Source organism: Cryptomeria japonica, chromosome 9, assembly GCF_030272615.1.
Source record: "Cryptomeria japonica chromosome 9, Sugi_1.0, whole genome shotgun sequence".
NCBI lineage: Eukaryota > Viridiplantae > Streptophyta > Pinopsida > Cupressales > Cupressaceae > Cryptomeria > Cryptomeria japonica.
In genome coordinates, this window is record NC_081413.1 from 196667751 (window position 1) to 196739839 (window position 72089).

Genomic DNA, 72089 nt, shown 5'->3' on the forward strand with positions numbered 1-72089 from the left:
CCCTTTTCCCAAGCTATTTGTATCATAATATAAACCTGGTCCAATCTCACATTAGCCCATTAGGTAATTATCCATTTCCTCCAAGTTGAATGGAACCTTTTGTACCAATGCATCTTCGTTTTCCTACCCTCATAGATCAAGACTTGACATCACCTTAACAATCTTCTTTATGTCATAGAATATCTCCGAAGTGCCTTTGGCATGCTTTAGATGTGTCAGTATTAACTAGATTGAATATATTTTTAAAGTCTCTTAACACATTCCATGACAAGAAAATGAATCATTTAGATTAAGGAGTACTTTAGTAAACCATTCCTTCATATTCAACAATCCCTTCTCACACCCATATCATAATTCATATCCATGTTAGTTGTAATAAATGTTTTAAACCAACAATAAATGAATTATATGATAGAAGAAAACTCATTATGCACAAGGATAAGAATGAAAGACTGAAAGAATTGATTCACTAGATATGCTCCCCATTACTGTAATAGACCAATGTAAAAAAATAAGTCATAACAAGAATAGGACCAAAAAAAACTAGGAAAAGAAACCTTGTAGGCTACATTAATAAGACATTGATTGCAAGAATTTCTTCCATAATGTTTAAATGACAAAATATCAGACAACTCAATCTTTAGTCAAGTAGTATTTCAATCCTTGATTCTTAGATATCCATCACGATTAAACATCACATATCATAAGTCTTTTTAACAATCACCAGGACTATAGATAATATTAAATCATATCATAGGAAATAAATGTTAGACAGTTCAAATAAAGAAAAGACAACTGAGGGGGGGGGTGGGGGTGAATCAGTTGTCACAGATTACCAGAACCATTAGCAATTTAAACTTTAATAACAAAACCAAAAACATTAATACTGGAATAGCAGATAAACCAATTAAGCATAAACAATAATCACAGAATAAATACCATCCACATGACACCAAGATTTATAGATGGATAACCCGGTAAAGGGAAAAACCATGGTGGGAAGCCTACCCATAGTTAGATAATACTTCTGCAGTAAGTATGTGAATTAAAATTGAGGGGCTTGCACTTACAGGAAGGCCAACAACCTAGAGCGCATTGCTCATCACAAAAGGAGCCTCACTAACTACACAGAAATCCAGACGACAATTTGGAGAAGTGTTGAACTGCAAAAGATAGTATCTCCTATGCCTGAGTACAGTTCTGGTTAAGCTCAATATCGGAAGACTAAATCCTCTTACACAAACCCAATTTGATCTCCAATGATCGACCAACTCTTTTGCCTGAATGATATTACATTATTCACACATTATATTCCTTGACCATGACCTCTAACAATAACCATGATGATCTACAATGCGATCTGACATCTATATAGACAAACCCGTGACCATAAACAATCAGGTCATCTACCAAACAATAAACTGATTACATGATTACAAACCATATCGACCTTAGACCAAACAAATAATATCTGTAGACACCTAAAATTGTCCCATCTAATTAAATAAATATTTTTATTTATTTAGTTATTTAAGCCTAATTCTTCTAATAATTAAATAAATCTTTATTTATTTAATTAATTCATTTATCCTCTTCTAGCCTTATTTCTCATTTAAATAAATACCTTTATTTATTTAAATTACCCTTTTCCTAAATTAAATAAATATCTTATTTATTTAATTGATCCCATTTCTTCTATAAATTAAATAAATATTTATTTATTTAATTAATTCATTAACCTTTTCTACCCATGACACATGCCATTCATCTCTTAATTCCTACACTAGCTACCCTCTCATTATTTTCTTATTTCCTCTACCTACCCTCTAATCATAGCTGACCATTTATCTTTTACACCTCTCAATCTTATCCCTCCATTTATTATAGTGTCTTCTATATAAGAGGATACTTTGTTTCATTATCAACCCTAATCATTCTATTCAACCCAACTACACTTTTGAACTTTCATATGCGATCAAGCCTACTTACAACCACATTTCCGTTCTTTGTTGAGCTCTTGTGCACACATAAAATCTGAGAGCAAATATATCAAGAAATATCAATGGAGATAGGAAGAATGGAGATCCAAACCCTATTGGACATGTGATGGTATAATCTTTGTGATTTGATTTGATTTGCATTGTCTTAGGTAATCTTCACATGTTATGGTAGATCTTTGTTGTTGTTAGGCTAGGGTTTGGTGGTTGAATTCATTTAGTCTTTCAATATTGTTGTTTCCATTTTCACCATAAACATTTTGGCACTCCCAGTGGGACATCGATTTTTGTTAGATTTGTGTTTTTTGCACATTTTTCTAACCCTATATTGCTGTTTTGTAAAACAATTTGGAGAATAACCTTGTGTAGCTAGGGTCTTGGACACAAAATCAAGATCTTGGAGAGATTTGATCCTATTTACAAACGGATTGAAAATTTTGCACCAAAATTTGTTGGCAGGTTGAAGACAGTATCAAGAGCTCTCAATCCAAAATTCAGAATTTTTGGAGCACATTTGCATTTTTCATAAATATTTTATGAATTTTCATAAAAAAATAATTTTGAGAGCAAATGAGAGAATCTTTTGGATTTTATTACATTTTTGGAAATCTCTCATAATTATAAACAGGATCTATTCTTTGTGATTTTAATTCTGATGTAAAAAATTTCATAAAAAATCGGATCCTTAAAAATTAGGGTTTTTCATTATTTTGATCAGATCTCACAAACGGATTCGCATTTTGGCATAAAATTTATTTTCAAGGTCAAAAATATTATCAGAGGTGCTCAATAAAAAAATTAGATTTGTTGGAGCATATTTGAATTTTCTATGAATTTTTTATGCATTTTCATAAAAACATAATTTTGAGAGAAAATGAGCGAATTTTTTGGATTTTCTTACATTTTTGGAAATCTCTCAAAATTATACACAGGATCTTTTCTTTGTGATTTTAATTTTGAAGCAAAATAAGTCCTAAAAAATTGGATCTTTAAAAGTTAGGGTTTTGCATTATTTTGATCACATCGCACAAAATGCTTGGATTGTTTACAGGAATTTTTTTATGCAAGTTTGGAAGGCTATCAGAAATGTCCACTAAAAATTTCATATTTTTTGGATGAATTGTGCATTTTATATTAATTTTTTATGATGTTTCATAAAAAATTAATTTTTGGAGCAAATTAGCAATTTTTTTGGATTTTCTTACATTTATGAAAATGTCTTGAAAATTTACAGGTTCTCTATTTTTTATGATGCAAAAGAACTCATGAAAAATTAGATCTTTGAATCTATCAAAAAAATGCATTGTCGAAGGGCCCCTTTTCACAAAGTCTTTTGGATCTAAAATTTACCTAACTTGTGTGTTTGCAGGAGGGGTATTATTGCAAAACTACTAACAAATCTTTGTTGAAAATTTTTGGCAAGGGTTTTTTTTATCTTTATTGTGTGCCTTGTTTTCATAAATTACCAAACACTTCAATTGGTGCACAAAAATTGAACCAGTGTCTTTTGTGTCTTGAGCAATAGGCTCTTTTTGTTTAATCTCTAGAGGGCCCGTCTCCCCGTGTGGTCATTAGGACTACTAGTGAGGAGAGAACGATCCAAGTGGTAGTGAGGAAAACCCACCTCTTCCGAACCACTATAAATAATTGCATCCATGGTGAAAGCCATGGGTAACGTGTGCTGATTAGTTCATATCGACACTATGTCTCCCCATAAACCCGTTTGATCAAATTTATTTGATCAGTTGTAGGGCGTAACCCCTATCGAATGGGAGCCTTTTGTATTTATAGAGCTGAAAGTGCTGCATGTATGGCCACATGAGTGGATGCCCTTACTAGCACATTTTTATTTTAGAAAGAGAAAATCCTTCTAGTTGTTGGGGCAAGAAGTCGGACCTCTGGAGCGACCCACACACATATGACTCTTAGTAGAGATACATAGTTTGCCACCGGGAGTTTTTGTGGGGACTGATGCTTGGCTGCCCCAGAGAAGTGAGTACCAAGGGTGGAGCCAGTGGGGTCACACATCTAAGTATTCGCTCTGAATAGCGTAGCCTCAGGGAAAACTCCATGTGGGATCAACAACTATTGTCCTGGCCAACCATATGAATTGTGCTTGTCTTATTTTAAACATTCAAACATTCAAGATCAAACATAAAAAAATTGTGTCTTTTATGTCTTCAAGTGTATGCAAAACATTTTTTACATCAAACAACACACTTTTCTTTTGAGTCATTTTGAGTCAAAACACTTACAAACATTGAGTCTTCATCAACATTGTGTCCTCTTGTCACGAAAAACAGTCAAACAAATTCATATTTGATCACAAGAACAACTTTACAAATTGGAAAAATTGCACTCAGTTTCCAAAAACACGTCTGTGTTTGACAGAAACACGTCTGTGTTTGACAGAAACACGTCTGTGTCATTTAACCGCATCTATGAAGGGCAAAAACACATCTGTGTTATCCTAAAGAAAATTGCATTCACAAAATCTCAGATTTGTGTCTGTGTAGTGTTCAATCACGTCTGTGTCATTCAACCGCATCTGTGAAGTATACAGACACGTCTGTGTTCAGAATTGGAAAAATTTATAGTCCAACAAATAAGAGCAGTCGGTTTCAGACTTATTGAGCTTCCTAGGTTATCTCTCCAGGTTTTCATCTAGAATTCAACCTATTTCTGGGTCTCACAAAGTCCATCATTGCTTTACACCTTGCATTACATTCACATTTATCTAAACTTGAGTCAAAAGGTCACTTGCTTATCCTCATCTTGCTTTGTCAATAGACTACATACAACAACATTTTGCTAAGTGGTCCCTCATCAAGGTCTATCACCTTTGGGACTCATTTGGTCTTACTTAGAGCCAAGGTCAACTTACCTCATCAAGAGAAACTATCATCTCTTTGGAAGCCACACCTACTCTACTACATACATACTTGGTCTTACACTTTGGAAATTGCAAGTAAATTTCAGATTCATTTACATTCCATCCAACTCTTGGTCTTCCATACTCTTTCCATTTTCATCTAGTCTCACACATCTTGGTCAAGACCTAGTTCATGGTTGAAACCCATTCCTAAAAATCTAGGAGAGAAGCTAAAGAGGCTCAAGAGTCTGCAAACATGAGTGCCTATGAGTATGATAATGATGTCTTTTTCAATTCTAATCATACTACATTACTTGACATGGATGCCTATAGAAACATTCCAAATGTTGAGAACATTGACACTACAAACAACAATGATACACACAATGACAATATGGACAACTTTTCCATACATTCAACATAAGTGGAAGACTCCATTATGGTTCCCCATTTTAATCGATTGGTTGAGGAAATAATGAGGAGAGATAGACAATCTTTCTTACAAGTGATGGCACAAAGTGGAGCCAAGATCCCTCATGATTTTGACATGTCTCAAATAATGGAAAATTGACCTTTGCAACAACCTCACCTCAACATGGATCAAAGGAGGCCTAATAGTGGAGGCAGTAGAGGACCACATATGGTGCCTGAATCACCATCATCTTTGTTTTAAAAACCTAAGGTTCCCCATACACATGGTCAAGCATATAATACTCACCTTCACAGACCATTATGGAAGTCTTATACAGAAAAATATACTGAATCACATACCAATGCTAAGGACCAACCACCAAAGCAGTTGGATATCCAAAGGCATGATCAAAATTTGGACACAAGGAAACCCCATATCAAAACATTAGAACAAACTCATGACATGCTTGTTGAGTATGATATACATGGAAAAAATCGATATTCCATTCCTCATCATGACTTTATACCAAGTGGTTCCTATACACAACATCACTATAGACCTCCTCCATATGAACATGTGTATGATCAGTATCATCCATATATGCAACATGATCCTCCTCCACCCGGTGGCTCAGGCATGGGATATGGTCTAAGAAGTTGATCTCCACCTAAGAATAATTTGGAGCAGCAAAAGGCACATATAAGACAATTTTTCATAGCTTGCATTGAGGTAGCAGCAGGAGAGACATATTTGATAAGATTATTCCCACAAAGCTTAGGTGATCAAGCTATGGAATGGTTCTCCCAACTTCCACCTGGAATTAAGTCATGGGGTAACTTAGTAGAGGCATTTATCCAACATTTCTCCTACAACATAGAGACAGACATATCAGTCACTACTTTGTGCAACACAAAACAAAGGGATGGAGAGTCTTTTTCATCATTTTTACAAAGATGGAGGAATCTAGCCAGCATATGCTCTTGTGAAATTCCACAAAAAACAATGGTCAAGATGTTCACCCAAAATTTTAACAAAGACATTGGTTATGACCTGAGAAAATCTTTTTTGTCCACCTTCAAGGACGTCGTTGAAAAAGGCTTAGCAACAGAGAAGGTCCTAATTGAGCAAGGCATCGTTAAAATATTCAAAGAAAACAAAGAGGACTTTAAAGGAAAATACAAGCCAAGATTTTGGAATAAAAACAAGAACACAGTCAATGATGGTGTTGTTGATGCCAATACAGTATGACCCAAAATCATTTTTTCCGGATCATGCTCTACAAACAATCAAGTGAATACTAAAACAACTTCAAAATCACAAAGAAAGTACACCCCATTGGGAGAACCACTTGAGTCAGCTTTCAAGAAGCTAGTAGCAAACAAGATAATCACAATTCTAGATTTGCCTCCATATGAGTCAAAGGTCAAACCAAATTGGTGGAATGACGATGAATACTATGAATATCACAAGAGCAAGGGTCATAAAATAGGAAATTGTCATCGGCTGAAGAACATTATACAAGATATTATTGATAGAGGATACATTGAGATCGAAGGACATTCATCCAATCAAGAACATGATATGTTTACTGAACCATTCCCTAAACATGACAAAGGAAAAGCTAAAGCCACAGATGAGCAGACCAACTATACCAAAGCTTCCTATAACTATGATTCAACTGTGAATCACATTTCAATGGGCAATTATGTCTCTACCATTATCATCAAGGCCAAAACGCTTGAAAAATTCTACCCAAAGACCCAAGGTTGTCCTAAAAGGCATTGGATCTTCTTCTGAACCTACCTCTGAATGTAATATCACAACTCATCGAGGTAAAGTCACCTTGCAAGGTGCTCCAACTAAAACCACTGCTTCCTCATTAGCCAAACCTAAGTACGACCTAGTAGAACAGTTAGAGAGGATTCCTATGCTTGTATCCATCCTTGAGCTTTTACGCATATCCCCCACACATAAAGCCATCCTTGATAAAACTTTGAGAGAAACCTCTGTCCCCAATGATCTGAACATGGACCGGTTTCAAGCCATGGTGGGATACCTTTCCGTTCCACATTCTCTTACATTCATTGAAGCTGACGCTACCTCTGTAAGCCAACCACATAATGCACCTTTACACATTGAAGCCTTCTTACACAAACATCGAATAAAATTAGTCCTGATAGATGGAGGAATTGGTCTCACTATATGTACTTTGAACACAATAATATAATTGGGATATTCTAAAAAAGTTGTGAATGCTACAAACAAAATTACCATCAAGGCATATGGTGACAAAGAGCACTCATCCAAGGGAAAAATCACTTTACCTTTTAGAGTTGGGCCAGTGACGAAGGATGTGGTTTGTCAAGTCCTAAACCTCTATCTCACATACAACATATTGCTAGGACGTCCATGGATTCATGAGATGAGAGTTGTTCCCTCAACATATCATCGATGTATCAAGTTCCCACACAATGGAGTTTAAGTGACCGTCAAAGCTGATCCAAATCCATTCTTATATTGCAACAATCTATGACCTCAATCATAAACAACAATACCAGTCAATCGAGATGCTATTCCATCTTCAACATATGTGGATCCAGAATCCTTGAAATCTTCTACATCAAAACAAGGAGAGATCAAAGAAAAGTTTAAGATTAAAGACATGGGATGTGGTGATTATATCTTTCATGTTGATCAAATCCCACTATCTCCTAAGGTATTCAGTTGACAGGAACAATCTATAAACAATTTGCAAGGAATTGGGTGTGAACCACCTAGTGTTGTGGCTACTAAGTTTGAATGCAAATCTCCTCTAGTGGTGCAAGCATCTCTTGATATAAATAGTCCTAAGAGTGGTTCCAACAAAGAATCTATTGAGCATATCATCAACCCTCTTGAGAACTCACATAACTCTACCATTTCATCTACTCATTCCATTTCCACTCTACTCCTAGACTTGGATCAACAAGAATCACAAAAGCCCTTACTAATTGGGGATCAAAAATCAAGCTTTGAAAAGAAAAATCCAAAAGTCAAAAATAAAGAAAAGTCCTTCAATCCAAATCAAAATCAAAAGCTATTGGACTTTGCAAAAATCAAGGTCAATGATAAAAATCCTATGAAAGAAAAAGAACAAGAGTTGATCTCCCTTAATATCAAAATAATTGGGGGCAAAAGTTTTAAAATTTCAAGTAAAAAAGAGTACTTGTTGATCCTAAGTCTCCATCATGCTATCCTACTTTCACTTCTTTTCGCAATCATAAGCCTTCATTCCTCATCTACTTGTTCTGCACATCCTTTCCCTTCTGGTGACACATCATGGACCTTTAATGGAGCTTCCTCCAAGGAATTTGTTATCAGGGATGCCCAAACTTCTTCAGGTGACACACATATAGGCCTATGTAGTCCACACACTAGTAATTCTATCTTAGTTCCTTCATCAAGGAAGACATACACTTGAGCTACACATCATTTAGTCAAGGAACGTTGCAGTTACAATCATAAGGTAAAGCCTTGCACATTTGAGGTAGGTGACTTAGTTCTCAAAGAAAATCCCAAAAATCAGTAGGACAAAGAGAAGAAGGGCAAGTTCAAACCAAATTGGCTTGGTCCTTACATCATTACAACAACCTATGGATCCGAAGCATATTAGCTTTCAACTCCAAATGGCAAACATTTGGAGGATCCTATCAACAACATGCACCTTTGCAAGTTTTACACATAGTTCTTCAGAGTATCCTAATTCAAAAATACAAAAAAATAAAAAAATTCAAAAAAAAGAAAAAGAAATCATAAACATAAAAAATCATTACTTGGTGAAAACTTGGCAAACAGGTGCCTTGTGACACCAAAAAAATTGGAAAATAGATAAACATTTTAGCCAACGGTGAAAACTACTTCGGTGGTGCCCTGGGCAAGTACCATGGTGAAATTTAGGTGATCGACACCATGTGTAGAGACATTGCTCCTCCCTCGAAGTTTCACTCTCATCCTTTCACTTTGCACACACTCGCAACCTCTTCATCCATAATAAACTTACCCATTTCCATCATGGCTTGGTATTGATCTACCTAAGATTGGTTAGCCATTCATAACAACATTCCTTTTCACCCCTTTCCATCCATAATAAAATCAGCTCCTATCTATGGCTAAGGCAAATCCTAAGTCTAGTGATGGGTGTGGAACTGAGAACATCACACATTTTGAGGAGTATAGTTCCTTCTAGTTTTCTTCAGTCTATCCACACATAATCCACAATAAAGGCAAAACTTGCATCGCCAATCCATAATAAAGTTCTGTCTTCTCTGTAATAAAGTATAAGTTGCATGGATTCAATCAGTTTCAAATGAGACATAACATCAAAAATGTGCTTCAAAAAATAAAATGTTTCAACAATCTTAGACAACATTATGGTTCAGTGCTATCTATTCTTTTGTGAAAGTAAACATTGTGACCAAAATCAAATAGACTTATACAAGTGACAAGAGACACTATACTTGAGGACTACAGTGGATGTTGGTGTCGAGTCTTTGTTTTCTTTTGATTTTATCTTTTGGTGACATGTCTTTTAGCTTTTTTAGGATGTCTTTGACTAGAAAGGCGAGGATGGGGTATCGTCACCTATTTTTCTTTGCTGTTGGTGGATTGTCTCTTAGTAATGCTATGACTTGTCCAAGGATATGAGGACACTATGAGTCTAGTATGTGTTAGGTGCCAGAGACAACTGAGAGGGGGGGGAGGGGTGAATTAGTTGTCTAATAAATTCAACCAAAATTAACTTAACAAAAACTTAATGCTTAATACCGATAAACCAAACTTTATGCCAGTAGATAGTCTTAACAGTTAGTTGCAGTACCGGTAAAGATTAATGCATGAAACATAAAGACAATAACATCCACATCATATAACACAAATATTTATACGTGCAAACCCTGTAAGGAGAAAAACCACGGTGGGAAGCCTTACCCACAATCAAATGATACTACTATAGATAGTATGTGTGTACAATATGGATTCTGCACATGCAGAAAGGCCAGCTGCCTAGAGCTCACTGCTCAATCACAAAATGAGAGTCACATTGACTACAATTGGATGGTTAAATCCAATGATAATGTACTACATAAAATAACATCTTCATATGCTGGATTCAGTACCAATTTAGTTATGATTGCCTTCACAAAAATCCTTCTTTCAACCTTCAAATGATGTCTGTGCATATAGCTCTGCTTATTTTTGCATATACCTTATTACAATCCTTTTCATATTCACACACCTGTCTCACAAATGAGATCTTACTTTTATACCATAACCTAAGACCAATCAAATAGGTCGGCTCACTAAAAGATATTACAATAAAATTAATTACAAATAAATCAATATCCGATGCATGATGTTGGCTCAATGCATTTACAATAATAATAAATCATCTCCATAACATGCCGTATTGATCTGGAATAGATATACCTACTGGTGCTTATCCTGGACCTATTTGCCGATTGTAGCATCGTAAATTGTACGCACTTGCTAGGGTGGTACAATTTCACACCTAGTTTAGCACCCGCCTTGGCGCATTTTGCATTTTCCATTGCATTTCCCCTTTAACACTTAATTAATTAAATTAATTAGGTCTAAGGTTCTATTTTATCATCTCCCATATCATAAAATTGGGCCCTTTTCATTAAAGTGTGCCCCTTTCATTTTATTCTTCCAATACATCATTTAATCTAAAACCCTAAGTAGGTCCTATTTTGAACTTTAAGGCCTGATTTTGGGGGTCAAAACATCTTGAAATTAGCTGTAACTTCGGGATTCTCTCTAAAATCATCATATCTGACGGCCCTGAAAATTTGGCGAAAAGTTGTCAGGACCATGGCGCCCGGAGAGGACCATGGCACCTGGAGTGCACATGGTCCCGGACATTTTTCCCGAAATTTTGGGAGCACGATCCAATCATAAAATAAAGCTTAACCCCAAGAAATTGGCGGGATATTCAATCTCTAAGTCAACCTAAAGTGAAATTAAGACCTAGGGTTTCCTATATAAAGACTCTCTTTTCTCAATTGAAAGCATAAGAGACATATAAGGAAGAATCATGAATGGAGACAACAACAACAAGCAACAAGAAGGAAGACATTGTAGCAAAAGAGAAAGTCTTGTGGGATCTTCAACAACACTCAACATCCATTAATCAAGCATTCAATTTCATTCATCAACTTAGGGCTTTGAAGACATAGAAGAACAATAAGAGATCACCGACTGAAGATTGGCTTGTACCCCTCCCTTGGGGTTGGGTATGGTTTCATGTTGTTTTCATATCTTTGCACAAGCTTGATTACATCCTTTGCACTCATGCTTTAGATCACTTTGCATCTTGATTTAGAGCATTTTACTTTTTCAATTACAAGCAATTAGGGTTTACTTTGTAGGTTTCTCTAGTTTGCTCACTTTCATTTTAGGATATTGCACACACACAAGGTCTGCACACACAACTTTTACTATACAACTTGGCTATTCATGGAGGTGGAAATCACTAAAGCGGAGGTTTGACTAAGGCAAAACCCTATAAAGCCACCTACAACCCTTTTCAGATATAAGTGCAGATTTCCGAATTCAAAGGACGCCACAAGTTGCAGATCCGACGGAAGCAGACTGAGATAGAACTTCACACCAAATTCCAACCCAGAAAGCTAGGACAGGGGCCTGGGGCGCCCTGGTCCTGCCAGGACAGGGGCACTAGGCGCTCTGGTCCCTGTCCATTTTAGTGAATTTTGGCAGTTTCAGAGGTAGCAGCTTCAGTATTTCAGGCTTCCAGCTTTAGCGACAGATCTTGCAGAATCAAATCCACTCAAGGTACACATTTACATTTCTCCTCTTATCCTTACAATTGTTCATCATTAAATCTCAATTCTACAATCTTGTGCTCAAAGTTACTAGTTCATACTTACACTTTAGGGTTAATAGTTGAACTTGCATCATTCTATCTATCATTTGCAACAAAGGAATAGAAATCCTAATAGGTAGCCCGTGGCTCTCTCTTCCACAAAAAGAAGTAGCCAATTGTGTGATACCTCTAGGCTCTTTCGTATTCCACAAGTGTGTGATTGAAAGTGAGATTAGGGCATGTTTGCTTAGTGTCACTTTTCCCCCACACACCGGTAACAACAAATATGCAAACCCAGATAAACAAATAATCAAATCACCAAAACCAAGTAATCGAATAATGTCTTCAACATAACCAAGTAGTCTCCAAGTCATTCCAAGTGCTGGTGAACAATATAATCTGCTGGTGAATGAAATACCAGTGATTGTGCATAAGTCTTTGACTTGTCGGTGAACATAGCCAAAATCTCCAAGTGCTGATAAGTGTTGACAAGCGATGACAGGTGTTGACATCAATGACAAAACCATATCAACATATCCAAAATTTCAACAATCTCCCCCTTTGGCATTAATGGCAAGACAAGATGGAAAAACCATCAAAGTGTCAAAATAGAAATACCAAAAACAAAAAACAAAAAATCTCCCAAAGAGATCATTAACCAAAAATCAAAATACATAATATCTCTCCCCTTAGGAATAATCTCTCCCCCCCAAAAATATATAATATCTCTCCCCCTAGGAATAATCTATCCCCCAAAAAGATAATGTGTTTTTCCATATCAATCTCTCCCCCTTTGACATCAAATGCCAAAGCAATGCAAAACCAAATATGAAATACTAACTTATTTAATATACCAACTACTCCCCCTGAGAAGTAGCTCTCCTCATCAAAGCTGGAAAAAGATTTTTCTGTTAATTCTGCCAGTTGATGACAAACATCAACTGTCTAAGTCTCTACTGGTGGGGGTAGGACTCCAAGTTTCTCTCTGAGATATTCAGAAGTCTCCTTAGGCAAAGGCTTTGTAAAAGTATCTACAATCTACTCTTTAGCATTCACATAAACCAATTTCACTTCTTTTGCTTCAACATTCTCCTTTAGAAAATTGAATTTGATAGAAACATGTTTAGTCTTAGAGTGAAATACTGGGTTCTTTGATATATCAATTGCTGCCATATTATCACAGTAAATAGTTATAGGTTCCTTACATTTTACCTTTATGTCCTTCAACATTTGTTTGATCCATAATATCTGTGTACAATTAGTTGCTGCTGCAACATATTCTGATTCTGCTGTTGATAGACTTGTACAACTCAGTTTCTTGCTCAACCATGAAATTATTTTTCTACCAAGAAAAAATGCTCCGCTGGTGGTGCTTTTTCCGTCATCCACATCTCCTGCCCAATTAGCATATGTGTATGCACATAAATCAAAATTTTTATCTCTAGGATACCATAAACCAAGATTTGTAGTGCTTTGTAGGTACCGGAAAATCCTTTTTACTACTAATTCATGATTTTCTTTAGGATTACTCTGAAATCTTGAAACAATACATATTGTCTTCATAATATCAGGTCTTGTTTGTGTCAAATATAGTAAACCTCCTATCATAGATTTGTATCTAGTCAGACTAACAGGTGTTGATTCATCCTTCAAAGATAATTTATCAGTTGTAGTCATAGGTGTGCTTACCGGTTTACAATTTTCCATGCCAAATTTCTTTAGTAATTCCTTCAAGTACTTAGATTGACATAGGAATATACCTTTATCAGTTTGTTAAATCTGCAATCCTAAAAAGAATTTTATCTCTCCAATCATAGACATTTCAAATTCTTGCTGCATTTTGTTAGAAAAGTCTTTACACAAACCATCTTCTCCTCCAAAGATTATATCACCAAAAAAAAATTCAATAACCAAGATGTCATCATTAGTCACTTTGTAGTATAGATTGCTGTCAGCATTACCTTTAGTGTAACCAAGCTTCAAAATATATTTGTCCAATCTATCATACCAAGCTCTAAGAGTTTGTTTCAACCCATATAAAGCTTTTCTTAACCTGCAAACCATGTCTTTGTTATCTGTCAAAGAAAATCCATCAGGTTGTTCAATATAAACTTCTTCTTCAAGATCTCCATTCAGAAATGCACATTTAACATCCATTTGATATACTTTATAGTTCTTGTGTGCTGCAAAAGCCAATAATAGTCTGACTGCCTCAATTCTAGCTACCGGTGCAAAGGTTTCATTGTAATCAATTCCTTCTTTCTGTGAATATCCTTTACACACCAATCTTTCTTTGTTTCTGATTACCTTACCATCTTCATTAAGTTTATTTCTGAAAACCATTTAGTTCCGATTACATTTTTGTCTTTAGGCCGGGGAACTAATGACCAAGTGTTATTCCTTTCAGTTTGTTCCAATTCATCTTCCATATCTCTAATCCAATATTTATCTTCACATGCCTCATTAATTGATGTAGGTTCAATTTGAGAAATAAGACATACCTCTGTTGGCATTACAATAAGTTGGGAGATTGTTGGCATTACAATAAGTTTGATGGTTGATGATATTGAGAAGGTTGTTGGAGATGAATGATATAATTGATAAAGGATGATTACTATCTTAATATTATTATTTTGTCATTGATGTCAAGTAATTGATTTTCTGATTCAGTATGATGTTGCCATATCTTAAAAAGTATGTTTTGATAAGTATAAAGATGTCGGTAAATGACACAGAAAGAATGTAAAAATAAAGTGGAGTAATAAGTTATTCAATGAGCAACGATTACCGAGTTAGACAGTGATGAGATTATGATGTTTTGATTGTTTTTATATCTTATATATGTGTATTCAAAGATTGAACAAGAAGGAGAAAAGATTTCATGCAATAGAATGAGTAAAGGTTTGATACTATTCTATTTTACCGAGCAAAGAGCTAGTCAATAAACTCCAAGGTTATCGATGTTGGTTAAAGAAGGAAAAAGTCATCGAGAAGAGAATGTCTACCGAGTAAAGTTCAATATTAACCGAGTATCAACCGAGCAGTAACATAATATATTAAATGAGTGAATACATTATTAAATGAAGGATGCCAATGAGCTGGAGATTTATTGAAGATTGGAATGTCATGCAAGAAGCTTGTTAAGGATCAACGACAATGAAAATTCAAGAGTTAGATCTACAGCACAGATTGAACGGTCATAACCGAGCACAAGTTCCAAGGAAGGATACAAGTTTCAAGGCAAGATAAAACATTTTTCAGATCAAAAGATTCAATGAACCTAGTCAAGTTTAAAGATCTGATGGTTAATATTAATCATGGGAAATGTGATTAAGGAGATTAAGCGGTAAGGAATTAATTATAAATAAAGAGTAGTTGAAGAACCAAAAATGTGGGCAAACTAAAGCACAGTGATGCTACAAAGGTGATTACCAAGTACAGAAGATTGAAGATCTGATTGAAGAACAGATTGAGAAGCCCAGAAAGGAGAGAGATAAGTCTTATGACAAGATTATCTTGAGTACATTGAGCACATAGAATCTGCTTTAACAGTGACAGGAAATCTCTTAACCGAGTGGACTTAACAGTCTTATTTGTAAATCCTCTTGGAAGATAACATTTTGAATGAGTGTTTGAAATCCTTTGACAAGGTCACTTTTAACAAAGTGAAGATTCTAACAGATCTGAGGAAAATCCCTTAACCGGGTCACATCTAGCAATGTGTATGTAATCTTTAATAGGATTTGCTTTTAACCGAGCATACTCTACAAGAGTATATTTTCTTGTGGGTCCAAAATCCCACAGTGGTTTTTCCCTATTAGGGTTTCCATGTTAAATCTGGTGTCAAATGTGATTTAATGTTTTAAGTTTATCTATTTATGAGTTTGAATGATTTACAGTCATAGTTGCATATCAAGAAAGTGCTACCGAGGTTGAATCAAGTTAGAGTAATGATTATTGAGGTTATCTGATTCACCCCCCCCTCTCATCTAAATAATAACCTCTTCATTTTCCGATCTTCCTCTAGTCATAACTCCTTGAAATTTGTTCCAATTATCTGATCTTCAGAATGATTCAATCTTACATATCGGGGTGTTTTTACTTGCCGCTGTTCTTCAGTGACTGTTGAATCTCCACATGATGCCGGTGTAACTGGATCACCATAATGTACCAATGTATTCATAGTGGGTTCATTTATGATTATCTCTATTGCCGGTTTAGAGTCTGTGTACCTTGAATTTCCTCTAAACTGTTCATCAATCTTCACATTTGCACTTTCAACAATTTTCTGCAATCTCTTGTTAAAATATCTATATGCATTGCTCTTAGATGAATAACCAAGAAATATTCCTTCATCACTTCTAGGATCAAATTTTCCAATATACTCATCTCTTCTAATATAGCATTTACTTCCAAATATTCTAAAATATTTAAGAGCAGGAGTATTACCAAACCATAGTTCATGTGGGGTCTTACCGGTTTCACCTCTGATGTGAACTCTATTGAATGTATAAACTGCTGTATTGACCACTTCTCTCCAGTACATATGAGGTATATTTGCTTCATATATCATACTTTTGGCTGCATCCAAGATAGTTATGTTTTTCCTTTCCACAACTCCATTCTGCTGGGGTGTTCGGGTGTTGATAACTTTCTTCTGATCCCATTCACTTCACAAAATGTATTAAATTTCTTAGATGTGAATTCACCTCCTTGATCTGATCTCAAACATTTGATTTTCTTTCCGGTTTCATTTTCTACCATGACCTTGAATAGTTTGAATTTCCCAAATGCTTTAGATTTCTCCCTGAGAAAAGTAACCTAACACATTCTAGAATAGTCATCAATGATTAGCATAAAATACCTATCTCCTTGTATACTTCTAGTTCTTGCTGGACCACATAAATCAATATGAATTAAATCAAGAACATTGTTAGACTTTTCTGGAATACTCTTGAAAGTTGCTCTAACTTGCTTTCCAAATTGACATTCCTTACATACCAGATTGTGAGGTTTAACAATCTTAGGTAAATCTCTTACCACCTTAGTAGTATTGATTTTCACAATGAAATCAAAATTTACATGACAAAGTCTCTTATGCCATAACCAACTTTCATCAATATGTGCAATCAAATATGCTTTCTCATTGTTGTTCAAATGAAAGATATTACCTCTAGTTTGATTACCGGTTATAATTTCCAAGCCAGTTATGTTTAAGATTCTACATTTACCATTCTTGAATTGTAAATGAAATCCTTTCTCAACTAATTGACCAACACTCAAAAGATTATGCTTCAAACCTTCAACATAGTAAACATTATTAGTATTGTGCTTACCATCAAAAGCTATAGTGCCATTTCCTTTGATCAAACAAGATTTATCATCTCCAAATCTTACTAGACCTCCATTATAATCCTGAAAGGTTAAGAATTTACTCTTATCACCAATCATATGATGTGAACATCCTGAATCAATAATCCATTCATCCTTATCTTCAACTTTCACTTCTAGGGTCTGCTCTATCGGTTGAACAGTAGGTGCTGGTTGATCTTCTGTTATATCAACAAAAGCCCATCCATTGTCTGTCGGATCTTCATCAAAATCATTAGTAACTCCTTCATCAACATAATAACAAGATTTGTCTTTATTCTTCTTAAACTTGTATTTTTGATAGTCAGGGTTAGGCTTATATGTTCTTTTAGCTTCTTCTCTTAATCTTGCATGTCTATCAAGGCATCTAAAAGCCATATGATCAATCTTATTATAGTTAAAATATTTAAAGGGTGCTTTACCTTCATACTTACTTCCAATTATACCTTTAGGCATTTTCCTAGCAAATAGTGCTTCAAGTTCTTCATTTTCTCTCTTGTTTTCTTCAAGCTCTCTTGCATAGAAGGCTTTCCAATCAGATTTATCAGATGATGATGATGCTATAGTTGATGATGATGGCTTGAAAGCTAGCTCTGTCTTGATACTAGTAACAGGACCAAATTCCTCAAACTCAAAAGTTGAAAGTTTTCCAACCAAAGTGTCTCTAGATACTGATGCATTAGGCATTGTTCTCAATTCATTTATAGCAGTAACTTTCATTTTATATGCCGGTGGCAAAGCTCTTAAAACTTTAGAAACAATCTCATCTTCACTTAAGGCTCCTTCATAACATTGTACACTCAAAACAATTTCATTTACTCTTTCCATAAAAGCAGAAATTCTTTCTTCTTCTTCTTCCATTTTCAGACTTTTATACCTGACCAAGAAGCATTCAAGTTTTGCAATTTTGACTATGTAAACTCCTTCATTCAATGTTTCCAGTTTGTCCCAAATAGCTTTAGCAGTAGATCTGTATGACAATCCCATGACTTTCTAATCTGATAATGTGCTCAAAAGTGCTTCTCTTGCTTTGCAATCATTTTCCTCATCTTTGGCCAAGTTAGGTGGAATAGGTTGACCTTGAGTAGGAGCAGTATAGCCATTATTTGTAACATCCCATATGTCCTTTCCAATGCAATTCAAATGTGTCTTCATCCCAATCTTCCATATGCCATAGTTAGTTCCATCAAGTTTCAGACTGTCCTTCCTAAAATAGTTAGAAGACATTGGATCTCCTCAAGTTGTTAAACTTCTACAAAAAGAGGACTAGGCTCTGATACCAATTGTTAGGTCCTGGAGAAAACTGAGAGGGGGGGTGAATCAGTTGTCTAATAAATTCAACCAAAATTAACTTAACCAAAACTTTATGCTGGTAGACAATCTTAACAGTTAATTGTAGTACCGGTAAAGATTAATGCATGAAAAAGAAAGAAAATAACATCCACAACACATAACACAAATATTTGTACATGGAAACCTTGTAAAGGGAAAAACCACGGTGGGAAGCCTTACCCACAATCAAATGATACTACTGTAGATAGTATGTGTGTACAATATGGATTCTGTACATGTAGAAAGGCCAGCTACCTAGAGCTCACTTCTCAATCACAAAATGAGAGTCACATTGACTACAATTGGATGGTTAAATCCAATGATAATGTACTGCATAAAATAGTATCTTCATATTCTAGATTCAGTACCAGTTTAGTTTTGATTGCCTTCACAAAAATCCTTCCTTCAACCTTCAAATGATGTCTACATGTATAACTTTTCTTATTTTTGCATATACCTTATTACAATCCTTTTCGTATTCACACACTTGTCTCACAAATGAGATCTTACTTTTATACCATAACCTAAGACCAATCGAATAGGTCGGCTCACTAAAAGATATTACAATAAAATCAATTACAAATAAATCAATATTTGATGCAGGATGTCGGCTCAATGCATTTACAATAATAATAAATCATCTCCATAATGTGCCGTGCTAATCTAGAATAGATATACCTGCCGGTGCTTATCCTAGACCTATTTGCTAGTAACAACAAATATGCAAACCTAAATACACAAATAACCAAATTGCCAAAACCAAGTGATCGAATAATGTCTTCGACATAACCAAGTAGTCTCCAAGTCATTGCAAGTTCCGGTGAACACTATAATCTGCCGGTGAACCAAATACCAGTGACTGTGCATAGGTCTCTGACTTGCCGGTGAACATAGCCAAAATCTGCAAGTGCTGATAAGTGTTGACAAGCGATGACAGGTGTTGACATCAATGACAAAACCATATCAACATATCCAAAATGCCAACAGTATGAACTGGGGCATTCCTTGTTTACGACTGTTTGATCTCCATGGAAATATGTACAATGACTTTCTGGGTCGAACATATATCTGGATTGTCATAACCTATTTTCCATAATAAAGCTCAATGATGATAGTATCACAAGTAGCTCTTTCACTTCCATATCTTCTATCTTCCATCCTCCTTTCTTTATTGACCTCCATAGTCCTTCTTGAGTCTGTGTAACATGACTAAGTATAATGACACACCAAAAATATCTGCATTTCATGTAGTTTGCACTTGCATTACCACATATAAGCATTTCATACATATATATAGATATCACAATTGCATCACATCCTGCACACAACACATGTTAGCACATTTTACATTCTCATCATGTAAATAGTTATTTGCATTATCATATTCATATGAATTTCATACATTCACATTTGTATTTGCATAAACATATTAAAAACATAAAAGAATAAAAATATTGCATTTCCTCATGTACATATTTACATCCATATCATAAGCATCACATAGAAACATCACATAGGTACACATGCATATAGCTACCGTAATGATGAATCATCTCATATACATATCTCAAAATCATAAGTGTCATGATACAATGATGTCAAAATACATATGGATACAATCACCCGAAGGTGTCATCATACAAAATAGTACAAAACTGATACATAGGGAGCCCTCTATGGCTATGATAAAATCCCTCCCTCAGAGTTGGCTGGCCTTGATGGAGTCAGAGCCCTGGAAAGACCCGCCCTAGGATCATCTCTCCTGTCCCCTCTATCTGGTGGTGGAGGACCCATAACCCCACCACTAGATGCCTATCTCCTGTCTCTCTCTCCAGTGGTCATTGTAGTCCATGAAGGTCTATGGAAGCTCCTAGCCTGCTGCTCTGGTGGCACCACTCCATAGTATAGGTCTCTCCAGTATCCTATCTCCTCCCCTACCAGCAGAACATAGGTTTATCCAGCCCCTGTGTCCTCTGCTGCCTACTTCAGCCTTTGTATAGCATTGAATATCCTGATCCCTCTCCCGCTCAGTGTCCCTCAACTGTCTCTTGAGCCTAGCCGTCTCCCTCTCTAGATCCTAGATCTCATTTGCTTGTCCCTGGCAGATCTCCCTCAAGGATAGTAACTCATCCTCCTCCTCTACCCCCTCACCCTGTCCCTATGGCTGCTCCTGTGACTACTCCTGACCTTGTCCCTGTGGCTACTCCTATCCCTGTACCTGTCTGGGAACCCATGCTGTTGGCACCCGTAACGATAATCCACCTCTACCTCTCACTACATGAGCCTATCTCTCCTCTCCACCCTCTCTCCTTAGAGCCACTCTCCTCTCTACCACTGCACCTCACCTCCGGTGTTAGCCTCTACCTCCACCATCTCCACTATCATCTCCATCACCCCCATCGTCTCCATCTATCGGCTACCCTAGATCCATCAGCCATGGAAATGGATGCTCTCCCTAATATGCAGTGTACTCTGCATCCATCCTTGCATCCTCTATATCTGTCCACATATCCTAAGGCAAGGGAATCATCTCTACTAGCTGTGTCATAGCCTGATCATATGAAGGCAATGGCCCCAAATGCACCTGATCCCTCACTATCCATGCATACATCCTTGACCCCCATGGCACTGCCTACCCTATCTACCAACTACCTCTCAATAACATAGGGTGTCTGACCAATTAGATATCTGCTCCTGAATACATACGGTAGCTCCACTGCATCATCCTCCCGCTCCTCACAATCCCGGTACGACCTCCACATCACACTGTCTATCTCGTCAATCATTCAATGCTAATACTCCAGTCTCCCAAACTGTGGCTGAGATGTAATCATATCATATAAGTGAACATAGCTGTGCCCATGTCCTCTACCTCTAAAATGTATCAGTCATGTAACCGACAGATGCTCATATGCCCATACTTGTAGCAGTGTCACTCCGCATCCCAATCCTGCTGACCCATGATACACAAACTAATGTATCTCATAATACAAGTGTGCTAGCAGAAACGGTCCCCATGAAAACCTGGTGTGCTCTGTCACCAATGTCTCCAATGTCCCTCCCCATCCCACTGCCAACCCTCGTGTTGCCCTATCCGGATAGAGGAACCCATTGATCACTCCTGCCAACACCGCTGGTAGCGCCAATCCTATCCATGTCATGGTATCCCAAGCCACATGTCCAGCCCTCATCTCCAGTCCTGGATCCTGAAACACTCATCTTAGTGCATCCCTATCTCTGTCTCAATCGTAAAGAACCAACTCCCCATCAATTGGTATCCTCAATATCCTATATACATCCTCTAAGGTGACTGTCATCTCACCCATCAGTAAATGAAATGTGCATGTCTCTGAGTGCCATCTCTCAGCTAAAGCAGTCAGCAACCCCATGTTCACCCGAAACTCAGGCACATACAAAATATATCACAAGCCCATAGCTTGAACTACTGCTCTATCCTCGAGTGTTAGCTTTGGTTGTAAACTCTAAGTCAAAGGGAATCTCTTTCATGACTCTAGCATTGGTAGGTCCTCTTGCAGTCAAGCAAATCAATTGTGTCAATCCTAGTGGCATTCCCTGTTCATCACAAAGTGCTGCTTTTATATTTTAGGGCACCTACTAGAGTGTATCCTCTTGAGTAGCTTATCCAATTGATAACATATGTTCTATCATAGAATTGTCAATTTCAGCCTAATCCAATTAACAACGTATGTTCTATCACAAAATTGTCAATTTCTTTGGTACTCCCTATTCATCACAAAGTGCCTCGCTGTATCTTATTCTAGGGCCCCTACTTGAGTGTGTCCTCTTGAGTATCTTATCCAATTGGTAACATATATTCTATCACAAAATTGTCAATTTTTTTGGTATTCCCTATTCATCACAAAGTGCCTCGATCTATCCTATCCTAGGGCCTCTGCTTGAGTGTATCCACTTGAGTAGTTTCCTAATTGGCAACATATGTTCTATCATAGAATTGTCAATCCTAGCCCTATTTGGTAGCCTAGTCTTCCCCATAGGACCTGCTTGAGTGTATCCTCTCAGCAACTTATTTAATTGACAGCGCATGTTTATCACAAAACTGCTCATTTGACCTTGAAGACATAAACGCACATTCATGACACAAACACACTTGCATATTGCACATATGTGCCTGCTCTGCACAGACATGCCTGAATATCATAGACGTGCTTCTACTCTACACTGATGTGCCTGTCTTTCATAAATGCACTTACACTTCACAAACGCGCTTACATCTGACATAGAATCTTTTGAAATCATAGACGCGCTTAAACTTGACATAGACGCAACCTAACTAGACACGCCTGGCACCAACACAGATGCGCCTTACCATTTTTCCCCCCGCTTGACATTTTTCTAGACCTACCTAGAGTGCATTTATTCTACTACCTAGCATTCATTTATGACAACAATTAATGCAACAAAGTACAAGGAGGTTTTGTGGTACTTACCTACTCTCCTATATCTGCTGGCCTTTGATATTGGCGAACACGATCAAATCTATGCACCAATACGATTGTTGTTGACTATTGACTGCTCTCTCTGCACTCTGATCTCTTGGATGTGTGGATGACAATGAGGATGTTTTCCCTCATAGTATATCTTATAGACTACCCTAGCCCTAGTCTCTTGAGTCAGTCTTTTTTATCTCATGACTGTGTCACTCTATCTTATTCGGTCAGTCCATTCTAGCCTTTATTTCTTATCAAGAGATTGTCTGTGATCTTTTCAGACATTTTCATCCAATCTCTTGAGGGGGCATATCATTTCCATCTTAGGAAAAATTTGTATCAGTTCATATTATCTTCTTTGAAACAACGCGACAATCTGCATTGTCTCAAAGAGGGGCAAAATGTAGAGACCTAAAATTGTCCTATCTAATTAAATAAATATTTAGTTAATTAATTATTTAAGCCTAATTCTTCTATTAATTAAATAAATCTTTATTTATTTAATTAATTCATTTATCCTCTTCTAGCCTTATTTCTCATTTAAATAAATACCTTTATTTATTTAAATTACCCTTTTCCTAAATTAAATAAATATCTTATTTATTTAATTGATCCCATTTCTTCTATAAATTAAATAAATCTTTATTTATTTAATTTATTCATTAACCTTTTCTACCCATGACACATGTCATTCATCTCTTAATTCCTACACTAGCTACCCTCTCATTATTTTCTTATTTCCTCTACCTACCCTCTAATCCTAGCAGACCATTTATCTTTTACACCTCTCAATCTTATCCCTCCATTTATTATAGTGTCTTCTATATAAGAGGATACTCTATTTCATTATCAACCCTAATCATTCTATTCGACCCAACTATTCTTTTGAACTTTCATATGCAATCAAGCCTACTTACAACCACATTTCCATTCTTTGTTGAGCTCTTGTGCACACATAAAATCCAAGAGCAAATTCATCAAACAAGATCAATGGAGATAGGAAGAATGGAGATCCAAACCCTATTGGACATGTGATGGTATAATCTTTGTGATTTCATTTGATTTGCATTGTCTTAGGTAATCTTCATATGTTATGGTGGATCTTTGTTGTTGTTAGACTAGGGTTTGGTGGTTGAATTCATTTAGTCTTTTAATATTGTTGTTTCCATTTTTACCATAAATAATATCAACACATAAGACATCCCAAAAATACATCAATAGGTCCTATCCATGCATTACATTAAAGCTGGTCCATAACCTAGATCAACCGGGACCTAGTATGGATCCATACGCTTCAACAATGATCTCCATTCACCAAGTCTCAAACATGATCGCCAACAACATCCAGAAACTCCATCAGAAGCTACACCAACAACGCTTATGCAATTCATCAAAGATCTCCACCAAACGATCTACCTGTGAAACTCTCGTTGGAACCAAAAACCAATCTTCTAAGTAAGTAGGATAGCATATGATCTCCAAGACAAAACCAACTGACCAAATATGAGCATGACTATCATGAACAAACCAATTCCATCACCACGACTATACCAGAGCCTACCAGATCATGCCAGATCCAAGTTAACCAGAAACCACTCATCCTACTAGGACTAGAAGGGTGTTGGTAAAGCATCCATACAGCTAGTGTTGGCATCAATGATAAAGCATCAATGCAACACATAATCAATTCCACCAAATGGCCAACAATCTCCCCCTTTGGAATTGATGGAAACACTAGATGTGAAAAACATCTAAGTACCAAGAAATGCCAAACAAGTCTCCCCCAATGGAAGACAACCAACAATCTCCCACATATAACTCAAAATATCAATATCTCCCCCTATGAATAATCTCTTTGTAAAGATCTAAATTTCTTTTCCTTTTTCACAAAAATATCATTTCCTTTTTCTTTTCCTTTTTACTCCCTTTTTATTTTTCACATCAATATCACTCCCACTTTGACATCAATGCCAGAAATCTGATAAAAACATAAAAAACAAAACATAAACCATTGAATCACAAAGCTGACTACTCCCCCTGAGCATGAGCATCCCACATCGGTGCTAAAATGAATAGTATCTCTAGTAATACATGCCAAACTGATGCCAAAATGCATCAATCAAGTCTCTATCAGAGGGGCAGAAACGCCCAATTTGTCTCCCAAGTACTGTAATGATTCCTTGGACAAAGGTTTAGTGAAAATATCTGCAATTTGCTCTTTAGTGTTCACATAAACTAGTCTAACTTCATTTGATTCCACCTTTTCTTTCAAAAAGTTATACTTGATAGATATGTGCCTTTTTTTAGAATAAAATGGTAGATTCTTTGATATATCAATAGCAATAGAGTTATCACAGTAAATAACTACCGATGCATCACAATCCACCTTTATATCCTTCAATATTTGTTTCATCCATAAAACTTGTGTACATTTAGTAATAGCAACAACATACTCAGCTTCAACAGTAGATAAAGAAGTACATGAATATTTCTTGCTGATCCATGAAACCAACTTCTTTCCAAGAAAGAAAGCTCCACCATAAGTACTTTTCCGCTCATCAACATCTCCAGCCCAATCAACATCTATATATGCACATAAAGTAAAGTTATCATCCTTAGGGTACCAAAGGCCATATTTTGATGTACCTTGCAAGTATCTAAAAATCCTTTTCACTGCCATCTCATGATTTTTTCTAGGATCACTCTAAAATCTTGAAACAATACTGTGTAGGGGAAAAAGTGAGACTAGGCTAACATGCCCTAATCCTACCTTTTGACACACATTGTGGAATACAAAAGAGCATAGAGGTATCACACAATTGGCTACTTCCTTTTGTGGAAGAGAGAGCCACGGGCTACCTATTAGGGTTTCTATTCCTTTGTTGTAATTGAAAGATAAAATGATGCAAGTTCAATTCTTAACCCTAAAGTGCAAGTATGAACTAATAACAAGATTGCAGAATTGAGATTAAACAATGGAAAGCTATAAACAAAAGGACAAGACAAGAATGTAGATGCATACCTAGAGTTAAAATCTGAGTGAAAATGTTCAGGACGGGGGCGCAAGTGCCACTGTCCTGATTCTGCCCCTGAAACTACTCCTGAAACTGCCGTTTTGCAACCTGAAAAAGCTGTTGGAAATGCTGAAACTTGTTGTCCGATAGAGGGACCAGGGCGCCCAGTGCCCCTGTCCAGTGCCCCTGTCCTGGTAGGCCTAGGGCGCCCCACGCCCCTATCTTGGTCTTTTGCCCTGAAATTTGGTGTGTAGCTCAGTTTCTGTCTACTTCTGTCGGATCTGCAACTTGCGGCGTCGTCTGAATCCCGAAATCTGCACTTATATCTGAAAAGGTATGGTGGGCAGCTATATAGGGTTTTGCCTTAGTCAAACCTCCACTTTGGTGATTTCCACCTCCACAAATAGCCAAGTTGTATTGTAAAAGTAGTGTGTGTGCAGACCTTGTGTGTGTGCAAGATCCTAAAATGCAAGCAAACTAGACCAACCTAGAAGGTAAACCCTAATTGCTTGAAAATGATAATGTAAATGCTCTAAATCAAGATGCAAAGTGATCTAAAGCATGAATACAAATGATATAATGAGGCTTATGCAAAGACATGAAAACTACATGAAATCATACCCAACCCCAAGGGAGGGGTACAAGCCAATCTTCAGTCGGTGATCCCCTATTGCTCTTCAATGTCTTCAAAGCCCTTAATGGATGAATGAAATTGATGAATGCTTGATGGATGGATGTTGAATGTTGTTGAAGTCTTCAAAGATCTACTCTTTCGCTGCATAGAAGGCCCTTGAAACCAAAATTCCGATCCTTTCAAATGAAGAAAGAGAGCTCTTATATATGAAACCCTAGGTCTTAATTATAACTTTTGGCCGACCTAGAGATTGAATCTCCCGCCAATTTCTTGGGGTTAAGCTTTATTTTATGATTGGATTGCGCTCCTAAAATTTCAGGAAAAATGTCGGGGACCATGTGCACTCCGGGCGCCACGGTCCCGACAAATTTTCACCAAATTTTCAGGGCCGTCGGATATGATAATTTTAGAGAGAATCCCGAAGTTATAGGTGATTTCGAGATGTTTTGACCCCCGAAATCAAGCCCCCAAGTTCAAAATAGGACCTAATTAGGGTTTTTGATTAAATGATGTATTGGAGGAATAAAATGAAAGGGGCACACTTTAATGAAAGGGCCCAACTTTATGATGTGGAAGATGATGAAATAGGACCTTAGACCTAATTAATTTGATTAATTAAGTGCTAAAGGGAAAATGCGATGCAAAGTGCAAGATGCGCCAAGGTGGGAGCTAAACCAAGTGTGAAATTGTACCACTTTATCAAGTGTGTACAATTTTTGATGCTACATTTAGCCCCCACTTTAGTGGTCATATGAGTACTACGTGCATATGCAAGCTAAAGTACAGGAAAGTAAACATTATTTGAAAAAGGATATATCCATAAGTTTGTCGAACGAAGCCCCCAATGGTATCTGCTGTACACAGTTAGGAACCGCACCCTACAAAACACACGTTAGATCACAAAATCACCTAATGCTTACTAAGGAAAGTGATGAAATTTGCGAGTAGCTATATGCCCCCCCTGTTTTGGCTTGCTTATTAGGGAGGTGAAATAGGGTAGCATGTTTACTTACGACAAATTGTGTGAGAGATTATTGATGAGAGATGTTCACTAAAAAGGCTTCATCAGAGCATGTTTTGGAACATCCAAGGAGTAAGGGAATGAAAATATGATTCCTACACAACAAACGGTTCGAAAATCGCATCTCCAAAACTCAAGTTATGATGAAATGAGAGATAAGGAATGAGGAATTAAGCATAGTATCTACGCAAGTGCATAGCATTTATAGGTTCTTTAAGAGGCGTACCATCTACATCCGCTATTTTGTAAGCACCTGATCCATAACCTTCAATAACAATATATGGTCCAAGCCAATTAGGACTAAATTTTCCCTTTTCTTCAGGTAAGGTATTCACATTGTACTGATTCTCATAGAGAACTAAGTCACCTACTGAGAAGGAACGTTGAATAACCTTATCATTATAGCTTTGTTGTAGAGTTTTGTGATATGCTTGAATATGCTCAAGAGCATTTATACGCTGTTCATCAAGCATCTCAAGCTGTTGAAGTCTTTGTTCTCTATAAGAGTCATCATCTACTATACCTTTGAGAGAAACTCTAAGTGATGGAATCTCTAACTCTAAAGGCATAATAGCATCAGCACCATAAACAAGATTATAAGGGGTAGTTCCTATAGCAATTCGTACACTTGTTTGATAGGCCCAAAGAGCATAGATTAGCTGAGTACTCCAATCCTTACCATGCTTATTCACGGTTTTTTGAAGAATTTGTTCAATTATCTTATTGGATGATTCGGCTTGACAATTTGATTGAGGATAGTATGGTGTAGAAAATCGATGTTTGATATGATATTTCTCGAGGAATTTCTTCATGTCCTTGTTCTTAAATGATGTCCCATTATCTGAGATTATAGTGGAAGGTATCTCGAATCAAGAAATAATGTTTTCTAGAAGAAATTAACAAATCACTTCAGCAGTAGTAGAGCGAAGGGGAACAACTTCTACCCACTTTATAAAGTAATCTGTTGCGGTTATAATGAAAGTGTGTCCTTGAGATGAAGGAGGAGATATTTTACCAATGAGATCCAATCCCCATGTAGAGAAAGGCCAAGAAACTACATGAGAACGAAGTTCTTGGGCAGGAGCATGAATTAGATTATTGTGTTGTTGACATTGATGACATTTCTTAACAAATGAAAAAGAATCCTTCTGCATAGTTTGCCAATAGTATCCCATACGAAGCAATCTTTGAACCAAGGATTTGCCTCCAAAATGCCCCCCATAGGCACCTGAATGTGCCTCTTCAAGAGCAATAGGGATTTCCGATTTGTTAAGACAGTGAAGGAGAAGACCGTTATAACCCTTTCGGTAAAGAACAATAGAAAGAATGATATATCTAGCAGATAGCTTTCGGATTCTAGCCCTAGTGTTCCTATTTGTGGAATCAGGAAAGGTACCATTGGTCAAGTATCTTACGATATGCGAATACCATTCATCTGAGTCTATAAAGTCACAACATGTCACCAAGCTAGAATCATCTACAATAGCTAGAGAAATAAGGTTATGAATAACAAATTTAAGATCAACCACAGGGTCCTCTAAAGATACAAGAGAAGCCACACATGCCATTGCGTCCGCATGTCGATTATCTTTTTGAGGAACAGGTTCCATGGTATAAGAATCGAATTTTTGTAACAAAGAGATAGCAAGGTCTTTATATTGTGATAATTTGTCTTGTTTTGCTTGATACAGTCCTGTTACTTGTCTTATAATCAATTGAGAATCTCCATAAATATGTATGTTCTTTACATTCAAAGCCAAGGCTACCTTTATTCCTTCTATAAGAGCCTCATACTCAGCAATGTTATTGGTACATAGAAAATTGAGACGATAAGATAAGGGAATGGATTTCTTTGTAGGAGAAATTAGAACAACACCTGCCCCTGATCCCGTACAACACTTAGAGCCATCAAAGTATAACTCCCAAGTTGCATCTTTCTCTATACAAAGAATTAAGTCATCGGGAAAAGACTCAGGGTTAGGGAAGGAGAAAGGTGAAGGGGCCTCAACTAAGTGATCGGTCAACACTTGCCCTTTAATTCCTCTTTGTGAAACAAATTTAAGGTCAAATTCAGTTAACATCATAACCCACTTAGCTAGGCGTCCTGATAAATTAGTTTTAGAGAAAAGATGCTTCAAAGGATCAACTTTACCATGACATGGACTTCTCAATTTAAAAGATAATGTCTCAATTTCTGAGTCACAAACACCAAGGCCAAGCATTGTCTTTCTATCGCAGAATATCGGGTCTTATAATTGAGTAAGGTATGACTTATATAATAAAATGAACATTCCTTACCATCTTTATCATGTTGTGCCAATAATGCTGCGAGAGCATGAGAGGAAGCAGCTGTATAAAGAAGAAAGGGTTTAGAAGGTTCGGCAGGTTGAAGGATAGGAGGATTAGCCAAATATACTTTTAAATCTTCAAATGCTTGCTGACAATCTTCGTTCCATTGAAAAGTGATATTCTTTTTGAGAAGTTGAGTATAAGGAAAAGTATGATCCGCAAGTTGAGATATGAACCTACGAATAGCTTGAATCTTTCCTTGTAAGCTTTTGAGTTGAGACAAATTTCTAGGAGGTGGCATGTTGACAATAGCATCTATTTTCTTAGTGTCCACCTCAATCCCACAATGTGAAACTATGAATCCTAATAGTTTTCCACTATCCACACCAAAAACACATTTTCGGGGATTCAAGCGCATGTGATATTTACGAATTCTTTCAAAGATTTGACAAAGGATCTTAATATGATCTATACGAAGAATGGATTTGGCTAAAATATCATCAACATAATCTTCTAAAATCTTAGGCATATAATCATGAAAGATAAGGGTCATCGCTCATTGATAAGTTGTGCCGGCGTTTTTAAGTCCAAAAGGAATCATCACCCAACAAAACCTACCCCAAGGAGTGGTGAAAGCAGTTTTAAATTGATCTTGAGGATTAATGAAAATTTGATTGTATCCTGAAAAACCATCCATGAAGGATAACAAAGCATGTCCTGCTATAGAATCAACTATCATGTCAATGTTTGGGAGAGGGAAATCATCTTTTAAAGAAGCCTTATTTAAATCTCGAAAGTCGGTACACATTCTTATTTTATTATCTGATTTAGCCACAGCGACAATATTTGAAATCCACGGGGAATAATCAATAGGGCGGATAAATCCAGCATCCAATAATTTTTCAATCTCAGCCTTAACAAGCAAAGCTACCTTAGGATTCATTTTTTGAATCTTTTGTTTCACAGGCTTAGCATCGGGAACTAAGAAAATATTATGAGTAACAATCTTAGGATCTATACCAGGCATGTCAGAGTATGTCCAAGCAAAGATCTCAGGGAATTCATGCAATAAATCTATATATTGTTTTTGTTCTTCTTCATCCAAACACTTTCCAATTTTAATAACTTTTTCTTCATTGCAAGGATCCATCTTAACATCAATGGTGTCACTTATGAGAAGATTACTTTGTTGAGGAATATCCTTTAACTGAGGGAATTCTTCCACAACCTCATCATTATCAGTCTCTTTTCCAAAATAAGCTTCAGTGTTCAAACAATAAGGAAATCCCCTATTGTGATGATATCGAGGAAGAGTATCATATGCTCCTAAAAACTCAGCTAAAGCATCATCGGTAGGAAAGACATCCAAAGCATAGGCACACGAAGGATCCCCATCAATATACTTAGGGTGTCTTATTGGTAGAGACGTAGAAATAACATTAACATTAATACATGGTCTCTTAGAAGCTTTAGTGCCCTTGTAGGGAATATAACCAAGTCCAAAGGTCTCATCATAAAGATTATTCCCTAGAGGAACCTTTATCCCTTGTTCGTGAGTGCCACAACCATTTCCATTATACCCATACTTAGCTAAAATATGAAAACCATGACCATAACGATTAGCCATTTCAGAAAGAGAAGGTGGTTTTTCATAAGACAAAGAATCAAACTCTTCAGGATTAGAGGTGTGAGGAGAAGAAGATTGAGAAGCGGCCACAAAATTATTGTTCATAGGTTCAGGTAAGATTGATTGATCTTTAGTTTCTTCCTTCTTTTTAACTTTAAGCTCTCTAGGAGGAACCCTATACTCACCTACAAAGGTGGGATTAAAATCAAGAGATCCCCAATTGTCTTCTGCAAGAACCTTCTCAGGATCAAAAGCCTTTTCATGTGTAGATTCAAGTTGAGGAGAATCTTCTTCAGGAACTTTAGGCTCATCCAAAGAATTTTGATTATTAGACAGTGATGATTCATCCATAGGTATCTTGTTTAAAGAATCATCATTAGAAGAGGAAGGTTTAGAAGAACTCCCTTTGGAAGTAGATGTTTGCAAACAAGCTTGAAGATTAGTATCACCTATCAAGGTATATGTCTTATTTTTATAAATAAATTTAACTTGTCTATGCAATGTAGAGGGGACAACTTGCATACTGTGAATCCAAGGTCTCCCTAATAACAAGTTGTATGTTAGATTTCCCGACATAACATGGATAGGAGTAGGCAAAGTAACAGGTCCCACTATGATGGGTAAGGTGATTATACCTAATGAAGACTTAGCCACATTATCAAAGCCTCGAATGGGAAGAGAGTCAGGCTTAATAAGGGATGTATCCACATTCATCTTATGCAATAGATTAACGCTACACACATTAAGGCCAGAGCCATTATCTACTAGTGTTCATCTTATAGCAGTGTCATTTATGATAACCACAATCATCAAGGGATCATATTGATGTTGAATTTCACTAGTAGGCAATTCATCTTGAGTAAACACAATTTGAGCTTTAGGATTCATCACAGAGTTAACCAAAGACACTATATTACTAGATGTATTAGGTGGAGGAACATTCAAATCTTTCAAGGCATCTTGTAATATTCCATGATGAGCGGAAGAAGTTTGGATCAAATCCCAAAGGTATATCTTAGCAGGGGTAGCTTTAAGTTGTTCTATGAGATCATATTCCTTACCAAGAACTTGTGAAATACGTGGAGCTTTCAGAAAAATTGGTTGAGGATTAGGAAGAGAAACTGGAGTAACAGGAGGAGGATTAGGCTGCCTATTATTTCTAGTATTATAAGTACGGGCAACCACATTATAACTCTCTCTAGTTAATTGCTTGGTATAACTATAAGGACTTATAGGTTTTCTTCCTTGCACAGTGATGATAGGTTTATTCGGAGTAAGAAAGGAATCATGACCATACCCTCCTTGGACAGTAAGGAGAGGTGATTTAGGAACTTGAAAGGTGGGAGAAGGATAAGCACCTTGGACTTCAAAGAGAGGCTTATTGTGCTCATTCAGGTTTATCATGTTAACTAATTTAGAAGTTTTGTTCTTGTTTAAAGATTTCGATAAAGCCACAAAGTCATAAAGAGCATCATCCAACAAAGCATGATCATATCGATTAAAAGGTTTATCTTTTGATTCAAAAGGAGACATCTCTTCATAGAGGGGATCATTGAAAACAACCATGTTACTAGATTTAGTGGAAGAGTTGATAGGAATGTACCCTTGAGAGGAATCATTCGACTTATCTTTCTCATCACAATGAAATGGCATAGTAACAAGGTTTATGAGTTTTTGGTAAAATGAAGGTTTGGTATCTTTAGGGTTCAAAAACTCATCTAAAGCTTCATCTAATTCATCTTGGCTATAATCATAATCAACATAATTGCATACATCAACATAAATATGAACATCTTGCAAATAAAAATCTGACATTTTGAAATAAAAATTGCATAAAACCTAAACACACAATGCAAAGAAACAAAGAAACACACTCTTTCTTTTCCTTTTCTTTAATGAAAATGAAACTTAAATGAAACACACTAAATCTAGATCTAGATCTAACAAATGCAATGCAAGAGAAAGCAATAATAAGTTCATGTCGGGTTCACCAAAATGTGTAGGGGAAAAAGTGAGGCTAGGCTAACATGCCCTAATCCTACCTTTTGACACACATTGTGGAATATGAAAGAGCCTAGAGGTATCACACAATTGGCTACTTCTTTTTGTGGAAGAGAGAGCCATGGGCTACCTATTAGGGTTTCTATTCCTTTTTTTGTGATTGAAAGATAAAATGATGCAAGTTCAATTCCTAACCCTAAAGTGCAAGTATGAACTAATAACAAGATTGCAAAATTGAGATTAAACAATGGAAAGCTATAAACACAAGGACAAGACAAGAATGCAAATGCATACCTGGAGTTAAAATCTGAGTAAAAATGTTCGGGATGGGGGTGCAGGCGCCATTGTCTTGATTCTGCCCCTGAAACTGCTCCTGAAATTGCTGTTTTGCAACCTGAAAAGCTGTCGGAAATGCTGAAACTTGCTGTTCGACAGAGGGACTAGGGCGCCCAGTGCCCCTGTCCCAGGGAACAGGGCACCCAATGCCCCTATCCAGCACCCCTGTCCTGGCAGGACCAGGGTACCCCACAGCCCTGTCCTAGTCTTTTGCCCTGAAATTTGGTGTGTAGCTCAGTTTCTGTCTGCTTCTACCGGATCTGCAACTTGCGGCGTCATCCGAATCCCGAAATCTACACTTATATCTGAAAAGGTACGGTGGGCAGCTATATAGGGTTTTGCCTTAGTCAAACCCCTACTTTGGTGATTTCCACCTCCACGAATAGCCAAGTTGTATTGTAAAAGTAGTGTGTGTGCAAGATCCTAAAATGCAAGTAAACAAACTAGAGCAACCTAGAAAGTAAACCCTAATTGCTTGTAAATGATAATGTAAATGCTCCAAATCAAGATGCAAAGTGATCTAAAGCATGAATACAAATGATATAATGAGGCTTATGCAAAGACATGAAAACTACATGAAATCATACCCAACCCCAAGGGAGGGGTACAAGCCAATCTGCAGTCGGTGATCCCCTATTGCTCTTCAATGTCTTCAAAGCCCTAAATGGATGAATGAAATTGATGAATGCTTGATGGATGGATGTTGAATTTTGTTGAAGTCTTCAAATATCTGCTCTTTCACTGCATAGAAGGCCCTTGAAACCAAAATTCTGATCCTTTCAAATGAAGAAAGAGAGCTCTTATATATGAAACCCTAGGTTTTAATTTCAACTTTTGGCCGACCTAGAAATTGAATCTCCCACCAATTTCTTGGGGTTAAGCTTTATTTTATGACTGGATTGCGCTCCTAAAATTTTGGGAAAAATGTCAGGGACCATGTGCACTCCGGGCGCCACGGTCTCGACAACTTTTCACCAAATTTTCAGGGCCGTCGGATATGATAATTTTAGAGAGAATCCCAAAGTTACAAGTGATTTCGAGATGTTTTTGTAGCGTCCTAAAATTGTGACACTTGCAATTTCGACCGCATTTGGGTCTTCATGATGGCAACGCAACACGCAACCTGAATGGAGACCCCGAAACCTGATTATGACACTGAAAACTACATTTTCTTGCACCCTGGCCTGAACCTCCTTTGCACCCTGCTGTCCTGGGAGGTGGGACCAGAGCGCCCAGTGCCCTGGTCCTTCAGGACCATGGCGCCCAGCGCCCTGGTCCCCCAGGACCATGGCGCCCAGCGCCCTAGTCCCCCAGAACCATAGAGCCCAGCGCCCTGGTCCCCCAGGACCATGGCGCCCAGTGCCCTGCTCCCTGGGTCCTATTTTGGGCCCGGTCTCTTTTGGACTTTGGGTCTTTATGTTTGCAAATTGGAAAATTATCTTTCCTGGTCGGCCTAAGGTCGGGAAAATCAGTCTATCAGCCCTAATTGACAAGTATATAAACTACATTTTCCTCTTTCATTCGATATGATGGAAAAGGCGTGGAAACTATACTCAAGCATTCAAGCATTCAAGCATTCAAGCATTCCTTCAAGCAATTGATCATTTCAAGTCTCCATTCAAGGCTAAGTGTTGCATTCAAGACAAGGATTCAACCATTGAAGAGGAGATCACTTACAACATACTACTACAACATACAACATACAACATCTATACCTTCACACATAAGGATACAAACATCCTTACAACAAGGTATTAGTACTTGTTTTACATTACAGACATTTACATTTACAGCATTGCTCATTTCTTGGTTAATTCCAAAACTGGGGTTTGACCTAAAGGCAAACCCCTAATCCCTAACCCCCCAATCGTCTTCACTTTTTTGTGTGTAGGTTGCAGGTACGCGGCTGAAATTGAAGATCTGGAATCATTGTGCAGAGACGGACAGATCCCCCTTCGTTTCGCGGATTTTTCGGAGGACCGTGGTGCTCGGGCACCATCGTCCCGGAAACTTTTGCTCAAATTTGCAGGACAACGCCGTATCGACATTTTACTACTAATTCCAGGTCTGCAGCTTCATACTGTATTCCTATCTGAGTTTATAAGCGAATCTTTCTCACTTTCTATGCATTCCTAGCTTAATTCTTCTATGCACATTCTTTACAAAAGAGGGTAGCCTTGCTGTCATAATCCTTGAAACTCATTTAGCATCCAATCTTGCATTGCGTGGGATTGGATCTTGTGGGTTTCAACCCCTCTTTTGAATGTAAAGTCTCTCCCCTAAGTGAAAACCATCAACCCTAGAGTGAATCTCCCTTCTCTCTCCTTGGAGTTGGAAGAGGGGAGAGCAACTAGGGTTCGATCGCGATTTTCTGCTTTACATTTTGGTGAACCCGATGTGAACATCCTTTCTGATTATTCATGGTTAGATCTAAAAATTGGATTCCTTGATTACATTTCCATGTTTGATCTTTTGCAAAATTTTAGAGGTTAATTGCATAAAAACCCTAAATTTTCTTTTTAGTAATTGAACTTGTGAAATGTCTAAATGTTAATGCTTGTTTCAGATCTACCCTTCTATTACAAATTATCAATTCATATTTGTGCTTTAATTTTGAAAATTAAGTGGTTAAGTGTTAAAACCCTAATTTTTAAAACCCTCTTGATTCAACCTTTGTCCGACAATTTCACTGATCAAAACATTTCCAAATCAGCTGTAACTTTGGATTCCACAATAAAATCACAATATCTTTCATCCCTGAAAATTTGGAAAAAAGTTGCGAGGACCGTGTGCACTCCGAGCGCCATCGTCCCCGACATTTTTCCCGAAATTTCGGGAGCTAGATCTTACTGTATTTTCCTGCTAAAATCCAGAATTTTGGCTGATTTTATCAAATCTAACACTTTCAAAATTACAGTCAAAGTTGGTCTTGTGATTGCTTGGATTAAGGCTTCTAAACATTCAAAAATCATTGAAATTGAAATTTTGTGTCAAAATTGTGTTCTTACTGTCCTAAATCTGAAAAGTGTGTTTGCATTCATTCAAAATTTCAGTGCTTTATTCAAATTCTTACAATTTGTGACTTTTGAAATTAAGTGCTTAATTACAACAACTTTAATTTCCGCTTTCAAAATTGAATTTTGCGTGAAATTGAGTCAACTTTTGAATTTCAAAACTTGCATTGCTTTCGGTATTCCCTCTAAAATCATAAAATTCAAAATTTCAGTTTCCCTCTCTTTTTCAAAATTCAAATTTTTGCATTTTTTGACAATCTTGGTAGGGTTCAATTTCGAGATTGCAACATTAATTTGGCCTATCTATAGATCGTAAAACCACTCAATTTTTTCAGATTAGCTCCAAAATCATCATAACTTTCATCCTTGCAAATTTCGAAAAAAGTTGCCAGGACTGTGTGCACTCCGAAGCGCCACGGTCCCTGACATTTTTTCTGAAATTTCGGGAGATTGTCTTGATTGTATTTAACAGCTTAAATCTGGAAGATTGGCTGATTTTACTGAAAATTGCTACCTCTAAATTCAAAACATTCTCTCTCTCTCTCTAGTGCATGAGTTTTACAACAATAAGCCCTACTTACACTATTCCCGTTAGACGAAGCCGTAGAATTAAGTCTTTCCGAGGTTTAATTACCAAGGAGATGGAACCTAATTTGAATAGCCTTTTTAACGAGGACGTGGGTAATTCCTCTAATCCTCCTAATGATGAAGAAGCTCTCCATGAGGTTTCTGAAGAACAACTTTCGAAATTAGATAACCAATTTGACGATTTTCGACAATGGATGTCTCAAGAATACCCCGATAGTCAAGCTCTTCCTTTAATTGAGGGTCTAAAACATATGCTTCAAAGTGATAAGAATGGAATTGATATTTTGCATGGTATTGCACACATTGTGGATTCGAATGTGATGCCTATGAAGAGTTGTGCTGAAAATTTGGGTTATACACAACCTCCTACTCAAGTCAATCATTCTATTCCTTTGACGACTTCTATTGCTAGCATACCTACCTTTACATCAAACATAATGGCTACTTCTACACAAGACATTCCTCCTGTGATCACCAGTCATGGGGGCAATCCTTCCTCTTCAATTAACCCTCTTCCTTCATTTAATCCGACTTCTTCATTCATTCCTTCAATGAGTGTTCCTATTACATCTCCACAAATGAACATGACGCAAGGGGGCAATTCATTTAACCATTCGATTCCTCCTTGTAGTGTTCCTCCTGTCCAATCATCTCCTATGACTAATTATCATAGGGTCCCACCATCTTACTCTTTACCTTCTTTCAATAACATAACACCTCCATCTCAATCTAACACGTCTAATATGAACTCTTCGACTGAAGCGACCATTAACAATCTTGCACAAACTGTCTCTTCTTTACAACAACAAATTGCCTCTATGAATCAATCTAAGTTTAGTGTGCCCACATTTGATGTTGCGAGCCCACTTTCTCTTGACATTGTTTGAGCTATTCCTCCTAAACATGTTGAAATCCCGCATTTGGAGCTTTATAATGGTAAAGGTGATCCTCTAACACATGTTAAGACTTTTCAAACAATATGTACTGATTTTGCTTATGACCAAAGGTTGCTTGCAAAACTGTTCACTAGAACATTAAGAGACAAAGCCCTACAATGGTATTGCTCGTTGCCTTCTTATTCTATTACTTCTTTCCAACAACTTGCAAATGCTTTCATTCAACAATTTCAAAACAATATAAGTCCTAAAGTTACTTTGATTTATTTAATGCATTGTAAACAAGGTGTTAAAGAAAAAGTGACTGATTTCATTGGTAGATATAAGCATTTGTATGCTCAAATTTCTTTTCCAGTGCCTGACAATGATATTCAAAGAATCTTTATTTCTAATTTACAAAAAGATATTCGAGACAAACTTCTGTTTTCTGAGTTTACTTCTTTCCACCAGTTGTGTGCAACTCTTCACAATTATCAACTGACTGTGAGTCAAATGGAACAATCACATCCTATGGCTCCGAGTGATAAGGGTGATAGCAGTCAACAACCATTTGGGAAGTTTAAACCGAACATAGATTCCATCAAATTCAATGAAAACATCATCAACAACAATGTGAATGCAGCATCAGGTGTGCCTCCTATTTCTAAATTTTTCAAGAAAGAAAGAAAGTATACTCCTTTGAATGAATCATTGCATAGTATTATGAATAAGTTATTGGAACAAAATGTGCTTACTCTTCCTCCTATAAGGCAAATTGATCCTGCAAAGATTACTTCACCTTATTTTGATAACAAAGCTTTTTGTCAATTTCATCGTCAGCCTGGGCATGATACTGAAAAATGTTTTTCTTTAAAGGGTAAAATTCAAGATTTGATTGATAATAATACTATCTCTGTTTCTAGAGTGAATGATAAAGGCAATACATCTGTAGCTCCTCCTAATCAAAATCTTCAGATTTTCACTGATCCATTAATTTCTCATACCTCTAATGCGATTGAGACTAATGATTCCTCTCTCTCATCTGATGGTCTTGTGTCTATGACTCCGAATGTGATTAACTTTGTAGAGCAGCAAGAAAACCCTAAAGAACCTTCCATCACATTTGATTCCAGTGAAACCATTAGGGCACTTGATGGTCCTTTATACATAGTTGCAAAAGTCAAGAATACACCTTGCCGTGGAGTGCTTATTGATCCTTCGTGCATGGTTAATGTTATTACTGAAGAATTTCTTTTTACTTTGCAATTGAATCAAGTGATATATGACAAAACAGATGTGATTGTGAAACTATTTGATGCATTTTCTTCTCCTGCAGTTGGTTCTATTACATTGCCTATTGAGGTCCATAACAAATCCCTTGATGTGAACTTTGCTATTATTCCTTCATCCGAACAATTTCGTGTGAAGCTTGGCTATCCTTGGCTATCTTCCATGAAAGCTATTGCTTCTCCTATTCGTAAGTGTCTGAAATTTCCCCATAATGGTGAAGTTGTTACTGTCAATCATAGTCTCTTTAAACTAGTTGAAAGAACTTCTAGCGTTCCTATTGATTACTTTTGGCCTAAACAATTCCAATCTCTTCCTCCACAAAGTGATCATCTTTTCAAATCTTATCAAAAGTGGAAAACAGATATGATCCTATCTCTAAGTGAACCTAGAACACCCAAACTTGACATTCCTATCATTCTTGAGAAGGAAGTTTTTCCTTTGAAAGATAAAACTAATGTCTTTCCTCAAGAAGATTCCCAACCCATCCCTATGGATGTGACTATGTCTATATCTAATAAACTTCCTAAAAGTAGACCTATCCCTCCTCGTCATGATGGACTTGGTCTCCTTCCTAAACCAAATATTCCTCCTTTATATGGAGTAGTTCCTCCTTCCTCTTATGGAGAGAAGAGACCTTCCTCTTCTCCTATTGATCAACCTAAGAGACCACAACCTAAACACCCAAGTGATAAGGATGAGAACATTCCTCCTCCTCAATCTTCTCAACTTCCTACTAAGACTAGACAAAATCCTTCTGCACGTGAACGCCGACGAAAGCGTTGTCTTAGAGCTCAAGCAGCTGCTTCTCAAACTTTGCAATCTCCAAAAACACCTTCAACAAGCATTATTCCATTTTCTCCAAAATCTCCAAAACATAAGATGCATGATGGTCTTGATCCTGTGCGAATTAAAGACCCTATTTTTATAAATCTTGATGATGCTATAGATGAAAATGTTATTCATGATGAAAATGTTGCTTCTCTTGCTTCTGATAGTGAATATGAACTTGTTGATATTGATAACCATTTATCTAATGAATTTTCTAAAGCACTTATCCTAGCTCCTAGACAAGAACAACGTGGCTCAGAACATGAACATAGCCCTTGTTTGGATCCTGTGATAGCTCCATCTACTGTGTTGGATGTTCCTCCTCTAGCGTGTTCCCTGCCTTCCCGAAACATTGATCAGCAAGATCGGGGGGGTAGATGACGTGCTAGACTAGTTACATTAGCATAGCAGATTCTCTCCTCCTCTCTTGTGTTACTTCTTCTATATGTTATTCTCATTCTTCTATTTGTTGTCCTTGGTGTTGTCTACTTGAGGACGATGCAAAGCATTGAGATCTCTTTTGGTCTCTCTCATGTTGACTCAAAAGACACATGTGTTCCCTTCTTCTAGGTGACCTTCCTTGATTGGGGAATGAAGAACAATTATGCATACATACATATGATATATATACATGAATTATCATACAACATACTGACCCCGAGGAAAGTGAAGTCATCTCATGCTTTGTGTTTTGTGTCTATTATCCTTGGGCTTATCTCACACTTGGGGGCTAAATCCTTGTGATAACGTGCTCCTTTCCCTTTTTCATTTTCTTATATGTATCACTACCTTAAAGCAATCAACCCCGGTGAGGCGTGTACGATCGATTTAACGTATGGGGGCATACATCCCATTCATATCTTTTCAAGATACTTGAAAATTTCTTGACAAATTTAGCTTTGCCTTGAAAATTTTTGATATCTTTCTTGCATGACTCATAGTGAGGGAACCTTACTACTGACAGTCATGGTTCTCCCTCATGATCTTCCGTTTTACTTTGTCAATCGAAGTCATAAGATCCTTAGTCCACTAGGGGCTTGGTGTATCTTGCCTCCTTGACATGATGAAAGTCTTTCAATGTTGTTTCCTTGTACTTTACCGGAAGTATGAGCATACGCCTATACTCCCGCTAAAGTGGGGGCTAAATATAGCATCCTAAAATTGTGACACTTGCAATTTCGACCGCATTTGGGTCTTCACGATGGCGACGCAACACGCAACCTGAATGGAGACCCCGAAACCTGATTATGACACTGAAAACTGCATTTTCTTGCAGCCTGGCCTGAACCTCCTTTGCACCCTGCTGTCCCGGGAGGTGGGACCAGAGCGCCCAGCGCCCTGGTCCTTCAGGACCAGGGCGCCCAGTGCCCTGGTCCCCCAGGACCATGGCGCCCAGCGCCCTGGTCCCTGGGTCCTATTTTGGGCCCGGTCTCTTTTGGACTTCGGGTCTTTATGTTTGCAAATTGGAAAATTATCTTTCCTGGTTGGCCTAAGGTCGGGAAAATCAGTCTATTAGCCCTAATTGACAAGTATATAAACTACATTTTCCTCTTTCATTTGATATGATGGAAAGGGTGTGGAAACTATACTCAAGCATTCAAGCATTCAAGCATTCAAGCATTCCTTCAAGCAATTGATCATTTCAAGTCTCCATTCAAGGCTAAGTGTTGCATTCAAGACAAGGATTCAACCATTGAAGAGAAGATCACTTACAACATACTACTACAACATACAACATACAACATCTATACCTTCGCACATAAGGATACAAACATCCTTACAACAAGGTATTAGTACTTGTTTTATATTACAGACATTTACATTTACAGCATTGCTCATTTCTTGGTTAATTCCAAAACCGGGGTTTGACCTAAAGGCAAACCCCTAATCCCTAACCCCCGAATCGTCTTCACTTTTCTGTGTAGGTTGCAGGTACGTGGCTGAAATTGAAGATCTGGAATCCTTGTGCAGAGACGAACAGATCCCCCTTCGTTTCGCGGATTTTTCGGAGGACCGTGGCGCTCGGGCGCCATCGTCCCGGCAACTTTTGCTCAAATTTGCAGGACAGCGCGGTATCGACATTTTACTTCTAATTCCAGTTCCGCAGCTTCATACTGTATTCCTATCTCAGTTTATAAGAGAATCTTTCTCACTTTCTATGCATTCCTAGCTTAATTCTTCTATGCACATTCTTTACAAAAGAGGGTAGCCTTGCTGTCATAATCCTTGAAACTCATTTAGCATCCAATCTTGCATTGCGTGGGATTGGATCTTGTGGGTTTCAACCCCTCTTTTGAATGTAAAGTCTCTCCCCTAAGTGAAAACCATCAACCCTAGAGTGAATCTCCCTTCTCTCTCCTTGGAGTTGGAAGAGGGGAGAGCAACTAGGGTTCGATCGCGATTTTCCGCTTTACAATTTTGACCCCCGAAATCAAGCCCCCAAGTTCAAAATAGGACCTAATTAGGGTTTTTGATTAAATGATGTATTGGAGGAATAAAATGAAAGGGGCACACTTTAATGAAAGGGCCCAACTTTATGAAGTGGAAGATGATGAAATAGGACCTTAGACCTAATTAGTTTGATTAATTAAGTGCTAAAGGGAAAATGCGATGCAAAGTGCAAGATGCGCCAAGGTGGGAGCTAAACCAAGTGTGAAATTGTACCACTTTAGCAAGTGCGTACAATTTTCGATGCTACAAATACAGACAACATTCATAATGTCAGGCCTATTCTGAGTCAAATAAAGAAGACCTCCAATCATAGATTTGTATCTTGTAGGATTTACCGGTGCAAAAACATCTTTTCTTGTTAATTTCTCACTTGTAAACATAGGAGTACTTACCGATTTAGAATCTCCCATACCAAATTTATTCAAAAATTCCTTAGCATATTTAGTTTGAAAGATTAAAATACGTTTGTTAGTCTGAGTAATCTACAAACCTAAGAAAAATTTCATCTCACCAATCATAGACATCTCAAATTCTTTCTCCATATATTTAGAAAATTCTATGCATAACTTATCTTCACCTCCAAAAATAATGTCATCAACAAATACTTCAATAATCAATATGTCATCATCAGTGATCTTATAATATAAATTACTATCAGCACTACCCTTAGTAAAACGAAGCTTCAAAAGATATTTATCCAACTTTGCAGACCAAGCTCTAGGTGCTTGTTTCAATCCATATAAAGCTTTCCTTAACCTACAAACCATATTTGTATCATCTGATAGTGAAAAACCATTAGGTTTCTCAATATAAACTTTGTCATCAAGATACCCGTTCAAAAGTGCACATTTAACATCCATATGATAATTCTTGTAGTTTTTATAAGCAACATAGGCAAGAAATAATCTTACAACTTCAATCCTAGCTACATGTGCAAAAGTCTCTCCATAATCAATTCCTTCCTTCTGAGAATATCCTTTACAAAATAATCTATCCTTATTCCTTATAACTTGAACATCCTTATTCAATTTATTCCTAAAAACCCATTTAACTCCAATAAAATTTTTCTTTTTAGGTCGGGGAACCAAGGTCCATGTGTTATTTTTCTCAATCTGATCTAATTCCTCTTCCATAGCTTTCAACCAATATTCATATTTACATGCCTCAATTATTGATACTGGTTCAACATACCTCATTAGTTGCTAGTCTTCTTCTTGTCATCACTCCATTGGTCTTATCCCCAATGATATGATCTTCTAAATGATTCAATCTCACATACCTAGGAGTCTTTTGACTTTCAGTTCCTCTTTCTTGTTATTTAGTTACTGTAGAATTCTCTGATACTGCCGAGGTAATTGGTTCAACTCTCTATTCTAGTAAAGGTGCTACCGGTTCAGATATAATCATTTCCACTGCTGGTTCCTTCTCATAAACTCTGATTTGACTTGTGTTCAACTCATCTACTTTGACATTAGCACTCTCCATTATTCTCTGCAATCTCTTGTTATGACATCTATATGCTTTTTTTTCATTAGAATAACAAAGAAATATGCCTTCATTAGATCTAGGATCAAATTTCCCAATAATATCATCTCTCCTGATATAACATTTACTACCAAAAATTCTGATATACTTAACTGTAGGTGTATTGCCAAACCATAATTCATTGTCACGAACCCTATTTTTCCATAATTATTTAATTATTGAAATAAAGTTTATTTTTCGCAAATGAAATTGAAATGAAATGAAATTAGAATTGTTAATGAAATAAGATAGGAGATCGAATGCACTAAAATGATTTATATACATGTGAATGATCCGTAATATTTTTTTGTTGTAAAATTGGGATCGTCATTGCTAATGAGCAACTGAGTGCAAGTGAATGCAGAAACAAGTGAACGTTGATGAAAGTGAGAACATGGTTCAGGTAGAGTTGTCTTAGCTCTTGGATTTTGTTAGAATAGATGGAATCTCACACACCACAGTAGAAAAGTTATGTTTGTGCAATTGTGATTTCATCAATGCATGATTTTGAATTAGAAATAAAATGTTAGGAGTAAATGGTAATTGTTACATTTATTTCAGCTATAAAAGTGAAAATTAGTTTGATATTTAGAAAATAGTTACGTAATTTATCGACTTAAAGTTCTTTATAAAGATGATTTAATGTTTCTAGCATAAGAGAATGCAAATGTAATTTTTATTACTGATTGACGTGTTTACAATTATATGAAATTCTTATGCATGTAAGTTCAATAATTATATGTATATGTATATATATATATATACATATACATATACATATATATGTATATGTATACATATATATATAGATATACATATACATATATATGTATATGTATACATATATATATATAGATATATATATACATATACATATATATATATACATATATATATATATATATATATATATATATACATACATACATATATATACATACATACATACATACACACACACACAGATATATATATATATATATATATATATATATACGAAGGTGATTTTCAATTATGCGTATATATTACAAAGTCAATTATTGTATATCTTATTTTTACTAGGTTTCTTTAATATAACATGTAACATATATATTCATCAAATGGTTAAAAGGTGGCGGTTTGTTTAGGATGTCAACTGTTAAAGAAGCCGATGAGCAAGCCATTGTCAAGCCGATTAAATAGGTTGAACCACGATAAGCAACTTGGCACTTAACTCCCCATCCTCGATGAATTAGCAGAGAAATTGGTTGTCGACTTAACTCTCCCACAACCCTCGGTAGGAAGTGACTGACTTGGCATTCCACCACTACAGAGAACAATAGGATGATGGTCAACAGACTAGGAGACGCATTGACAAAGTCATATAACCCGAGAGGTAGGAAGATATGCAATTATATCATGCTTTGTTGTTAAACAAAACTCTAGCTAAGTCAAGGAAAGGATTAGACATGGGCATAGGTAATCAGATCTCTCAACTATAGATGCCGACCTAGTTGACATATATGCAAACTAGTAGAGTTCTAAGTCATTAGAACTAAGAGAACCTTGAATGATTATCAGAGGTGTCGATGTCATGGCTAAGTTAAAGCCAAGGTTATAGCAGCCGATGTAGAAGAAGAGCAGTATACATAATAGTGAAGGCTTGAGGGAAAAGATAGGAAGAACGACAAGAGAGAATAGAGAGAATGGAGAGGAAATTTTAGGAAGAAAAGAGATAGAAAAGAAGGATAGGGAGTGACAAAGACAACAAAGGAATAGAGAATGGAATGTAGAAGATAATAGGCACTCGATATTTAGGAGAATGACGACTAGACATAGAGGTTTGGTTATGATCATCTTTGATGAAGTGTCAAATTTAAGAGTTAGGCTCTTGAACAAGCATTAGTTTGTTTTATTATTATTAGAGAATAGAAGGGAGAGAAGACACTAGAGAAATTTTGCACAATATAGAAAAGATAAGAACTAAGAATGGAAAATGGAAAAAATAGAGTAGAGAGAGAGCTCGTGAGATAGTATAGCTCAGAGGAGAAAAGCATTGCAAACGAGATGAATTGCAGATAGTTTAAAGTTATTCGTGACCATAACAGATTTGGATCGCATTTCCTGAGGTAGGCTCTAATCTAGTATATTTTGATATAGAGATTTAAAAGATAAGAGAATGTTCTATTTTTAGATTTATACAATATTCTAATGAAGAAATTAGAATCATGATATGAACCATTTCTTTAATTGCTTTAAATTATGTTCATGTAATTATAGATGCAATAATGAAAGATTTTCTTAAAGTTTGTTGATAAACTTAGTGAATCTCTCAGAAGTTAGATCACCAAACTCTCTAGAAACAGAGTAAGAAACTTTGAAATTTGAATCACAAAGAAGATGAAATACTAGGATAACGAATTATTAAATAGTGAAGCTTGTTTTGATTCATGAAGAAAGACTTACACTTCCGAATTTGATCCTTGCATGAGAAGTAAAGATGATTATTAGGTGTCTCATTTGAAAATCCATATAGATAGGTGCTTTATGAATTTTCATCATGTTAGATTGTTGTTATGGAGAATTATTAAAATCAGTGAGTTGAGTTCTTAAATCATGTAAAGTCACATATTAGTATTAAACTAAATATGTTGTTCGAGAAAAGAGGTAATTGAACCAAGACACATGGGAAGATAGAGAGCTTAGACAATATAAAATTAGATTTATAAACCATAAGAAATGGAATGCATGTCAATGATTACACTATTTAAATGTTTTGATAATTGAATAAAGAATGTGTACTCATTTTATTCAATTTATATGTAAGATACATACATGTGTTACACCTTCTTAATATTTTAAACTTGTCTTTAAATTGCTTGAAAGATGGAAGCGAAAGATTGTTTTCTTTCAGATGTATATTTGTTTATCCATGTAAGATCGCTTCCTGTCAGATAGGATTGGTTTTAACAAAAGATTGGTTCTCTCTATTTTTATTCAATGAAAGATTGTCTTCCTTAAACATTATATTAATATCTTATGAGATATAGGAAGCTAGAGTTGAAAAGGTGAAAGATTGTCTTCTGTATATATTTATTCTAGATTAATTTGAACAAAGCTAGATAGGCTTGTGTATGGAAAGTTACCTTCCGGGACGGGTGCCGAATATGGAATCTTAGAGAGAATAATTGCTTTTTCCAGACTATTTATTTTTTCTATGCATGGCATTATACTCGGCTGAGTAATAAAATTGAATAAACCATTGAAATAGATGGAATTCTTTTATTTATGCTCTCTACCATATCCTTGATTGATAATGCTTGTTTCTTAATAGAATTAGAAAATTGAAAATGCATATATAATCTAGGCATGCACCAGATTCCATCTTGCCTTTCGAGTTCTTTTGCTAAGCAATTCGTGCTGGGTTGGGTATTCTTGATTGACCAAGAATTTCGGGGAAGCTTCAAGGTTGGGCAGAAAAAGCACCCAAATCTTGTTCTCATTTTCATGCTAAAGATTTCATTGGTGATAGTTTGGGTTGTAGATCAATGGATGCTTCTCACCCTTTACTTTGTATTATTTATTATTGAACTTATGGCAACTTGAAAAGCTTAAGTATTATATGATTGAGATACTACTTTTATCGATTTATTCAATGAAGAATATTTATCTTTTATAGAAATTTCGTGTTTATTACAATTTGAATGGAATGATCAATTGAAGCTATGAATGGAAAAGTGGAATGAAATAGACTTATTAACTAATTTATGAGTTTATTTAAGAATAAAGAGTATTTCGGCTATTTTTGAAGTTAGCACAATTTACATATTTACATTCATAAGGTGTTTTATCAGTTTCTTCTTTGATATGTACTCTGTTGAATATATAAACCGCTGTACTAACTATTTCTCTCCAGTAGATATGAAGTAGACTAGCTTCCATCATCATTGTTCTAGCAACATCCAAGATAGTTCTATTCTTCCTTTCCACAACTCTATTTTGCTGAGGTGTCTGAGGAGCAAAAAATTGTCTTCTTATACCATGCTTGTCACAAAAGTTATTAAATTCACCGGATGCGAATTATCTACCATGATATGATCTCAAATATTTAATCTTCAATACTATCTCAGTTTCCATTTTAGCCTTATAGATTTTAAAATTTTCAAATGCTTCCGATTTTTCTTTGAGAAAAGTAACCCACATCATTCTAGAATAATTATCAATGATTAGCATGAATTATCTATCACCTTGAAAACTTTTAACTCTAGCAGGGCCACATAAATCAGTATGAATAAGATCAAGAACATTATTTGATTTATCTTGTATACTCCTAAAAGAGGTTCTGACCTGTTTACCCATTTCACATTCTTTACATACCGGATTATAGGGCTTCATAATCTTAGGTATATCCCTAACTGCCTTAGTTGAATTGATCTTAACAATGCAATCAAAATTCAGAGGACACAACCTTTTATGCCATAGCCAACTCTCATCAATCTCTGTAATCAAACATGTCTTCTCACTGGAGTTCAAATAAAATATATTACCTTTTGTTTGTGTACCAGTTGCAATCTCCAAACCAAATCTGTTAATGATTTTGCATTTGCCATCCTTGAACTGTAGTTGAAACCCCTTATTGACCAATTGTCCTACACTTAAAAGATTATGCCTCAAACCTTCAACATAATAAACATAGTCAGTATTGTTCTTACCATCCAATGACATAGTTCCTTTTCCTTTGATCATACATGCTTTGTCATCTCCAAATCTAACTAGACCACCATCAAATTATTGCAAAGACAAAAACTTCCCTTTATCTCCAGTCATATGATGTGAACAATTGCTGTCAATTACACATTCATCCTTGTCTTCAATTTTAGTAGCAAGTGCCTTCTCTTCAGGTACATTCTCTTCTAGTGTCAGATCATCTTCCTTGATAGATAGAAATAACCATTCCTTCCCATTGCCTGATCCACTAACAGAGTCTTCTGCTAGTTCATCATCAGAATCAGTAATGCTTTCCTCATCCGCTATGTAGCATGATTTGTCTTTGTTTTTCTTGTATTTATACTTATTCTAATATCCAGGGTTAGGCTTAAATGATCTTCTAACTCTTTCTTCAAATCTTGAATTTCTTTCAAGACATCTAGATGCAAAATGACCTATCTTATTACATGCAAAATATTTAAAAGGTGCTTTTCATTTATACTTACTTCCTACCGGTCCTTTAGGTACTCTTCTAGCAACTAGTGCTTTAAGTTTCTCAAACTCATCATCTTCTCTCTTCATATATTATAATTCATTTGCATACAAATCTTTCCAGCCTTGCTTATTGGTTGTAGTTGTAGGTGCATGAAAAGCAGGTTCAGACTTCACAACTCCAGAAGGTCCAAATTCTTCAAGCTCAAAAGCAGATAGTCTCCCAATCAAAGTATCTCTGTTGACAGATGTATTAGCCATTGTTCTCAACTCATTAATAATAGTAGCCTTCATTTTGTAATCTGGTGGTAGGGCTCTCAGGACTTTAGAAACAATTTCATTTTTGCTCAGAGTTCCTCCACAATATTGAATTCCCATAACAATCTCATTTACCCTTGCCATGAATGTAGTAATCCTTTCATGTTCTTCCATCTTTAGGTTTTCATATCTCACCCGGTAACCATCAAGTTTAGCAATCTTCAATGTAGGGTCACCTTCATTATGAGTCTCCAACTTATCCCATATAGCCTTTCCAAATGTTTTGTTAGTTAATCCCATTATTTGCTGATCAGAAAGTGCACACAAGAGGGCTTCTGTTGCCCTACAATCATTCTCAAGCTCCTTGTCTAGGTTTGCCGGAGGAGGATTTACAGATCCCAGATTATAGGGTGTGACACCATTCTGTGTGATCTCCCAAATCTCCTTGCCAAGACATATCAGATGAGTCTCCATCCGAATCTTCCATACTATATAATTTATTCCATCAAGCCTCAGAATATCCCTTCGAAAGATTGCTTTAGAAGAACTAGATGAACTTGAACTATTAGTCACCATAAGATCTTCCTCAAGCGATTAAGCTTTCTGCAGAGAGGACCAAATCTCTGATACCAATTGTTAGATAGTTCAAATAATCGAAAGACGACTAAGAGGGGGGGTGAATCTATTGTCATAGATTACCAAAACCATTAGAAATTTAAAATTTAATACTTGAACTCGAAACATTAATATCAGAATAGTAGATAAACCAATTAAGCATAAACAATAATCATATAATAAATACCATCCACATGACACCAAGATTTGTATGTGGAAAACTCGATAAAGGGAAAAACCATGGTGGGAAGCCTATCCACAGTCAGATAATAATTTTGTAGTAAGTATGTGAATTACAATTGAGGGGCCTGCACTTGCAGGAAGGCCAAAAACCTAGAGCACACTGCTCATCACAAAAGGGGCCTCACTGACTACAAAGAAATCCAAACTACAATCCGAAGAAGTGTTGAAATGCAAAAGATAGCATCTCCTATGCCTGAGTACAGTTCCAATTAATCTCAATACTGGAGGACTAAATCCTCTTACACAAACCCAATTTGATCTCCTTTGATCGACCAATTCTTCTTCCTAAATGATATTACATTATTCACACATTTCATTTCTTGACCATGACCTCTAACAATAACCATGATGATCTACAATGAGATCTTACATCTATATATACAAACCCTCGACCATAAACAATCAGGTCGGCCACTAGACAATAAACCGATTACATAATTACAAACCATGTCGGCCTTAGACCAAACAAATAATATCAACACATAAGACATCTCAGAAATATATCAATAGGTCCTCTCCACACGTTACATTAAAGCCGGTCCATAACCTAGGTCAACTGAGACCCAATATAGGTGCATACGCTTCAACAATGATCTCCATCTACCAAGTCTCGAACATGATCACCAACAACATCCATAAACTCCATCAGAAGCTACACCAACACCACTTATGAAATTCATCAAAGATCTCCACCAAAATCTCTGCCGGTGAAACCCTCGCCGAAACCAAAAACCAATATTCTAAGTAAGCAGGATAGCATCCAATCTCTAGACCAAAACCAATTGACCAAATATGAGCATGAGTATCATGAATAAACCAATTCCATCACTAGACTATACTGGAGCCTACCAGATGACACCAGATCCAAGTTAACCAAAAACCACTCATCCTAGTGGGACTAGAAGGGTGTTGGTAAAGCATCCAAACAACTAGTGTTGGTATAAATGACAAAACATCAATGCAACACATAATCAATTCCACCAAATGGCCAACAATAAATCATAAAAAATTATAAAGAAAGAGAAAACCAACTATATAAGCTTAGCAAGCCGCCATACAAAAATTATATTTTGTAGAAAATAAAATAAACTATATGCTGACAACATATATATTTTATATATAAACTATATGTTGACATAGCATATATATATATATAAACTATATATTTTCAATTTTTCACGTGCATGCACAAGAGCACAACATAACATACTGCATCGAGACCCTAACTTGAGAGTTGCACTGAGAACCACTGCATCCAACCCTTGAGTGGAGAGTTGTGAGACTTCACTAGATGAGTGCTGCAAAGGCATTGAGTCGAGGAGGAAGACTAGGAACCATTTGGCAGGAGGAAAGCCAGAGCTAGAGGTGAGGGCACTCGGAAAGGAAAAATCAACCAAGGGACAATGATTGTAAATGATTTTTCCCCCACATTTAGAAATATTGTTGCAAGTACAGTGATTTAGAATCTGTTTGTTCCTATCGAGGTGTTGTATGCTATATTTTGGTCAATTCGAGCCAATGTCCCGTGACAAACCCAAGTACTACCTAGTACTGGTGTCTAGTTAGTTTGAACAACCAAGCTTTGAGATGTTCAATCAGTTGGGTGGCTATTTTTGGCCCGTGAACTGTAGTTTTTATATCTGTTGTAGCATATTTTTTCTACTATAAGATTTTAAGGAATTCCCATCACATAACAACACACGAAGTTCACTAGGGTTCAAATTTCTAAACTTTGATGAAATAAATTTATAAAAGAATGCCCCTTAGGGCATCATTAAACTTGATCAAAACAACAAAAGACCATCCTACCACCTCAAGAATATTGAAATACACATTTTGAAGGATTAATATACCAATTTCAAGGTTTTTTCCATGAAGAGATTGGAAGTTATGCAGTTTTTAATGTCCTATGGATACCCTAACAAGGGTTTGGACCTGCAATCACAAAAACCATGATAACGTTTCCAAAACAACATGACATTTTATCAAACTTGATTCATTAGAGAGTAGACTCAAAGCCTCTTCCAACCATGTATCATTTGTGGCACCAAAATTTTGTATGGAAAAGAAAAAGGCTTTGCAAGTCGCGAAAATAGTGAAATTCTTAGAAATAACAGTGCTCTATTGATTTTTCCTTCAAAATTCAACAAAAACCTCCATCCTTAACCCAAAGAGGATTTACATAGTCATTAAAAACCCTCACCAACTATTTTAACTAAATTTCAAATTAGTTGGTCATTTGGGAAACAAAATTTAACTTTTTGCACCAAAATTGCAAAGTTGCTCATAGTAACTTTTGAGCAATTTTGACAACTTTTATAATTTTCAACCAAATGTTGTCCTATCAAACTAGGACTCCTCAAACATGCTAAATATGGCATAAAACCATGAATTACATCAATTTCATCACTTTTAGTCTAGAGATGACAAAAAATGGCACAATGGCCTTACAAATTTGATCCAATACATGGAATGACCTTATTTACTCATGAAAAGAAATAAAATGGCCTCATCATGACCTTATTACAAATATTGACCCAAAATGGTCATTGTGGCCTCAAAGGGCTCTTGGTGCTCCTACACCATACACCCCCCCTAAGAAGATTCTCTTGTCATAAGAGAAAGTGCTGAGTATTTGTTTGCCTTGTCTCATTTGATGGAGTGTAGGTACCACAAAGTAGGTATTTGTTAGATATGTCTTCCTCGAGTGAGGGATATTCGGGAAGAGAAGAGGAAATAGAGACATGTAGTAGGTCTAAAAGAGGGAGATCAACTAGAGGTCAAAATATTAGAAGAAAATTCTGTATACGCATGGAATTTATTCTTGTTAAGGCGGGTCATGTTTTTATGATGATGAGCGCATAGACGACATCGAGGAGCCCTTGAGGTACAAACATCTATGGAAAAAATGGGTGCCCAAGGAACTTCCTCCAATAAACATTGATTTTTGTGTCAACGAGAGGATATATTGCATAGAACCATCATCTTTACATGATTTGGGCCTATTTTGCATGGACATCATAAAGGTCCGTTATGACAAAGTTACTGAATTGATGGAGTATGCCGGACCTTGTTATAGTTACAAAGATTGGATGCAACTCATTCGATATACACGAAGTATGCATAGGTATGCACTGTCAACAAATTATATATAGTGAAAAGATACAAATCAAAATAAAGGAGTGGCTATGTACATTGAGGAAAGACCAAAAGAATTAAGGAATCTTGTAGGGTTTATAAAGGTACACGACCTGGGTCAACAAATAAGCAACCCAATTGCATATTTGAGGCGTGCGAGGGAAACTGTGTATTCGTATGTGCTATAAAATCAATAACTATAGGGGAAGAGTTCCTAATCGATTACAATTTGAATCACATAGATACAAACACAATTACTATGGGGGTGGTACATACTATATACCATTTTACCCAACCTCCAATTAATGATTCCAATATACCATTTTATTATTATGTTTTTTTTGTAAGTATTGCTTTTATTTCAGTAATGGTTTTTTATATTTAATTTTTTTGACAACAGGACATTGATCATACGGGGAAGGCTCCATCTTAGAGCACAGATCATGATGCATCTTCAGGTGCTTCTACCTAACAGGTTTACCTCATTTTAATTGTATAAATTAGATACAAGCAAAATGTTTTATTATTATATTTTTTTCGTAAGTTTTATTAGGTTAATTTCAATAATGTTTTTAATATTCTTGTCGCAGTCGGATGATCGGGGAAAGGCACCAGTAGTAGAGGAGACAATCCATAGGGAGGTGTAGTAACTATTATGCGATGATGACATCATATATTCTTCAAACCCTTTGGATATGATAAGGACGACCCAAAACAAATGTAATGAAGAAATCCTTCAGTTGTTATTCATAGTACCTCAAACAACTGAGATAAGAGAAAGGGTTAAAATATTGATTGAGAAAGCATGAAACTTGCAAGTAAGTTGTCATGAGATATTTAATTATAACATAAGTTCATTCATGGTTTTATATTTTGTACTCTTTATTTCATGAACTAAAATATGTGTTATTTTTATAGGATTTTTTGCATCCTCATGATGCTGCTGGCCATGATTAGGGTACTGTAGGTGCTGCTCGGGGAGTAGGGGTTGGTGCAAGTGTCGATCCTAATCTTCTTGCGCATACGTCACATCATGCGACCCCATCATCCGTTCCTATATTGTCGACTTAAATATCGGCAACACATAACATGCAACATCGGGTGGTGCACCCTCTATGTAGTACCCCTACCCTAGTTAGCTTTGTAAAATTGGGTTTGACCTTGGTTGACTTTTTATGTGGCATTCTTGAATGGTTGAATTACCATGAGGTAATGTTGTAGTAAGATATTATGATTATTGTGCGTACCTATTAATGTGCTTTCACATCTATTCTTATGTAAGTTTAATTGTCCTCTTGATTCTTGTTATTAATATCGAGCTAACATCTTCATTAAACATATATATATGTATGCTTGTGTGACTCTTGGTTGCAGGAGATTGCAGGTACAATACCACCTAGGTGCGAGGTTCGTCTTCACCTGGATTTGTAGGGTTGAGTATACCTCTTTCATCCTTAGAATTTGGTTTAGGTGGTCGTAAAACCCTCAGTTTACCCTAGTCATGCTCAAGTGAGCATCGCCTGTGGTCCGTCAGTTTCCTTTTCATTTGGGTTTGCAGGTCGCATAATTGGTTGGCTTACTTGGTTTGCGTTCTTGGCATGTGGTAAAACTGAGTATTTAATCCTAAGTATTTATTTTGATTTAATGTGTTCATTCACGCATTAGTAATTAAGAAACTAAAGTAAATAGGTTTCTTTCATATAACTAATCATTAATTAAAAATTGCTCTATTCATGGTTGTAGAAAGTTTAATTTAATGGTTAATTTTAAATCATGAATTTATTTAGTTATGCATTTTGAAAGAGAAGATTTAAATTTATTCGAAAGAAAAATAATTTAATCCCTTTCGCTTTTTGGATTAGAAAGGTTAATTTTAATTATTTAAGAAAATCAATTTTGATTAGAAAAGTAAGTTTTATTCATATATATTTTATATAGTGTGTAAGATTGATTTTAAGAATTTAATTTAATTAAAAATATTTTACCCTCATTAATATTGTGAAATACAACTATTAGCTTTGTTAATATTGAGAAAATTAAAATTAAATGAGGGAGAAAAGCATTTTGATTTTTAATTAGAACAAGTAGTTTAGATTATTTTAATAGTTGAAAATAATGATTTTTATTTTATTTTATTTTATTTATTCTTTTTATTCAAAAGTTGTTTAAATTCTAAAATAAGGGATTAGGTCAGGGGATTCTTCTATTTAACCCTAGGTTTGGAAAATAATTGGGGGGGATTATGATTGGATAGCTTTTTGGAAAATATTTGGGGGAGAATAATTTTTGGAAAAATAATTCTCGAAGAGAAGATTTGATCCAGAGCTTGGAGGTTGGGCTCTGCAACAAATCTCATCTACGATGGCTAAATGAGGTAGGAATCTGTATATCATTTTGGTTATTTGCTTAATCAAAGATTTGTGTTTGGTATTTCTCCCCGTATTTTGGGTTAAATCTCCATTGATATTCTCTTAGGATTATTTTGATTGGGGAATTAGTCTAGAGTTTAGAAAATGATGGATTCATGTGTGAATAATGATTCTCGTTGCCTAAAATTGAATTTTTTTTTTTTTTTTTAAATTTTGTTATTGAAGAAATCTGGGGTTTCATTCTTTTATTTTAAAAGTTTGTACAAGAAGATATGTTTTTAGTCTCTGTATGAGACTGTGATTTTTAAAGAAATATGAGGTTTCAATTTTATTTTTCTAAGTTAGTTTTAAAATAATAATAAAATTATTATTTAAAACAATATTTTAGTTTTATTTTGTGTTGGGCAGATTTTGGGTTGGAGGGCAAAGGAGCCGAGGCTCAACTCGCACACTCCTCTCCGCAGATCCACAACTGAGGTTTTGCGCCCACCACGGTGGCCGTAGAGACCCTTGCATCCATCATGTGGAGGCAGAGGGGCTGCGTCCACGTAAGTGGCCGTAGAAACCCTACTCTACAAGGTGGAGGCCGAAGGGTTTGTGACCACCACGGTGGTCGTAGAGACCCCAGCTCCACTGTGTGGAGGCCGAGGGTCTGCATCCACCGTGGTGGACGCAGGTTCGACGGCTAGGGCATGACTGCCCCACTCCCGTGGATGGGAGGTGGGCACACGACTTCTCTAGGGTTTGTTGCCCTTCGTCTTCTTTTTTTTAAATTTTTTTTAGTTTTTAAAAAAATATATAAATATATTAAATTTTAATTAATATATTTTATTATTATTAAATTTTAATTAATATATTTTTTTAATATATATTAATTATTAATTATTGATTAATGTATATTTTAAATATATGTTAATCTAGATAATTTATATATTAATATATATTATTAATTATATAGTAATTGTTAGTCCCTTTTTAGCGTATATTTTTCAATGAATAACAATTACTGTTCAATCGTTAATTTTATTAAGTTAGGTATATATATATATATATATATGCTATTTAATATTTTCAGATGGTGTATTTATTTTAAATATATGCAAGAGAATTTTATTTCATTGGGAAATGTTTACCCATTTCAATATTTTCTTTTAATGTATATTTCCATTTTTGGAAAGTGTAAATTTGTGTTGCTAGAGATGGGACTAGATTATTGTTCCAAACCAGTATGACAATGATGTTTATCTAAAGATTAAATATCATATTTAGACGATTAATGCTTTACATTCATGTGAACTTTGTTGAAAAACTCATAATGATGTATTTATGTTATGTCTTGATTCTTATGAACTTAGTGAGTTAGAAAACCAAGAATGACCTGTACCTGGATGAGGTAGATAACTGAAATCAACTTAGATCATTTAGAAAACTTGATCGACCTTTAATGTTTAAATCAATATGGAAAAAGATTGTATTTTCCGGTTATTGCCTTTGCAAGTTTTAATTTCTGTATTCACTTTTGTTTAAAGTAATGGCAAGGCCTTGGTATGTTTGTTTGGACCCTGTTGTTTGGTTGATTTGGGGTACCTGTTTATGTCTTCAGTCTCTAGTTTGGTTGTTGCCTTGTGATGGTGTTATAACTAGTCTTCTCCTTTATGCGGGTATCAGGTGTTGATTTGTGGTTGACCATAGCGGGTCAGGTCTCTAGTAAGAGTACCATCGGGCAATGGACCTTGTATTAGCTTTTAATATGTTCAGTTGGATCCGTTTCTATGTAGGATCATTTATGTAATTATTGATCGATGTGGTCGGTTGTTTATTGGTATGTTCGCCTTGATGGAAGGAATGTAAATGATGTGGAACTTATGTACCCTTAACTTATTTAAATGATCAGAGGGGTCTTGCAGTTGAGCAGACCCGAAGATGTAGCCCTTTAGGGGTGAACTTCGATATCAATGTGGTGTTATGTGATGCTTATGTCCTCATGTTTCATGTTTTAGCATTAGCATGTATGGATGGAATTTTGATAGAATGTGTAAGTGGATTAGATGAAATTAATTGTAAATGCATGTATGCAGTCGTCTTTCAAATGCAATAAATTGGATCATGAAAGAATATAGAGATTAGAATAATGGAATATATTTAGTTATTGTTAAGGAAATAAAGTATGCATGGAAAGGTCTCGTTAGTTTATGATGAAATTCAAGTGTGTTATTAAATTAGATGTATGACTCAAATTTTAATGAAAAGTATGAATGAAAGGTATGAATAAACCTTAATGGATGAACTTTATCTTGTGATCTGTATTTTGTCTTACTAAAAGAAATTATCCTTGTTTAAGAATTATCTCGTTATTAAGACAATCGGCTTATTGGATTAATTAGTGTGAGTTAAGTTAATTGTGTAATTAAGTAATCACGTTGGGAAACTCTTTAGGTATTGGTTAGTCTTCTACTGAGTTATCTGAGCTTTTGATAACTCCTTGTATCATTATGTTGTGTCTTATTATTATTATTATTATTTTTATTGCACTCTATTCTTGTGTTTTAGCTTAATCCCTTCGGGGTTTCCTGGCAGGGTATTACATTTGGTATCAGAGCCCATGTTGTAAACACTGGGATCTCTAATTTTGCTTGTGCCCTTAGTTGGTGTGTGGTGTATCGACCTTATGTGTATGCTTGTCCTCCTTTTTGTATGTGTGTGATTGAGAAAACCTTAACTTGTGTGTAACGTGTCTGTTCATACCTTGTTTTTACCTCTTTGATGTGGGTGCTTTGGAGTGATTGTATGTGCTTTGTTTGCTTATTGAGGTCTTGGTCTATGATTTCTCTTATTCTGAAGGAGAGTTGAATGTACCTTCCTTTTTGATTGTTGTACTCTTTTGACTAATCCATTTGGGTTGGTTAGTGTTGTCTTGAATCTAAAAGTATGAAATGTGCGTGTTTAAGAGTATGATCTAGCTTAGTGTTATCCACTTGAAGGACTTTTATGGTAAATATTGAATGCTTATTTTGTAGTAAAATGAATGATTATCATCCTTCCACTTCTCTCTCTCTCTAGAAATTAAATGTTTTTGTTATATGTGTATTTATCTCTTATGCAAGTTTTCTTATTGCAAGAGAAAGGTTGCGTCTTCTTGAGCCCTTGTGTGAGCCTTATAACGCTTATGTGTTTTTAACTTATAAAAGGGCTTTGGTTTGAAAGTTATAATTGGTTATTGAGGAAGAATTGTATTTTTACATTAAAGAATTCTCCATGTTTTTCGTAGGAGTAATATAATTAAATTCTATCTTAATTAAGGTGCATTAATATGCCAATAGTTGAATTTGTGAAACTGTGTTGGCTGTAAAAGAAGTATCAAAAGGGAACATGTTATAGTAGCTTCGAGAGTGTATTAATGTGTTCCATGAAAGTATGTTTTAGGTGTTTCTTTAAACCAATTTGATTGAGGATCTATTTTAGCAATGCTCCATTGAACTTTCCTTTGGATGTATGTAATTGCCTTATTATGTTTAGAAAGTGCGAATGAAAAGCTTGTTTGATGTATATGCATAAATGTATATTATTTGGTTGATAACTCCTCGCTTATCTTCTTACTGTACCTTGAATTTTCAATGATAGGTTGCAAATTATGATATGCGGTTGTATTGTATTAAAGTAGTGAGTGTTCTCAAGAGGTCTTGCATTATCGATAAGATTACCTATTTTGATATCTGTTGTTTGGAAAACTAGAACAATATGTTGCAACCATAATAATTGGAAATGCCATGTTAGGCTATTTGGCATCCTCCTGGAACGATAGCAAAATGAAAACAATGCAAATAAATGATAGACTTATAATGAGAAATTTTAGCTTGTAGTGTGATCTTGTTAATCTTGTACCTTTGTAGGAAATAGTTTGATTATCAAACTCTCTTTCCCTTTTCTTTGCCTAAATCATAAGATTTTTAGAAATGCTACTAGGAATACATTTATTTAAAAAGAGTTTTTATAATGCATATGTAATTGTATGTTTGCTTTTGGGTTGCTTATGGAAAGATGAAGTCTTAAGCTTCAGAAAGAAATTTGCATAGTTAGTAATGTGGTTGTGAATGCTTAATGGAATTAGAAAAGATATCGGAATGATGCTATTTGCTTATGTAATGGTGAATTGTTAAGAATTTCAGTACTGGTATCTAGAGTAAACTTTATTCAGTGATTCATGTGGAAAGCATAGGTAAAATCTTTCTTGAGTAGATGATAGCGTATTGAAAAGTATTCCTCATAAATGTGACTAAACCAGTAATGGTGCTATTCCTTGTGTATTGTAAGAAACCTGTGCTTGCTATGTGTACCCATGGAATGGTGAAGTAATCAACCATGGAGGATATGTTTTCTTATGAGTATGGAAAACCATACTGTTTATGTGATGTAGTTTTTTTTATGTTTCCTTACTGAGTGCCAACCCATGGGTTGTTGATAAGTTAGTATGTGAAGGGGTAGTATTAGAAGTCACCATTCCTTGAATAGTATGGAATGCCGTACAAGTAATATCGACACGAAGCGACTTTAGCTTCTCTATTTCAAGGAAAAATATAGTTATGTAATGAAACTATATTATAGGTGTAATCAATACTTTCCCTTGTGATGAACTGATTTATAAGGTTCATGTGTGCTAGCCTATTCCTATCCTTTATTTGAGCATATTGATGTCAGTTCTTGAGCAGAATGATGGTTTTATTGGAGGATATTTTGCCTTGTCTTCATGAAAGGTATGTTATTTTTTACATGAGCTGCCAATTGTCTAACATTGGTAGACACGTGGGTGGACCTTAGCCATGCATACCTCTGGCTTACGACGAGTATCCTGAGAGGTACATCGCTATGTGGGGTGTGACCTACACCTACCCTTTTCCGCGAGGTACATTGCCATGCGAGATACGTCCATTGTGTGCCCTTTTTGCTTGGAGTATTGCCATGCCATGTTGAGACATGATGCGGGATGTAGTAGACATTGCCATGCAGGATATGTCCATTGCATTCTTTTTCTGCTTGGAGTATTGCCATGCCGTGCTAAGACATGATGCAGGATGTAGTAGACATTTCCATGCGGCCTACGAACAAGTTTAGGGTAGAGCCATGCTGTGTGATGACGTGATGCGGGGTGATGTCAAGGAGCACACTGCCATGCCATGTGGGTAGTGTGACTATGTCGCACCACATGATGAGCTACTGCGATAGCTAGATGATTGTTCCTTCCTTCCTTGTTGGTGGCTAGATGCTAGTCACATAGTGATGTAATGTGCACTTATGATATATATTTTTATTTATTTCCTTGTGGGCCAGCAATTTATTTTATTTTGACTTTGAAGGTTTAGCCACGATCTTGTGATCTTTTACATACTTAATTTGGTGTTGCAAATTCTGGATTATTTTCTTGCCTTATTGTTGGAATTGGTGATTTATTATCTTTATTCTTCTGTAATTTGGTGGCTAAACTGGTTTATCCTTATTGTTTTTGTATGCTGGTCCTATGTTGAAATGTGAAATTCCTCTCCAAGGACGTATAAGACGATCTTGGTTGAGTGTGTACGAGGAAGTAGACGTAAGGAACCTTGAGGATGAGGGTATGTGAGGCTGTGAAACAATTAGTATCCACTACCTACCTATGTGTGGTGACTATCTCTTGGAGGCTAACCACCTTACTCAACAAGGGATGTTCACGAAGGTCTTGTATGGAAGGTAGCACCGCTATGGTGTGCCCTAGCACCATCAAGCCTTTGAGTGAGATGTTGGATATTTATGATCATATTATTGTTCTGAGATTAGGCATAGATATACTGATCATGCATATTATCTTTGACCAAGCATTAGATATGCTCACATGTGACCTTTTATGTTGTGCATTCTAGTTATGTGGATAATTATCATGTGTAATCATGGAGTAAATTGTGTTAACTTGTCACTATGTTATGGGACATAGTCTTTGGAATTTTTTTTTTTTATATGCCTGGCAAGTATAAACAATTAAGTTATTTATGTTGCTCTTATTTATTGAAAGTTAACTTGGTTGTAGAAATTGAATTTTGAAGCTAGTTCTATGTAATAAAGTTTTATGAAAAAGATGTATTGGTAAAAGAAATTGATCACAATGGCATGTTTTCTTGTCATGTTTGATAGATGAGTATAGTAATTGTTGCTTACTTATTTTAATGCTTTAATTTGGTGTAATGAAAGGAAGAAAATTCTTGTTTCTTTGCTATGATTGTTGATAATTCCTAGAATATTTTAAGAAGTTATGGTTTTAGATATATCTTGCCAATGGATAATGACATTCGTAGAGGATTTCGCAATAACGTTTCAATTGTTGAGAAAATATTTATATGTGTAAATTAATCATTGTTAAATGAGTTTCAGGGCTAATACATGTTGCATGATTTCTTCTTAGCCTTACGACTTCCGGGAGTAAGTCGGAGCCTAAGGGGGGAGGATGTAGTACCCCTACCCTAGTTAGCTTTGTAAAACCGGGTTTGACCTTGGTTGACTTTTTATGTGGCATTCTTGAATGGTTGAATTACCATGAGGTAATGTTGTAGTCAGATATTATGATTATTGTGTGTACCTATTAATGTGCTTTCACATCGATTCTTATGTAAGTTTCATGGACCGGATCTAGCATGCATGTTTGGAATATATGTTTAATTATTATTTTTTAATCAGTATATAGCTGGATATGCCAACACCTGTATTGATAATGTAAAAAGGTACATATGAGGAGGGTGTTTGTATGATATTTCCCTCCTGACCAAAAGGCTATCTGTGAGCAGTCTATACTTGCCTACCCTATCCTTCCCAGCTTTGTCGAAGGTACATAAAATCTTGGTGCAAAGTATGAAAACATCTAATTTCAACTGGTTTATCTGCTAGAAATTTCATTACTAGAACAAATAAAATGTCCCTTGACTATATATCTCCTCTGGCTAGAGAAAGAAAACCTGAGCATAGAGTCTTACTTCCTACCGACTATTCACTACTTACAACTGTGTAAACATTATGAACCTTAAAACACAAAATAGTGGAAACAGGAAAGTGGCATTTTAGTTTTCAGACAAAAAAAAAAACTTGAGAAAAGAAGCTGCATCAATCACTGTCTGAGGGGCTTAGAATGCTCTCATAGACCCTTTGAGATATGAGGGCTTGAGAAATGACTGGGTAGTCTCTACCTTAGTCCAGATGAGCTTCCCCTACTGCAATCTCCTCTGCCAGCCTCATGTCCTTTGGGATCCATAGCTCACCTCAACCCAAACCCCAGTTATTACCTTCTGCAAGAACCTCATTTTCATCCTCCCCAATATCTATCCTACCATGCAAACCTTCCTTCCTTATGAATTCCCCAAATCATAGCCTTCTGGTCTTGCCAGGCTTCCACTGACATATAAAACGAAGGCCAAATTTATGTTTCTCTCTGCATGACTTTGGTTGAATTTTTTGAGCTCCAGGGTCTGCAGAATGCAAAATTTCCTCATTTCCCCTCTTGCATCTCTGGACATGTATTATTGGTGGGCTAAGGGAATACGATTATGGTCATTAATATTGTCCAACACCACATCTATTTCCCCCAAGAAGGAGTGCTTGAAGACCATCTGGCACACCTTCTTGGTTTTGGGCTTGCCAACTCCCATCTGGATGCACATTGCCAGAAACATAGCTAGGATACTCGAGTTCACCCTATACTTGTGTCATACCCGCATAAATTCTACACCCAGAATCTTCTTCACTGCATGTATAATCAGAGGATGCTTTGGTTCCAAAACCATCAGAAGACGCTTCTCTGAAATCTCCACAAGAAATGCCATTTGCTGCTATGTAGATTCTAACAAAACCAGGGTGTCCATATCTACAACTATCAAATTACTTAGACAGAGGAAATTATGCGGCGATAATGCCTTCATTATTGAAAAATATATAACTCTTGAAGTTAAAAAAGGCTACGAGTCAAATTATTTGCCTTTCATTATGAGAAGTCACCTCATCCCATACCTGAATTAGTTGGATTGCCATTTGGGAGGAATCTTAGATGAATCATTTGTCACATCCAAATGTTCCACCTTCCTTGGAACTTGTCCCTCCAAGTACTACCCAATCCTCATGATAATTGCCACAATTGAAAGTTTTCTAATCCAAATCATTTTTCTGGGAGAATGAAATCGATACTATTTTTTTTCTTCATCACCTATTTTGCCAAGTCATCGGCTGTGCCATTACCTTCTTGATAGATATGACCAATTTATATTCACCAAATCTCTTCAGATAGGCCGTGATTGGGATGAGCCATCTTTCAAGTTGGAAACTCACCACCCATTGGCTCCTAATTGCATTGATCGTTAAAAAGAATCCCATTCAAGATGATTCTTCTTGACCCCCAACCTCCTTGCCAGCTCAACACCTTTCAAGGCTGCTCAGAATTTGTCTATGTTGTTAGTGGTTTTACCAATATACCTAGCCAATATCTCAATTGTGTGACCTTTTTCATCCCTGGCTATGCAATTAGCCCCTGCATGTCCTAGATTTCCCAAAGAGGCTCTGTCAAAATTAACTTTGACCCATCCCTTCTCCAGAGTTTGCTAGTAAGTAGTCCTCCATTTCTCTGCTACATCTGGTTGGACCACTTCATAACCCTTAGGGACCTTTAAGCTCGAGAAGTATTTCAACAACTCATTGTCCCGATTTGTGAATATGTTGAAGTTGTTGGATCTCCTTTTGCCTGCTTCATTAACTAATTCCATAATTGCTGCTTCCGCATTCAACACCAAAATTTCCCTAGGCATAGCTTGATCCTTGAAGACTCTCCTATTTATTTCTTTCCATAATTTCCATATGACTGTGGATGGGAGGACTGACCAAATACTTCTAAACATTCCTTTGGGCATCTGTGCTGGTCACAATTTGAACCACTCCTTAATGGTTTGTGGTTCCACATGCTGAAAGCCTAGTTTCCCCTGAAAGTATTTACAACATAATTATGCATATGGATCGGTCCACAAAAGGTGATCTACATCAAAATATTTAAATTATTATTATATATAATCCAATTAAAATTTACTATTGATCACTTTTTTTAGACTAATGATCCCATGATCTTCTTGTAGGAAATGATATTTTTTATAAATATCTAAATGATATTACATTGGAGATCTTCGGGCCCACCATACGTACACGGTGGAATGCCCAAAATCAAGATTTAAGAGATGATCTCATTAACCATTTAGTTGTGTTGTTCGGTAATAACACATTCAACTGAACCAAGGTCCTTAAGAAAGTTGGTAACTATCTAAAGTATGTGAGGGACCAATATAGGTCACATTTAGAGAAGAACAAAAAGTACGAGCATCCCCCCATGATTTCGAAGAGGGAGTGGAAGAACCTGGTGTCAGATGGAAAGGAGAAGGCTGAAAAGAAAAAAAGGAAAGACACCACCGGGCCAAGGAAGGTATGTGGTACTATCAATAATGTAATTATATACTGATTACTCTTTCTTTTTACATAATCTAACATATTTCAAAATTTTCATAGGCTACTTGACACATTGAAGGCAACATGGGCAACACAAACTTGGCTCTAGTGGTTATATGAAATTAGCCTCACGAATTGTAAGTATCAATAAATAAAATATTGCATCCAAATAATAAATTGAAAATAATTTTGGTCTTATCACACCATAGAAGCAAAATTCATGATCTTATGCAAAAATGCAGGGCTCTGAATTCAATAGAGTGCCCACAGAAGAGGACCTGAAGATTGCCTTCCAACAAGGCTATGGAACTATGGTTGAATGCTTAAGACTCTTGACTAGGAAAACACAAGATTCCATTGCATCCAACACACAGGTAAATAAAGTCAATGCAGTTTATTTAAAAATAAATACTTGTGCAATCTATTCAATATTAATTTCCACCATAAAGTAATTATGTGCCTATTTGTTTTAAAGAGGCAAGCAATGATAATAGACCTACACATGGCATTGGAATGCAACCTGGTGAGGGTAGAGCACAACCCGCAGATGAAAGTCATGGTGTGCATCTCGATACTGGATGTATTCATGTGCTATACAAAACACAATATGGATTAATACAATTAAACATATTTAATTTCAATTGGTGTATTAATTAATGCAACCTTTCATGTTTCAACTTTAGAGCATGTAGAGCATGATCAATATGTTGAGCATGATCCGGCTAGACAAGATCATGAACATGATGTTGCCCTATCAGGTAAAGAGGACCACTCTAATATTCTTTTAAACATATTTAATTATAATTGGTATATTAATTAATGTAACCTTTTGTGTTTCAACTTTAGAGCATGTAGAGTGTGATCAACATGTTGAGCATGATCAAGCTAGAAAAGATCAGGAATATGAGGTGGGCCCATCAGGTAAAGAGGACCACTCCAATGTTCTTTTAAACATATTTAATTGCAATTAGTGCATTAATTAATGTAACATTTCATGTTTCAACTCTAGAGGATTTAGAGGGTGTTCAACATGTTGAGCATGAGGCTATAAGACAAGATCAAGAACATGATCTGGCCCCATTAGGTAAAGAGCACCACTCTAATGTTCTTAATTAATTAATGAAATAATTGTAACAACAATAATAAAATATACCAATTTAACATTCCTTTGTTATTGCAACAGACCTCCCCTTGCAGCGGCCTCCACGTCGTAAGTACACGACTAGGCATACATTAAGATCATGAGCAGAGGGCAAAACAACTAAAGGGAGGAATGATGATTTAAAAAATGATACTCCACTTCTTTTTTATTTAGCTACAAAAAAGAAACAAAAAAAAAGTGATTGTAATCATATTTTTGACAACCATATTTTTGATAATATGTTAACAAATGTTAAAAATTGATATTTTTGACAACCATATTTTTGATAATATGTTTACTTTTGTAACTTCAAACATGACTATTTTTCTATTTTCTCTTTCATTTAATGTATACAAAGAACAACCAATGAATATTTTTCATTCCTCTTTATATCACTATTTAAACAATAACTCTTTCTGTAGAAGCAAGAATGATTAAGTTAATTTCTTTCCAATTCCATTTTCTCCTTTTTCCTCTCTATAGAGGATGTACTAAGTGACTAGCTTACTACACCAGTGTATTTTTCTATTATTGAAAATTGATGATGTGTCCAATCGACCAACAAATGTACAAATTATCCAACCTTGTTCCCAATTCGATCACAAGTATAAATTCTGTTCAAATTAGTTCTCTCTAGTCACAAACGGTTCATTTCAATTCCAAGAAGTTCAACTATCAACTTCCTTGGTTGTTGAACAATCATGGTACACTCAGTACACCAATCCAATCGCATCTGTACACATCAACAGTCCAAACAAGTCAACAGTCACTCAAATGTCCATCTCAGATCATATCGGAATAAGCATCCCAAAAGTCAATCTTCATGGTGACAGACTTCATCGGCATAGGTTGCCCCAAACAGATCCTCCAAGACAAACGACCTCTCATTGGAATCATCAACACTATCAACATAACAAAAACCCACTAAAATGATAGTATAAGTCATTTCGATGACATACTGTCAATCCTCCTCTATCAGCATTGGTATCCCGAAATGCAATCCCATCGGAATACCTAAAACTATCAGAATTGCACAAAATGGATAACCGATAGTATAGAATTATTCTAAAAATGCACCTTGGAACACTATCAATATAGCTATACTGATCAAGACTCATCGACCAGATTTATACAATCAGAATAGCATGAAAACTTTAAATCAATAGTAGAAACTATTCTGATTAGCTGGCCATCAGCAAAGCTATCCTGACAACTCTTGTCAAGGCAAAAAATAACCATTAGTAAATTATCCTGATATGCTTCCACTGAGTCCAAAATATTTTTTTTTTAGAAATTGAAGGGTTTCGTCAAAATTTTGACGAAAATATCTATCAGCAAATGTTATATTGATAAACAAAATTCCTCAGAGATGACCTTTTTGACATAGCTTTACCGATCATTAGAAGGATAGTTCTATCGAAATAGGTAACATAGTCGGTATGACATTTAGAGATGATCCCGACAACACAAGTCATTCCGATAACTTGAACACCGATTCTCAAAGTTATTCTAATTAGTTATTCTCATCAGACTTACAATGAACATAGTCTGACGAACCACAAAAAAATGCAATGAGGTTTCTATACACACGATGTTGTTTTCAACCTAATGACAATGAAGGTTTGCTCCACCTCATCGGAAAAAGGACCACAGTTGGGTCAATTTTGTGACTAACATCACAAACATTTTCCTCAGTGTTGATCGATGATTCAAGGTTATAGTTTCTACATATAAGAATTATTCATTACAACGATGAAGTTCTAGTGACAAAATTTAAACCAAGGTTTCGTCACTAATTAGACAATAGTTTGTCGATATGTCACCAAACATTCATCGGAATTTGTAGTCAAATATATTAGTGCCATATTCTTTCTCGGACTCATAATCAGAATCAAACATCTTTTTATTCTTCTTTTCTTCTTTGCAATCCTTATGAATGTGACCTGAATTACCACAAGTTCAGCAAACAACCTTGGAATTTCTAGGAGTTTTTGATCTCCCTTTGGATTTGGACTTATTGCACTTCTCATTCTTCTTTCTTTTTTGCTTAGGTCTTCCATGAATAGTTAGGCTTCCTTCAAATTGACAGATACCTTCCTCTGCATCTCTTCAACAAGTAGAGCACCCACAACATCTTCAAATTTCAAAACAACAAGAAGTACTATCGATAGCCATAACAAGAGAGTCACACGAATCAGGCAAAGAACAAAGCCAGATCTGACATTTCTCCTCTTCATCCATCTTAACACCAAAAAATACCAATTGAGCCACCAACATATTAAATGCTTCCAGGTGGTTTGCAATTCATCCACCCTTTTCCATCTTCAAGGAATACAATTTCTTCGTAAAAAAAAACTATTTTAATAAAAATTTGGCTTGATACATCTCACCAAAATTAGTCCATAACTTCTTTGCAATGTTCTCTTCATGGACATTGATCAAAATAGAGTCTATGAGGCACAAACTTATTAGACCATTATCTTTTTGGTCGATAAGATCATACTGAGCAGCTATAGTAGGATCTGATGGTCTTGAGACATCAGCATCAACAACATCCCACATATCTCGATCTATTAGCAAATCTTTCATCTTCAACTTCCACAACTCAAAATTACTACCATTAAATTTATCCACCTCTATTCTCCTTGATGAACTTGCCATTTTAAAATTTCTACAACAAGATCAAAAAGTATCTTCTACACAAGCTCCCACTCAAATCTAGATTAGTTCAAAAAACTCAATAACCCACAACTGAAACCAAAGGTGACCAAGCTCTAATACCACTTGTAAGGAATTTAATTAGTGTAAAGTGGAAAAATTCAAGTCTTTTTAAATTCACCACATGGAAGGGGGAAATCACTAAGCTAATTTTCACTTGGAGAACTTTACATTCAAAAGAGGGGATGAATCCACTAGATCCAATCGTAAATGATGCAAGGACTAAATACTAAGTAGATTGATTGAGTTTATAATGTGTTTGACCCTCTTTTGTAAGTTGAATAAGTAAAGTGCTAAAATTGAAGACAAAATAAGTGGAAACAATGAGCTACATATTCAAGATTTTTTTGTGCACCTGGATCTAAGAAGTTTGAGATGATTTGGAGTTGCTCTACAAAATCTACCAAAATTTGTAGGGACCATGTGTCCGGACCAGGTTGCCCTCCTATTGATCGTCCAAACTTTCCGCGTGTCAAAAAGGGTTTTTTCCGTCTATGCAAATAAAGCTTAATTCCAGAAGTACAACTACACATATGCTTCTTGCACACAATAAGAAGAAGAAAGGGGTTGGGAATAAGGGTTTGCCAAGTAAAACCCTAGTTTGGAATCAACCTTGAATGAAATATTGCAAATGCTTGAAATAAGTGATGGAAAGGTATACCTTCGGATCTGCAATAGATGATGATGATGCTTTGCTTCTTAGATGTAACCACATATGTTGTATGAAATTGCATGAACATGAAAAAACCCTAACACACATATACTTGCAAATGAATGATGCAATGTTTCTCTAATGGATAGATGACGAATATGCAGCTTTGAGAAATTCTAGATGATGATTGCTTGAATGCGTGATGCTTGAACGCTTGAGATCCAATTCTTCCTTCATGAATATATATTCTCCTTATGCTTGTATATGATTCTATATGAGAGGGGAAGACCTCCTTAATACCCTCCAGTCGCCAAACATTTAATTTTTTGACATAGGCTGACATGGGGGATTTATTTCCTGGTCAAAGTTGGGATAGGGCCTAGGGGACAAAATAGGTCCTGATTTGGGAGGACCAGGGCATGGTGCCCTGGTCCTACCCTAATTTAGGACAAGAATAAGAGGATATGCAAGTTACAAGATGCAAATATAAAGCTTGGTTGCATAAGGGAGACATAAATAGGTTCCGATCAAGCATGGAGATGAGACCGATAAAGTGAGGGCCCAAAATGTGTCCAAAATTGCAAGGGGTGCAATTTTAGGATGCTACAAGTAGCATAACAACTTCCTACACTAATCTTGAGAGGAGGATAATGCAATTTGTTTTTTACAGATTGTTACAATAGTTACATAAACTTAACAAGAATAAACAAAATATCATGCATACCACAACACAACAACACAATGATTTACGTGGGGAAAACCCTTTTGTGAGAAAAACCCCACACTCCTAAAGAAGCTCAATATATTATTGAACAATCAATATCAAATTATAATATACTTGCAGAGAAATCTCTTCACAGGAGTACTACTAATCAGACAATTAGAGGTAACTCAATCACCATAAGACTCTCACACACAACCTCTATCTCATGCACCTCATATATAGGAGATACAATACAATAAACCGTCAAACGGTATTACAAAACCAATGTGGGTTAAAACCACCCAATAAAGTAGAGTCGACCTTATCTCCATTCTAGATGCCTTCTGACATGTAAAAACACACATCAACACATTTTTCTCCCTTTTACAATTCATTTATGTGTCCAATGCAATTTATATTTACCATTTCAGGAGTCCAAATTTCTGGAGGCCATAACTTGTAAACTGTGTGTCCGATTGACGAACCACTTGAAGCATCGAGAAGATTACAAAGTTATCTATCACCTCGTAAATGTCTATGGCATTTACACCCACTTTTTAGGGTCTTTCAGAGGGTATAAAGTCCTCAAAGTTAAATTTAAACCTTTCATTGCACCCCCTGAAAATGAAATCTTTAATATCTTCAAAACAAGTTGTGATCTTGCAACGATAATTTACTGGCATGCTTATCTAGCCAAATAAAAATTTACTATAAATAGTAGCCTCATGTAAATTCAAGGTTGAGACACTATTTTATGA